This window comes from Hordeum vulgare, chromosome 3H (assembly GCF_904849725.1).
Source record: "Hordeum vulgare subsp. vulgare chromosome 3H, MorexV3_pseudomolecules_assembly, whole genome shotgun sequence".
NCBI classification, from domain to species: domain Eukaryota; kingdom Viridiplantae; phylum Streptophyta; class Magnoliopsida; order Poales; family Poaceae; genus Hordeum; species Hordeum vulgare.
The window spans coordinates 315,487,391-315,559,479 of NC_058520.1; positions in this window are offsets into that span (position 1 = coordinate 315,487,391).

Consider the following 72,089-nt stretch of genomic DNA (forward strand, 5'->3'; position numbering starts at 1 on the left):
TCTTCTAATTGCTTAGCTTAATTTAGATAACTTCTTTCTTATTGTATTCTTCTTCTAACATCTTTCTCATTATGCAGATTTTGATAAAGCAGCATGGCATATGGATGGATGCTCGAGGGACTTTGTAATGCACTTGTGTAGTCTTAGATGAACTTTGTAATGCAACTGTATTTGTGGATGCACTTGTGATGCTTTGTAGTACTTTGTGATCTTTTTTGCACTTTAATTACATATATTCGTGTTGTTTGCACTTGTGTTGTGCTGTTTGCACTTTGTGATGCACTTGTGGTGCTGTTTAGGGGCTGGGCAAATATATATATGTTGATGTTTGTATCTATGTTTTGCAAATGCAGGGAATTAATAGAAAACAAATATGAAAAGAAGCAGAGAGGGTCTTTGCCTATAGCTTACTGACGGCAACGGCTTTGCCATTGGTGGACTGACGGCAAAAAAGGCACGTGGCGGCAGCCTGTGTATCCTGACAACTCTGGGAATACCAAATTTTCCCAGATTTTCGGCTTTGTCGTCAGCTGTGCTCCAGCTGTCGGCAAAGAGGCGACCAAGGGGATCTAGGGCTTTCGGCTTTGCCGCAGCTTTGCTACGGCTGTGGGCAAAGAGGGGACCTAGGGGACCTAGGGGTTTCGGCTTTGCTGTGAGCTTTGTTACGGCTGTGGGCAAAGCCTGCCGTTAACCTTCTAACGGAGCTCGGCCGGCGCCGTTTCCACCACTGCTCTTTGCTGTCAGCCCGTGCCACAAAGCTGATGCCAAAGTCTTTGCCATCGGTCGGCCTTCAGCTGACGGCAAAGAAGGTGATTGCCAATAAAATCTTGGTCTGTACCTTTGCCGACAGCACACTGACGGCAAAGCCTTTGCCATCAGTTAAACTGTCTTTTGCCGTCAGCTCTGGCTGTCGGCAAACCAGCAGATTCAAGTAGTGAGTACGTCTTCGGCGACACCCCTGCGAACTAGGACGCTTCCGAGTCAGAATGCCTGTCGGTGTAGGCTTGATGGCATGGGCACCTGCTTAGCCCCTTTTTCCGCTATTAGTGTACTCGTGTGATTTGGCCTTAGGCCCTGCCTTGTGAACTTGACCCTTCGGTCACGTGTTGTAATAATCGGTACTCAGATGTAAGACTCTTTATTCAGTATCTGTGTTCGGTGAGCATTGATCTCTGGGATCACTCAGCAAGGCGATTCTCGACTAGTAAGTCGGGTTCCCCACAGCAGCAGAGAGAGGGAGAGAGAAGGCGAGCATTCGTGGCCGCGCAAGCTTGGACGATTCTGGAGCATGCGGGCACGCGTCGGGCAAGCTCTAGCGCGAGATAGGAGGGGCCCTAAGGCTTGCCCGACGCAGAGGGGCTGTCGGGGAGGAGGTTGGACATCTCGGGGGAGGCTGGAACTGGCCGAGGGCGTCGCCACCACCTTGGTGACTCCCAGTAGCGTGCCCAGAGCGCAGTTTTGGCATGCCACGGCATGCTGGTGCGCTATGAGGCACTTTGGACGTGTCTAGCATGTCCTGGCACTTGCTGGGGGTGTGGCTAGCCGTTTGGTTTTAGTGGGAGCTTCGGCTGGTCAAAGGAGGAAATAAATACTGGTGTTGTCAGTCATGAACTGAGGTCTAAATTGGGGTTTTTGGCCTTTCCACTTTGAACCAGTGAGGGGCTAGTTGACTTGGGTTAGATACAGGTGCTGGCTGCTTAATCTAAGAGTTTGAAGCAAAGGAATTTGGTTTAGCTGTGGCTAAGGTGGCTTTTTCCTATCTGTCAGAAGGTGTTCGATAGTCGTCACAGGGGGTTTCACCCCACCCGTGGTGGTGAGACTTAACAGGTTTGGTTTTGGTGATAAACCATGGAGTTCCACCAAATTTGAGCTCCAATGGACAAGTTTAGCATTGTAAACTTGAAATCACTCCAATATGACCAGATCTGTTCCTTCCAAAGGGAGTGTGGGCAAACTAAGTCCCACAAATCCCATTTTTGGTGTAGAACCCTCATTTGAGGTATTAGGCACTCCTGGAAAGTTCTAGCTTCATTGGACAAACTTACCTATGTAGAGTTGCTCTAACTTGATTCTGGACACACAGGGTTTTTGGGTTATTTGGGGTCCTTATCCACCTTTGATCAAGGTGAAACTTTCTGTGGACACCGAACAAGGCTTAGGGACATCACTGGAATTTTCTAGGAATTTATTGAGAATATTTCCTTTGGAAATATGTCAAAATGCGAAAACAAACAGAAATAGCTTTTATAGTTTTAATCAATAAATATAATATGAAATGGGGTTTAAAATCCTATGTATGGAAAATATATGTCCTTCTGATCATCTCTAAATTTAATCAGATTTTTCCAAAGGAGAAAAGTATTTTTCCATGTTGGAATACCAATTCTGATCTTAGAAATGGACACGTTTTTTAATTAGGAAAATACTCACAAAGTAATTATTTTTGTGCTTTTGAAATATAAAGATAGGTAAAAATCAGATTACCAAATATGATTAGTAGCACTGCTTGCTATCAAAGACATGCAGTGCAACTCAAGGTGGTTTTACTTTGGTTATCAAAGGTTTTTTGGAAATCAGTATAATTCCAAGCGAATTTAGGGGTTTAAAACCTCACATGATCAAGCATACAAGCATACCATGTCAATCATGGCACTCACAACATTAGTTTTGAAAAAGTTTTAACAAGCTCAGAATTTCTTAATAAAGACAAGTGATAGCAAAAACAGGGTGTGGCAAAGATTTATCCGCCTAGGATCATGAGATTCATGAGAAACAGATCTGGCTTCAACTACCAAGCTGACTATCAGAATCACCTGGGTTATCTGCCGCCTCTCAACGTCATCAAGAAAACTTTGGAACCAGTTGAATGCAAAGTCATGTCAGTGATTGATGAAGGAAATCGGCCACTGGATGGCCAATGTCACAAGGCTGCCTCCTATTCCTCATATGATGACACTGCCACTGAAGAATCTGATGGCAGAGCAAAACCTCCAAGCCCAACTGCCCCAAGGGAGATGACTAACCGAGAGCTTCCCCTCAATCTTCATCAGAAAGTCGATCACAATCACAGATGGGTAAAACGATAGTTTGGCTCCATTGTGAAAACCATTAATGATACTCAGAACGCTGTGAAGAAAAATCACTATTATCTTCATGAGGTATTTGATCGCACTTGGGCCATATTGTCTCACTTGAAGACTCCCAAGGAACTTTGATTCATCATGTCCACCAAAGAAGAATTGGAATTCACTCGCGACTTTGATTGGTCATGGCCACCAAAGAATAATTCAAGAATATTCCAATTCCTGACTTGGTGGATAGCTCATTTTCTTCATTCCGCACTACTGATTCAGATGAAGAACCTGCGGGTACTGCAACTGACCCAACAAGGAAGTCTAACTCGAAGAATGCTCACGCTTGTTCCTCAACATAAAAGTGAAGTTCTTCATGGGAGTTAGTCCTTAGTTTCGTCCCTTTTCGTCACTTCATGACAAAGGGGAGAAATTTGAGAGTTAGTCTTCAAGCTGGTTAAATTTATGGGCTTATAAACTTTATTAAGTTACAAACTCTTGGTTCTTCAGAAGTGTTTGATGTAATGAGTTGTAACTTAACCGTTTTTCCTCGCATACTTATTCCTCAAGTTAATTAATGCATGCATGCTAAAATTCATCAGACACCATTTTTTATCATGCATTTCAAATTCCTCATAATATATATGTCAAATGCATGCATGAATTACAAGATACAAGGGCAGATCACCATGATATATATCATCAATGTGTGTTTGCTGTACAAACAAAATTCCTCAAAACATGCACATCTTCAGGGGGAGTTTCTCTGTAACTTACCTTCAGATTCCTCAAACTCGGTACTTACATTTCACATTATTATCCCCATTGAAAACTTAACCTATGTGTCATCAACCACCAAAAAGGGGGAGATTGTAAGTGCATCTAGTGCCCCTTCGTGATTTTTTGGTTTGTACACTTATAGGTTAAGAGACTGATATGTGTGTGAGTGTACACATGCTCTATAAGTCACTGAGGAGTTTGAGTTATTCTTTGAATATCGACCCCTAAAAATGTATTTCTTCAGGTGAAGACTTTGGTCGCGAAGAAATTGCAAAGAAATTGATATTCCTCACGAAGATATTGAAGATGAGGAATTTGGTGTGTCCCGAAGAAAATACTCTGAAGACTTTAAGCTTGAAGATTTACTCTTTCTATTTAATTGTCTTTATACTTGAGTCATAGGAAAACCATACTATTAAAGGGGGTCGAGGTAAAACTATGGAACAAATTTCCTGATGATGCTCAACCCAAACCAACATCTACCAAATCCTCAAAGTGAGGAACATAAGAGACACGAGGACTTTCATAGTTGCAAGTTCTGACTGTTGCGGCGTCACGCACCACCTTCCCAGATCTTATCCACCCAACGGTCATATTATTAAAGGGCATTTATGTGAAACCATGTCGGGATGATCCCAGTCTATAAATAGCCGCCTCCCCACAACCACCAGTTGGTTGGCTGCTCCGAGAGAAACTGACACTAGTCATTTGGAGAAACCCAAATTCCTTGGAGCCTTTGAGTGAAATTCAGCAAGTGTGGAAATACCCCAAACAACCAAACCTAAACCAAAACCCAAGTGATTGAGCATCACGGAAGAAGTTATTCCTGTGTGGAATCCATGTTTGTTACCTTTAAGAACCGTGCATCCTCCAGACGGCTAGGCGTCATGGTCTAGAGCATCCAGCAGTCAAATGTGGATTGTCGGGTGACCGAGTTTGTGAGGGTTTGGAAGTCTGCCCTGAAGACTTACCACAAGTGTCGGGCGAGGACTGTGTGTCCTTAGCTCAAGCAGAAGACGGTAGGGACTGTGTGTCCTTTGATTTCAATACCAAGCCGCTCCAAACCAGACGTACAACTGTGGCAGTTGTTGGACTGGGTCATCAAGAACCGTCTTCATCGAGCTACTGGTTTTATTTCTTCAACTCTCTCATTTCCTCAATTGCATGTTGAAGACCTTCACCTGTACTGTTTGAAGAATTTGACTGAAGACTTTTTATGAATTCCTCGCCTCAAATTCTTCACCTGAGTTATTCTTCACCTGCTTATCCTGTACTTGTGACCTGTGCAAACTGAATCTCTGAAATCACGTTGAGTACTTTGTTGTAGACGTTTTTGCACTTATGACTTTGTACTATTTCCGCTGCACTTAGTTCATGACTGGGGACTTTCCTCACTGGGAATTTCCTTTCTGATGAAATTGCAAAAAGCGCATATTCACCCCCTGTAGTGGATATAATAAACTTTCATGTTTCTCTCAATTGCTCGACAGTGATTTGTTTACCCACCGTATTATTTTCCTTCATGAGAGAAGCCTCTAGTTAAACCTATGCCCCCCAGGTCTATTTTCCATATGATACTTTCAGATATATAAACCAAAAATATATTGTTGCTATTTATTTATTTTTAGTTCTATCAATCTTTTATATCTATATCTATCAGATGGCATCCTACTTTTTAGCGTTGGGTGCAAGTGGTTGATTGTTTGTGTAGGTACTACGATTGGGGCCTTGCTTGTTCCTCCTACTGGATTGATACCTTGGTTCTCAACAAACTAAGGGAAATACTTATGTACTTTGCTGCATCACCCTTTCCTCTTCAAGGAAAACCAACGCAAGCTCAAAGGTAGCAAGAAGGATTTCTGGCGCCGTTGCCGGGCAGGATACATAGCGAGATCAGGCCTACCAAGTACCCATCACAAACTCATCTCTTGCTTAAAGTGTGTTATATCGACTAGAGGGGGGTGAATAGGAGATTTTTAGAATTTCATCACTGAGGAAATTCCTTTTGAGGAAATTCCTCACTAATGACTAACTTACAGGGGAAACAGTAAAGGATCAGAAGTGCAAAGTTTCACAACAGCAGTTTTTCAGAGTGAGGAATGTGAAAACAGATTACACAGTGAGCAGGGACGCAGAATACAGATGAGGATTAACTAGCATGAAGAATTTGGGGTTGAGGAATTTCAGAGAAAGTCTTCAGCAAATTCTTCAAACAGTAGCAGTGAAAGTCATCAACACATAATCTGAGGAAAGTAAGGAGTTGAGGAATTAGAACCCGTTTCACAGCGAAGACAGTAGTTTATGACCCAGTTCCAAGTGCTGTGACAGTCGTACATCTGGTTTGGAGCGGCTTGGTATTGAAACCAAAGGACACACAGTCCCGGGACACACAGTCCCTACCGTGTTCTCCTTGGGCTAAGAACACAGAGTCCTCGCCCAACACTCGTGGTAAGTCTTCAGGGCAGACTTCCAAACCCTCACAAACATGGTCACCCGGCGATCCACAATTGACTGCTGGAAAGCTCTAGACCATGACGCCTAACCGTCTGGAGGATGCACAATCCTCAAAGGTAAAAGGCTTCAGTCCCACACAGGAACAACTTCTTCAGTGATGCTCAATCACTAGGTTTGGTTTGTGGTTTCGGTGTTTGGGTTATTTCCTCATTGATGAATTACTCTCGAAGACTCTGAGGAATTGGGTTGCTCTTATGACAAGTGTCATTTTCTAACGGAGCAGCCAACCAGCTAATGGTTGTGGGGGGCGGCTATTTATAGCCTGGGAGCATCCCGACATGATTTGACACTAATGCCCTTAAATAATATGACCGTTGGTGTGGATAATACCAATGATGTGGTGTGGCTATCGAAACGGTCAGAACCCTCAACTGTGAGAGTCCTCATGTCACTCGTATTCCTCACTTGAGGCTTTTGGTAGAATTAGGCTTAGGTTGAGCATCATGAGGAAATTCATTCCAGAGTGTAACTTCGACCCCCTTTAACAGTACGGTGTTCCTATTACTCAAATGCGAAGAAAATAAAACAGAAAGAGTAAATCTTCATGCTTCAAAGTCTTCAAGATGATTTTCTTCAGGACACACCGAATTCCTCAATTTCAGTATCTTCATGAGGAATATCAATTTCATCGCAGATTCTTCGCGATACAATTCTTCAGCTTCAGACCAATTTGTTCAACGAAAGATATATATTTTTAGGGGTCGATATTCATCAAATATCTCAAACTCCTCAGTGACTTATAGATCCTGTGTACACTCATAAACACATTAGATGCACTTACAATCTCTCCCTTTTTGGTGGTTGATGACAATTAGGTTAAGTCTTCAACAAGGATCAAAAATATAAAGTGTAAATACTCATTTGAGGAATTTGAAATCAAGATTCAGAGAGACTCCCCCTGAAGATGTGCATATCTTGAGGATTTTGCTTTTCACAGCAAATGCACATTGATGATTTATATTATGGAGATCTCCCCCTGAGTCTTGTAAATCATGCATACCTGTAACATATCATATGAAGAAAATGAAGATGCATGATGACAAATGGTATCTGACGAATTCCAGCATGCGTGCATTAAAACTTGAGGAATAAGCATGCGAAGAAAAACGTTCAAAAGCGTCAGAGTACCATGGGCTTAAGTTACAACTCATTACATAAAAACTTCAGAAGAGCTAAGAGTTTGTAACTTAAATATAGTTCATAAGCCCCAAAATATCCCGCTTGAAGACTAACCTTCAAGTTTCTCCCCTTTGTCATCAGGTGACAAAAAGGCACAAACTGAGGACTAACGCCCGTGAAGACTTCACTTCTTGGCGGTTGATGAAGAGCCGTGATGCTTCTTGGGAGTAGTCTTCTTCCTTGGACCGGTAGCAGTGTCGAGCTGTTCTTCATCAGTTTCAGCAGTGCGGAATGAAGAAAAGGAGCTGTCTTCAAGGTTTGGAACTGGAATGGGCCTAAACTTCTTCTTGGGAGGCCACGACCAGTCAAAGTCTCGCTCAAAGTCCATTTCTTCAATCTCTGTCTGAACCTTCAGATGTGCAAGTGTAGCCCAGGTACGATCAAAAACCTCATGCAGATAGTGATGGTTAAGATTCACAGAGTTCTGTGTTTCAGTGAGGGTTTTCACAATGGCGCCTAACTGGCATTTGACCCACTTGTGATTGTGATCCACCTTCTGGTGAAGACTGAGGAGGAGCTCTGTTGTATTCATCACACGAGGAGGAACTGGGCTTGCCGGACGAGTCTCAGCGTCATCCCATGAAGAATAAGCTTCTGGATCTCGGAACTGGCCATCAAGGGGCCTAGTGCCTTCTTCAATCACTAATTTTCCTTTTCCTTCAATGGGCTCGAAAGTCTTCTTGTTGAACCGGATAGGAGGCATATAACCAACATGGTTTTGGCAATCAGCGTGGAAGTTGACGCATGTCCTTGTCCTGATGAATCTCATGATCCATGTGGCATATATCTTGTGATAAAATGGACACATAGCATTGTCGGCCAAAGTCCTCAAGAAGAAATAATGGATATTGATAGGAATACCATGGATGATGTTGAAGAGGATATTCTTCATGAGGCCTACGACATCTTCTTCATCATCATGGCCTTTGATTGGCGCGAGCACACTGTAGAGGATTTTGTAGACAGACCTTGGTGTATATTTGAGCTCGTGGACGAGGAATGTTTTTCTCGGTGATTTTCCTGCAGCCAAAGGCTTCATGAGGACTTCCATCATCCCGTTGGGCAGCTAACGCTCACCATAAAGCTTCACAGCCTCCTTTGAGGGAATTGGTACACGCAGCTCACGGAGGAGCTCAGTAGCAGGAGCCTTGTAGTGAGTGTTTTGTGTCATCCAGTCAAACACCCGAGTGTTAATGTCTTCAGGGTTGCCAGAGATGTGAACAGTGGCAGAGAACTGAAGAATGAGCTCACTGTTCCAGTCAGAGATGTCGGAGCACATTGGTAGCAAACCAGCGTCATGAAGTACGTTGAGGACTGGCTCGAGGCACGGTATTGCTTCAAGTTCAACGTGAGGAATATGCCTGTGCTGGAATATCTTGTTTCTGCCACACAGCACAGAGGCATAGTAGTTCAGCTGTGTCCTCATCCAAAACTTTAGATGCCTCATTTGTGGCTTGTCATAGGGATTCTCTCCAATGAAGTACATGCGCTCTTGAAAGAAATTCTCCTTTTGAAACTGTGGTCGCTTGGAGAATGGCTGACGCTGAACTGGCTGAAGATTTTGCTGAGGAACAGGAGGGGAGACAACAATTGCAGTCTCGGGGTTGAGCACGACGAAGGCATTGTCTTGATCAGGTGCATTTTCCTCAGCATTGTCCTCCGGTGAGGAATTTCATCAGCTGGGGCTTGAGGCTGAGGAGATGGCTCTGGCTGGGTGTCATGCTGAGGTGCTTGCTCTGGCTGTGCATCAGGCTGAGGAATAGGTTCATCTTGCTCAGGTGGAGGAGTTGTGTCTGCCTGTTCCTCATCTTGACGATTTTTCTCGGAGCTTTGAATTTCATCGGCTTGAGGAATTTCAGTTTGTTCTTCCTTAGCTGGCTTGGTGACATAGGCAGTTTCATCAGCTGGTGCAGCTGATCCTTAAGCACTGTCTTTCTGAGGAATGAAGGGCTGAGGACTGTCGTCAATACGAATTTCTTCGTCAGTGTGTTCCTCAGAGGCGGCATCCTTCATTTCCTCATCTGTCCCTTTCGCTTGATCATCAAGGATGACCATTTCATAAGATGGAGTGACATTTAGGGGCACAGGGTCCAGTGGAGCAGTGTCTTCAAGCGCTTTGAGGCGCTTGGCCTCTGTTTCTTCTTCTGCTGAGGAGGCCTTCCTCTTTTTGGCTTCCTTCTCAGCAGCCCTGGTTTCTTCAGGTCTCATGCAGACGGAGTCATCTTCTTCACCTTTGAAGCTTTTGGTGAAGGGTTCTCTTGACAGATTCTCCAGCTGGCTTTGAGGAACCAGCAGGAGCAGAGTCATCAGCTTGCTTTGATGAAGCAGCTGGGTCAGGGGCAGTCTCATCATCTGCAGCAGGTTCATCACCTAGAGCTTCCATGGTGACTTATTCAATGGCCGGTACATCGACACGGCTTTCTTGGTGTAATTCCTCAGCTTGAGGAGTTTCCTTAGCATGAGGAGATTCATCAGCTGGCCCTTCAATCAAGGGTTGGGGAGTTGGTGCTGGAGGTGCAGCCTTCTTGCTGTAGTCATCAACAGCTTTAGTGGCCAGCTTTATGAAAGTGGCCACCATGTGGCTGATGCCGGAGGGAAGTTTCAAATCATCAAGAAGAGTGTTTGGGGTCCTCATACCAGATGTTTATGAAGTCTAGGAGAACCTTGGGGTCCATGGCCAGAGGAATGGCGCTGCCTGATGCTTGAGCTATCCTTTCCTGCTTGTTCCTGATTATCGCTTGCAGGGTTTGATCATCATATTCATCGCTCCCTGTGATGCAGACGGGACTGTGATGATTTTGCTGGGTCTTGGCAGAGTTGCTCTTTCGGCAGACACCTGAGTCTTCACTGGAGGTGGTGAAGACTTTGTCTCCGAGCTGGTTGCAGCCGGGAGTGAGGAGCTGGAGGTGGCGGTCATTGGCTTCATGACGGGCTTTTGTACTGTTGTCTCTTGAGGCTTTGGTGGTGGTGCTGAGGATTTTGGAGCTGAGGGTTTTGGTGCTGAGGGTTTTGTAACTGATGCCTGAGAAGACTTCTCGTGAGGCTTTGGCGCACTTGGCTTTGACAGCACAGGCTGCGGTTGAGGAATTGCTGAACCAGAAGTCTCAGCGGCAGAGGAAGTAGCTGCAGCTGATGATTCATTGAATTTCCTCACTGCAGCATCTGCTTGCTTCTTGAGCTTAGCCAGATGCTTTGCCTTCTCATCTGGATAGTTGAAAGTGCGTTATATCGACTAGAGGGGGGTGAATAGGAGATTTTTAGAATTTCATCACTGAGGAAATTCCTTTTGAGGAAATTCCTCACTAATGACTAACTTACAGCGGAAACAGTAAAGTATCAGATGTGCAAACGTTCACACCAGCAGTATTTCAATGTGAAGAAAGTGAAAACAGATCGCACAGTAAGCAGGCACGCAGAATGCAGATGATGATTAACTATTGTGAAGAATTTGGGTTGAGGAAATTCAGAGAAAGTCTTCAGCAAATTCTTCAAACAGTCACAGTGAAACTCATCAACACATAATACAGAGAAAGTAAAGAGTTGAGGAATTAGAACCCGATTCTCAAAGACGATAGTCGTTGATGACCCAGTTCCAACTGCTCTGACAGTTGTACATCTGGTTTGGAGCGGCTTGGTATTGAAACCAAAGGACACCCAGTCCCGAGACACACAGTCCCTACCGTATTCTCCTTGAGCTAAGGACACACAGTCTTCAGGGCAGACTTCCAAACCCTCACAAACTCGGTCACCCGGCGATCCACAATTGACTGCTGGATTGCTCTAGACCATGACGCCTAACCGTATGGAGGATGCACAGTCCTCAAAGGTAAAAGGCCTCAGTCCCACACAGGAACAACTTCTTCAGTGATGCTCAATCACTAGGTTTGGTTTGTGGTTTCGGTGGGTGGTGTATTTCCTCACTGATGAATTACTCTCGAAGGCTCTGAGGAATTTGGGTTGCTCTTATGACAAGTGTCAGTTTCTAATGGAGCAGCCAACCAGCTAGTGGTTGTGGCAGGCGGCTATTTATAGCCTGGGAGCATCCCGAGATGATTTGACACTAATGCCCTTAAATAATATGACCGTTGGAGTGGATAAGACCAGTGACTTGGCGTGGTTATCGAAACGGTCGGGACTCTCAACTGTGAGAGTCCTCATGTCACTCATATTCCTCACTTGAGGCTTTTGGTAGGATTTGGCTTGGGTTGAGCATCATGAGGAAATTCATTCCATAGTGTTACTTTGACCCCCTTTAACAGTACTGTGTTCCTATTCATCAAATGCGAAGAAAGTAAAACAGAAAACGTAAATCTTCACGCTTGAATTTGTTCAGAATGATATTCTTCAGGAACCACCGGTCTTCTCAATATCAGTGTCTTCACGAGGAATGTCAATTTCATCGCAGATTCCTCGTGTTTCATTTCTTCAGCTTCAGACCAATTTCTTCAACTGAATATATACATTTTTAGGGGTCGATATTCTTCAAATATCTCAAACTTCTCAATGACTTATAGATCCTGTGTACACTTATAAACACATTAGATACTTAACCTATAAGTCTTCAAACCACCAAAATCACTAAGGGGCACTAGATGCACTTACAATCTCCCCCTTTTTGGTGGTTGATGACACATAGGTGCAAATTCCTCATGCCTGCATGACCTAGTCTTCAGTGCCACAGCCATCCTTCTGAGGTTTTTGCTAGTAAGCAAGTGGCTGGTTGAGGACCTGTAGAGAAATCAACAATGTACAAATCCCCTCTTCTTACACCTTCGAAGACTTTGGATCTGTCAGATTCCATGATGACTACACATCTATATCTACCAAAGATAACAATCATATCAAGATCAAAAAGCATAGAGACTGACATGAGGTTAAAACCAAGGGTTCAACAAGCATCACTTTGTCCATATGCCTATCCTTGGAAATAGCTACTTTGCCAAGTCCCAATACCTTGCTTTTACCTTTGTCACCATATGTGATTTGCTTCAGAGGTGATGGAGCTAGTGGCATATTCATCAGTAGACTTTTATCACCAGTCATGTGATGTTTGCAGCCACTATCGAGAACCCACTCAGTATTTTTGGGTTTGTCATCCTGCAGATGAATTAGTACAGCTTACCATCTCATTTGCTTTAGATTTGAAGACTATGATACTAATTTCATCAGTTCAGTGATTTCATCATAACAGAAATGTAAGGACGTGTGAAATATTTCTATTTCATCAATCATTAGCTTGCATCCTATCAAGCGTTTCTCAGGTCTCCAGGAAATTCTTAAGATGATGATTTTCATATGGAGACCTGTCCTGCAGAAGTGATTAGTTTGATTTTTTCAACTCCCACATCTGAAGGGGTGGCAAAGCATTCATCATCCTGCGAGCACCATATGAGAAAGGTGGCATTGAAGCTAACGCACTTCTTTTAGCAGTAGGGGGGTTAAAGTACTCATATGAGTATGCACAGAACTGGTTTGAGGATTTATGAACATAATGATTTGAGGAGTAGCGCTCATATTCATATTCCTTGTAGTTTCCCTGCATGTTAGACGCATAAGCATGGGTACGAGCATAGTTTTGACCAATTAAGGATTTTGATCCTCTTGAAAACTTTGGTCCTCCTGATGAATGTGATCTGGGGTTCAGATTCTTCAAAGGTGGTGTCATGAGGACATTCACCTGAAGATTTTCAAGACAACTTTTGGGAACCCAGATATTCTTCAGAGGAGGGCCATTCCTTCAGTTAGTTCCAACATATCTAGCAAATACTTCACCAGATTGATTTTTGAACAGTTTATAGTTGTAGTCAAATGACTCATCCGAGGAATAGGATAATTCACATGAGAAGCCAGTTAGATTAGATGGATCAAAAGGAGGCCCAGTAGCAGCAACCCATGAGGTTTTGGGATACTGCTCAGGTTTCCAATAAGTTCCATCAGCATTTAATTTCCTCTCAAAGGCAATTCCTTCTTTCCTCGGGTTCCTGTTCAAGATCTGCTTTTTGAGCACATCACATAGGGTTTGGTGTCCTTTGAGGCTTTTGTACATGCATGTCACGTACAATTCCTTCAACCCTGCATTTTCATCAGTAACATTTGTGTTATCCTCAAGTGAGGAAATAGACACAACAGGTGCAGTTGAAGAATTTGTAGCATTTGATGATTCTGGTGAGGAATTATCAGTTTCTCGTTCAATGCATTTAAGAGATGGAGGAATAAATTCAACTTGACTAGCGCTGATCTGTTGAGCTAGTAATCAATCATTTTCCATGCGAAGATCATCATGAGACATCCTCAGTTTCTCAAGATCAAGCTTCCTTTGAAGAAATTCGTAGGAAAGCTTCTCATGATTAGTGAGGAGAGTATCATAACGATCTTGAAGAATATCAAATCTAGACTGAAGATTTTTCATGTCATCAGCGAGGATTTGATTAAGATTCATTTCATCATTCAACAGATCATCACTTTTGTCTAGCAGTTTTTGAAGCTTTTCCATAGCAGTTTGTTGTTTAGTGGCAATGATAGCAAGTTTACTGTAACTGGGTTTCTTATAATCATTATGTTCACAGTCACTTGAATCAGACGAGGAGGCATCATTTGATACCTTTGAACCTTTTGCCATGAAGCAATAGGTTGGAGCGATGTCATCAGCATAGTCATCAGTATGGATGGTGCAATCATTTTCTTCAAGATTGAAGATTGATTTGCTGACGAAAGTGGTTGCTAGTGCAAGACTAGCCTGTCCGGATTCTGAGTCTTCTCCAGATCCTTCTTCTTCATCACATTCCTCTGATTCTGCTTCGGAATCCATTTCCTTGCCAATAAGTGCCCGAGCCTTTCTGAAGCTAGTCTTCTTGTGTGAAGAGGACTTTGAAGATGAGGATTTTGAAGATTTCTTCTTCTTCTTCGAGTCATCAGAACTGTCATCCTTGTATTTCTTCTTCTTTGATTCCTTTCCCCAGCGGGGACAATCAGGAATGTAATGACCTGATTTCTTGCACTTGTGACAGGTCCGTTTCTTGTAGTCCTCGGATGCAGATTCTGATTTCCTCATGTCTCTTCTTGATGATTTACCGAACTGAGCTCGGCGTGTAAATCTCTTGAATTTCCTCACAAGCATTGCGAGCTCCTATCCAAATTCTTCAGGGTCACAACTGTTGTCATCTGTTTCTTCTTCAGATGAGGAAATTGCTCTAGCCTTCAGAGCACGTGGTCTGGAATAGCTTGGTCCATATAGATCTCTCTTTTCTTCTTGCTGGAATTCATGAGTATTTAGCCTTTCAAGAATATCAGCTGGATCTAGCATCTTGTAGTCTGGTCTTTCTTGAATCATCAGAACTAGAGTGTCAAATGAAGGATCCAAGGATCTCAGCAGTTTCTTCACAACTTCGTGATCAGTGATGTCTCGAGCTCCCAGTGCTTGCAGTTCATTAGATATATCAGTGAGGCGATCAAAGGTGTCTTGGCAGCATTCATTGTCATGTCTCTTGAAGCGATTGAAGAGATTGCGAAGAATATCAACACGAGAGTCACGCTCGGTTGATACTCCTTCATTTGCCTTGCACAGTCTTTCCCAGATCAGTGTTGGAGAGCCCAAAGCACTTACTCTTCCAAACTGGCCCGGGCTCAGATAGCCACAGATGATGTTATTGGCTTGAGAATCAAGTTGCTTGAATTTCTTCACATCAGCTGCAGAGACACTAGCAGAAACGATGGGGACGCCATTTTCCACAATATACCAGAGATCATTGTCAACAGCTTGTAGATGCAGTTGCATTTTGTTCTTCCAGAAAGGAAAGTTCTTCCCTTCGTAGGTGGGACATGGTGCAGTCACCTGGAACATGCCTGCAGTCGACATAACTAAAACTCCAGGTGGTTAAACCAAAATCACACAGAACAAGGGAGTACCTTGCTCTGATACCAATTGAAAGTGCGTTATATCGACTAGAGGGGGGTGAATAGGAGATTTTTAGAATTTCATCATTGAGGAAATTCCTTTTGAGGAAATACCTCACTAATGACTAACTTACAGCGTAAACAGTAAAGGATCGGATGTGCAAACGTTCACACCAGCAGTATTTCAAAGTGAAGAAAGTGAAAACAGATCGCACAGTAAGCAGCCACGCAGAATACATATGATGATTAACTATTGTGAAGAATTTGGGTTGAGGAAATTCAGAGAAACTCTTCAGCAAATTCTTCAAACACTCACAGTGAAAGTCATCAACACATAATACAGAGAAAGTAAGGAGTTGAGGAATTAGAACCCGATTCTCAGAGACGACAGTCGTTGATGACCCAGTTCCAACTGCTGTGACAGTTGTACATCTGGTTTGGAGCGGCTTGGTATTGAAACCAAAGGACACCCAGTCCCAGGACACACAGTCCCTACCGTATTCTCCTTGAGCTAAGGACACACAGTCCTCGCCCAACACTCGTGGTAAGTCTTCAGGGCAGACTTCATAACCCTCACAAACTCGGTCACCCGGCGATCCACAATTGACTGCTGGATTTCTCTAGACCATGACGCCTAACTGTCTGGAGGATGCACAGTCTTCAAAGGTAAAAGGCCTCAGTCCCACACAGGAACAACTTCTTCAGTGATGCTCAATCACTAGGTTTGGTTTGTGGCTTCGGTGCGTGGTGTATTTCCTCACTGATGAATTACTCTCAAAGGCTTTGAGGAATTTGGGTTGCTCTTATGACAAGTGTCAGTTTCTAACGGAGCAGCCAACCAGCTAGTGGTTGTGGGGGGCGGCTATTTATAGCCTGGGAGCAGCCCGACATGATTTGACACTAATGCCCTTAAATAATATGACCATTGGAGTGGATAAGACCAGTGACTTACCGTGGTTATCGAAACGGTCGGGACTCTCAACTGTGAGAGTCCTCATGTCACTCATATTCCTCACTTGAGGCTTTTGGTAGGATTTGGCTTGGGTTGAGCATCATGTGGAAATTCATTCCATAGTGTTACTTTGACCCCCTTTAACAGTACGGTGTTCCTATTCATCAAATGCGAAGAAAGTAAAACAGAAAACGTAAATCTTCACGCTTCAATTTCTTCAGAATGATTTTCTTCAGGAACCACCAGTCTTCTCAATATCAGTGTCTTCACGAGGAATGTCAATTTCATCGCAGATTCCTCGTGTTTCATTTTTTCAGCTTCAGACCAATTTCTTCAACTGAAGATATACATTTTAGGGGTCGATATTCTTCAAATATCTCAAACTTCTCAATGACTTTAGATCCTGTGTACACTTGTAAACACATTAGATACTTAACCTATAAGTCTTCAATACACCAAAATCACTAAGGGGCACTAGATGCACTTACAATAGTCATCAAGGGTCTTGAGGCTTGAGGGATGTGCTACTTGATGATCCTCAAGTGGGGCCCGTTTGCCAGGAGGCTTCAGAGAGAATTTCTTCGCATACTTGGCAGTTACAAACCTGTATTCCTTCCATTCCTTCGCCCATCGGCGTTCTATCTTCTGAAGCTGAATTTTCTCTTGGCCATTGTTTTATTTTCATCAGGTGTACAATAGTCCAAGTAAATATCCTCAGGGATATCCAAAGCTGTGTTCTGTTCAAGTTTCTTTCCGCCCTTCTGTTTTCTGTCATCCTCCATTTTCTTCAGCTGAGGATTTTGCTGATGAGATTGAACTCTTGAGGATTCTGATGATACTTGAAGATTTTCTTCAAGAAACGTTGCAAATGAGTTAATGTGATGAGAACCGAGAGATTCATCAGCTGACATGTGTGTACCTATGAACAGAGTATAGTTGCGAGGAATTTGGAGAGGTCATATGCGTTCTCAGATTTGAAGAAAATGAAAAAGTTTGACAGTTGAGGAATTTAACTAGTGGTTGAGGAATTTGCCTAAGCATACTGTTCTTGGGTTCCAGAGTTGTACAGATCTGAAAATTCGCACAATTGAGGAATCTCGTGAAAATATTAGATGCTTAGTGAAGTTCATCAATGGTGTGGTGATAGGTAGTGGTTGAGGAATCAAGGGCATATAGATTCTTGAGGAAAAACAGATTTCACATAGGAGATGTAAAATAGTAGATCTAACTTGCTGTAAAAATGGGATTTTATTTACCGTTGAAGGTGCGCACGAAGAACACAGAAAAGGTGTGTAGAGAAGCTCTTCGGTCGCGTGTCCAACGCGCCCTAACCCGGCGACAGAGGACGTCTACGGCGGCGGCGGACGAAGATGGTCTGACTACGGCGTGGTTCCGGCGACGGAGAAGTCGAGGCAGTGAAGCTCTTCCTTACCGGCGACGAGACTTCCAGCGGTGGCACTAGGGTTCGGTGCTTTTTGCTGTAGCAGGAGAGCGATGAGGCAAAGAAGAGTTTGCCGAGGGACATAAGGACATATTTATAGCCAGATAGTTACTGTTGGCGAGAAGATTTCAGACCAAACAGCCCCTGCCTCTACGTCTCCGCAGGACACGTCTAGTTCCCGAGCAAGGCGGTGGAGATAGTGGAGATCGTGGTTATCCGAACGTGGGAAGAGGGGTTCAGTTACTATGTATTAAATAAATAATTTTTGAAGATTTGAGGATTTTCGTTACAAAATCATCAGCTGACAAGGACGCAGTGAGGATTTTGAACAAAGTTTCAAGTAGAACGCATATGAAGAATTGAATAGACTGGATGAGAATAACATAGATGGAAAGTAGGGTCCGATCACACTCACTTAGAAAAAATATCAATTTGAAGAAATAGCTATAAGTGAATGTTGTTGAGGACTTGAAATCACAGTCTATCTAGTCAAACGAAAGTCATCAAGTCTTTTTGAAGATTTTGTGATAAATCATCACAATGAAGAACACTATTTTGATGAAAAACACATTTTTAGGAAATGGAACATTTGAAGAAAATCAACTTGAGGAATTTCACATTGGGCAGTGGCGTGACCCACCATATAAGAATGTTGATTACAGACGCCGCATACAGTTGTCGTAGGGCCCTGAGAATCAATTTCTTCGTTGATTTCTTCACATTCAGAGTGATATTCTTCATGAGTTGAAGAAAATCGATTCATCATGTGTTGCACATCTATGTCATCAATTTTGCATAAGTGTTAGGATGTGTGCATGTTTTTACAAAAACATTTGAAGATTCTAAGATATTTAGCTCACACCGCAACTTGCAAAACCTTTTCTCATCCAAGGGCTTAGTGAAGATATCTGCCAGTTCATCATCAGTCTTCACATGGTCGATGAGGATATTGCCCTTGAGGAAATGGTACCGAAGAAAATGATGATGAATCTAGATGTGCTTGGTCTTCGAGTGTTGTACTGGGTTGTATGCAATCTTGATTGCACTCTCATTGTCGCAGTAGAGAGGAACATTCTTCATGTTGATGTCATAGTCCTTGAGGGTTTGCTTCATCCAAAGTAATTGAGCACAACATGAACCAGCAGCAATGTACTCAGCTTCGGCAGTGGAGAGTGATACGCAGTTCTGCTTCTTTGAGGACCAGAAACTAGTGATCTTCCGAGGAAATGGCATGTGCCAGAAGTTGACTTGCATCCACACTGTCACCAACATAGTCAGAATCAGAATACCCTACCAGATGAAGATTTGAGCCCTTGGCATACCATAATCCTAGTGTTGGTGTGTGAGCTAAGTATCAAAGAATATGCTTCACAGCCTTATGGTGTGATTCCTTCGGTTTTGCTTGAAAACGTGCACACATGCAAACACTAAGCATTATATCTGGCCTAGATGCACATAGATACAATAAAGAGCCAATCATAGAGCGATATACCTGCTGATCGAAATCTTTACCATTTAAATCAGTACCGAGGTGGCCGTTGGTAGGCATTGGAGTCTTGGCACCCTTGCATTCATGCATGTCGAATTTCCTCAGAACATCCTTGAGGTATTTCTCCTGTGATATGAAGACTCCATTGCGTTGTTGACGAATTTGAAGACCTAAGAAGAATTTCAGCTCCGCCATCATAGACATCTGATATTCTTCACTCATCATGTAAGCAAATTCATCACTATATCGTTTGTTAGTACAGCCAAATATGATATCATCGACATATATTTGACACACAAATAACTCATTATCATAGGATTTAGTGAAAAGAGTTGGATCGAGTGAACCAGGTTTGAAGCCTTTCTTCATGAGGAATTCCTTCAGTGTATCATACCATGCCCGAGGGGCTTGCTTGAGACCATAAAGAGCCTTTTTAAGTCTGAAGACTTTGTCTGGATTCTTTGGATCCTCAAAACCTGGGGGCTGAGCAACATATACTTCTTCCTCAAGCTTACCATTGAGGAATGCACTTTTCACATCCTTTTGGTATAAGATGATGTTATGATGATTAGCATAAGCAAGTAGTATTGAATAGCTTCAAGTCTAGCAATAGGTGCAGAAGTTTCATCGAAATCTATTCCTTCAATCTAGGTGTAGCCTTGGGCTACAAGTCGTGCCTTGTTCCTCACCACTTGACCATCCTCATCTTGCTTGTTTCAGAAAATCCACTTGGTGCCGATGATGTTCTCCTTGCAAAGATCTGGTCGTTTGACAAGCTCCCATACGTCATTCAGCTTGAATTGAAGAAGTTCGTCTTGCATAGCTTGGATCCACTCCGGTTCCAGAAAAGCCTCGGCAACTTTTGAGGGTTCTGTGATGGATACAAAGGAAAAATGCCCACAAAAGTTAACTAAGTGTGAAGCTTTTGAGCGAGCGAGAGGACCTGGCGCGTTGATGTCGTTGAGGATTTTTTCAAGTTCTACTTCATTTGCAGTCCTCGGATGAGCTGGTTAAGGATTTCGTCTGGGATGAGGAAGTGGTTCTGGTGCAATTTCCTTAGGAGCATCTTCTTGATTTTCATCAGTGATGGGGATTGTTTTTTCACCAATTTCCTCAGTGGGGACAATGTCTTCAGTAGGTTTGAGCTTTATTGCTTCCTCAGGAGACATCTTATCTGGATCAGAAGGCAATTGCTCTCTTTGCGAGCCATTAGTTTCATCGAACCGCACATCTACAGTGTCAACAACTTTGTTGTGATAGTTGTTGAAGACTCTGTAGGTGTGCGAGTCTTTTCCATAACCGAGCATAAAACCTTCATTTGCCTTAGGTGCAAATTTTGAGCTATGGTGAGGATCTCTAATCCAGCATTTTGCACCGAAGACTTTGAAATAACTTACATTGGGTTTCTTGTCAGTGAGGAGTTTCTATGAGGTTTTCTTGAGGAATTTGTGAAGATATACCCTGTTGGTGATATGGTATGCAGTGTTGATTGCTTCAGGCCAAAAGTGACGAGGAGTCTGATATTCTTCAAGCATAGTTCTTGCCATTTCAACCAGAGTCCTGTTCTTCCTTTCGACGACACCATTCCGCTGAGGAGTATAAGGAGCAGATAATTCGTGAGTAATACCAAGTTCATCAAGATAATCATCAAGACCAGTGTTTTTGAACGTGGTTCCATTATCACTCCTGATATGTTTGATCTTGATGCCGAAGTTCGTCGAGGCCCTTGATGAAAATCGTTTGAAGATTTCCTGCACTTCAGTTTTATACACTATGATATGCACCCATGTATATCTGGAATAATCATCAACTATGATGAAGCCATATAAAGATGGGGCATTGGTTAGTGTGGCATAGTGAGTAGGTCCAAATAGATCCATATGAAGCAATTCGAATGGACGTGTAGTGGTCATGATAGTCTTCAAGGGATGCTTGGATTTGGTCATTTTCCCAGATTCACAAGCACCACAGAGATGATCCTTGAGGAATTTGACTGATTCGATGCCGATGACATGCTTCTTCTTCGTGAGCGTGTGCAAATTCCTCATGGCTGCATGACCTGGTCTTCGGTGCCACAACCATCCTTCTGAGGTTTTTGCTAGTAAGCAAGTGGCTGGTTGAGGACCTGTAGAGAAATCAACAATGTACAAATCCCCTCTTCTTACACCTTCGAAGACTTTGGATCTGTCAGATTCGATGATGACTACACATCTATATCTACCAAAGATAACAATCATATCAAGATCACAAAGCATCAAGACTGACATGAGTTTAAAACCAAGGGATTCAGCAAGCATTACTTTGTCCATATGCCTATCCTTGGGAATAGCCACTTTGCCAAGTCCCAATACCTTGCTTTTACCTTTGTCAGCATATGTGATTTGCTTCAGGGTGATGGAGTTAGTGGCATATTCACCAACAAGCTTTTATCACCAGTCATGTGATGTGTGCAGCCACTATCAAGAACCCACTCAGTATTCTTAGGTTTGTCATCCTGCAGATGAATTAGTACACCTTACTATCACATATGCTTCATATTTGAAGAATATGATAGCAATTTCATCAGATAAGAATTTCATCACAACAGAATTATAAGGACGAGTGAAATATTTCTATTTCATCAACATTAGCTTGCGTCCTATCAAGCATTTCCTCAGGTCTCCAGCAAATTCTTCAGATGATGATTTTCATCTGGAGACATGACCTGCAGAAGTGATTAGTTCGATTTCTTCACCACCCAAATCTGAAGGGGTGGCAAAGTATTCATCATCCTGCGAGCACCATATGAGAAAGGTGGCATTGAAGCTAATGCACTTCTCTTAACAGTAGGGGGGTTAAAGTACTCATATGAATATGCAGAGAAATAGTTTGAGGATTTATGAGCATATTGATTTGAAGCTTAACGCTCATATTCATATTCCTTGTAGTTTCCCTGCATGTTAGACGCGTTAGCACGGGTACGAGTATAATTTTGACCAGTTGAGGATTTTGATCCTCTTGAAGACTTTGATCCTCTTTTGGAATTTGATCTGGGGTTCCGATTCTTCAGTGGTGGTTTCATGAGGACATTCACCTGAAGATTCTGGGAACCCAGATTTTCCTCAAGGGAGGGCCATTCCTGCATTTATTTCCAACATATCGAGCAAATACTTCACAAGATTGATTTTTGAACAATTTATAGTTGGAGTCAAATTTCTCATCTCAGGAATAGGATAATTCACATGAAAAGCCAGTTAGATTAGATGGATCAAAAGGAGGCCCAGTAGCAGCAACCCATGAGGTTTTGGGATACTGCTTAGGCTTCCAATAAGATCCATCAGCATTTAATTTCCTCTCAAAGGCAATTCCTTCTTTCCTTGGGTTCCTGTTCAAGATCTGCTTTTTGAGCACATCACAAAGGGTTTGATGTCCTTTGAGGCTTTTGTATATGCCTGTCACATACAATTCCTTCAACCCTGCATTTTCATCAGTAACATTTGTGTTTTCCTCAATTGAGGAAATAGACACTACAGGTGAAGTTGAAGAATTTGTAGCAATAGAAGAATTTGATGATTCTGGTGAAGAATTAGTTTTTTCGCGTTCAATGCATTTAAGACATGGAGGAATGAATTCAACTTGACCAGCGCTGATCTGTTGATCTAGTATGAATCATTTTCCATACGAAGCTCATCATGAGACATCCTCAGCTTCTCTAGATCAAGCTTCCTTTGAATAAATTCATAGGAAAGCTTCTTATGATCAGCGAGGAGTGTATCATAATGATCCTGAAGATTATCAAATCTAGACTGAAGACTTTTCACATCTTTAGTGAGGATTTCGGTAAGGTTCATTTCATCATTCAACAGATCATCACTTTTATCTAGCACTTTCTGAAGCTTTTCGAGGGCAGTTCGTTGTTTAGTGGCAATGATAGCAAGTTTACTGTAAGTGGTTTTTTTATAATCATCAGGTTCACAGTCACTTGAATTAGAGGAGGAGGCATTATTTGGTACCTTTGAACCTTTTGCCATGAAGCAATAGGTTGGAGCGAAGTCATCAGCATAGTCACCAGTGTGGATGGTGCAATCATTTTCTTCAAGACTGAAGATTCACTTGCTGACGAAAGTGGTTGCTGGTGCAAGACTAGCTTGTCCGGATTCTGAGTCTTCATCGGAACCCTCTTCTTCATCACATTCCTCTGATTCTGCCTCAGAGTCCATTTCCTTGCCAATAAGTGCCCGAGCCTTTCTAAAACTAGTCTTCTTGTGCGATGTGGGCTTTGAAGATGAGGATTTTGAAGATTTATTCTTCTTCTTCGAGTCATCAGAACTGTCATATTTGTATTTCTTCTTCTTTGATTCCTTTCCCCAACGGGGACAATCAGCAATGTAATGACCTGATTTCTTGCACTTGTGACAGGTTCTTTTCTTGTAGTCCTCAGATGAAGATTCTGATTTCCTCATGTCTCTTCTTGAAGATTTACCGAACTGGCCACGTCGTGTAAACCTCTGGAATTTCCTCACAAGCATTGCAAGATCCTGTCTAAATTCTTTAGGGTCACCAATGCTGTCATCTGAATCTTCTTCTTCAGATGAAGAAATTGCTCTAGCCTTCAGTGCACGTGGTCTCGAATAGCTTGGTCCATATAGATCTTTCTTTTCTTCTAGCTGGAATTCATGAGTATTTAGCCTTTCAAGTATATCAGCTAGATCAAGCATCTTGTAGTCTGGTCTGTCTTCAATCATCAGAACTAAAGTATCAAATGAAGAATCCAAAGATCTCAGCAGTTTCTTCACAACTTCGTGATCAGTAATGTCTCGAGCTCGCAATGCTTGCAGTTCATTTGATATGTCAGTGAGGCGATCAAAGGTGTCTTGCCAGCTTTCATTGTCATGCCACTTGAAGCGATTGAAGAGATTGCGAAGAATATCAACACGAGAGTCACGCTGGATTGATACTCCTTCATTTACTTTGCACAGTCTCTCCCAGATCAGTGTTGCAGAGCCCAAAGCACTCACTCTTCCAAACTGGCCTGGGCTCTCGTTGCTATTCTTCGTTTGAGAATCGAGTTGCTTGAATTTCTTCACATCAGCAGCAGAGACACTAGCAGAGATGATGGGGACACCATGTTCCACAATATACCAGAGATCATTATCAATAGCTTGTAGATGCATTTGCAACTTGTTCTTCCATAAGGGAAAGTTCTTTCCTTCGAAGGTAGGACATGCTGCAGTCACCTTAAACATGCCTGCAGTCGACATAACTAAAACTCCAGGTGGTTAAACCAAAATCACACAGAACAAGGGAGGACCTTGCTGTGATACCAATTGAAAGTGCGTTATATCGACTACAGGGGGGGTGAATAGGAGATTTTTAGAATTTCATCACTAAGGAAATTCCTTTTGAGGAAATTCCACACTGATGACTAACTTACACCGAAAATAGTAAAGGATCAGAAGTGCAAAGTTTCACAACAGCAGTTTTTCAGAGTGAGGAATTTCAGAGAAAGTCTTCAGCAAATTCTTCAAACAGTAGCAGTGAAAGTCATCAACACATAATCTCAGGAAAGTAAGGAGTTGAGGAATTAGAACCCGTTTCACAGTGAAGACAGTTGTTGATGACCCAGTTCCAACTGTTGTGACAGTCGTACATCTGGTTTGGAGCGGCTTGGTATTGAAACCAAAGCACATACAGTCCCGGGACACACAGTCCCTACCGTGTTCTCCTTGGGCTAAGAACACACAGTCCTCGCCCAACACTCATGGTAATTCTTCAGGGCAGACTTCCAAACCCTCACAAACTTGGTCACCCGGTGATCCACAATTGACTGCTGGAAAGCTCTAGACCATGACGCCTAACCGTCTGGAGGATGCACAGTCCTCAAAGGTAAAAGGCTTCAATCCCACACAGGAACAACTTCTTCAGTGATGCTCAATCACTAGGTTTGGTTTGTGGTTTCGGTGTTTGGGGTATTTCCTCACTGATGAATTACCCTCGAAGACTCTGAGGAATTGGGTTGCTCTTATGACAAGTGTCAGTTTCTAACGGAGCAGCCAACCAGCTAATGGTTGTGGGGTGCGGCTATTTATAGCCTGGGAGCATCCCGACATGATTTGACACTAATGCCCTTAAATAATATGACCGTTGGTGTGGATAAGACCAATGATGTGGCGTGGCTATCAAAACGGTCAGAACCCTCAACTGTGAGAGTCCTCATGTCACTTGTATTCCTCACTTGAGGCTTTTGGTAGAATTAGGCTTGGGTTGAGCATCATGAGGAAATTCATTCCAGATTGTAACTTCGACCCCCTTTAACAGTACGGTGTTCCTATTACTCAAATGCGAAGAAAATAAAACAGAAAGAGTAAACCTTCATGCTTCAAAGTCTTCAAGATGATTTTCTTAAGGACACACCGAATTCCTCAATTTCAGTATCTTCATGAGGAATATCAATTTCATCGCAGATTCTTCGCGATTCAATTCTTCAGCTTCAGACCAATTTCTTCAACCGAAAATATATATTTTAGGGGTCGATATTCATCAAATATCTCAAACTCCTCAGTGACTTATAGATCCTGTGTACACTCATAAACACATTAGATACTTAACCTATAAGTCTTCAAACCACCAAAATCACTAAGGGGCACTAGATGCACTTACACTTGCATTTACTTTATTTTCCATTTTCCTCTCGTTTTCCTCTCCCCCACTTCTAAAATTATTTTCGGAAAATACCAACAAGATTTTCCTTTTTATTCGCCATTTTTTCATTCGCCTTTTCGTTTGCTTGTGTGATAGATTGCTTGCTTTGTCACAATGGCTCAAGAGAATACCAAGTTATGTGATTTTTCCACTATAAATAATAATGATTTTATTAGTACTCCGATTGCTCCCGCCACTAGTGCAGAATCTTGTGAAATTAATGTCGCTTTGCTCAATCTGTTTATGAAAGAAAAATTTTCTAGCCTTCCTAGTGAAGATGTCGCATCTCATCTAAATACTTTCGTTGAGTTATGTGATATGAAAAAGAAGAAATATGTGGATTGTTGGCGTTCTCAGAATGGGGGTACCATACCTGCCTGCCTGTGGCCCAGGGCTGGCCTACTTCATCGAGCAAGCACAATCGGGCACGGCACCACTCAAGGCAAGGTCCGCGCGAGGGGCCAAGCCTCGCGAGGGGGAGCAGCATCAAGACACGCATGGGGCCTCACTAGGACTCCTCTAGAGCAGCGGATACTGCGAGGTGAGACCCGGCCTTAGGAGTCAAGGATGACGCGGAGGAAGTACAGGCGAGCAGAAGACAGTAGGATGGAGTAGTTTCCCCTTTAGTGCAAAGGGGGCAAAGACGAACCGGGGTTCCCTAGGCATCTTCCAAAGGTTTCCTTTCTGGTGCAATAAGGCCATCGCTGCCCACCAGCAGGACAAACGTCATCCCTGACCCGTCCCTGCATCGCTGGCAGCCAGTTTGCAGGCGAAGACTACTTTTGGACAGGGGAAGCATGTTCCCGTGTCCTCCTTTGAAAATTGGTCGTTGTGGGATCCCATCCCGCCGAAACGATAAGGGAAGAGGACCAAGGCCGCCATTGTATATACAGAGAGTAGGTTACTTCATAGAGGACCCGATTCATTTATTCACCCACCGCCATCACAGAAAGGCCACCCAGCCTCCGAATGCCCTCGAACACTGTAATAATTCATCCACCAACGTCCACCAGAGGTAATCCACCAAAGCAGGAGTAGGGTATTACGCTTCTTAGCGGCCCGAACCTGGGTAAACTGCCGTGTTCTGTGTGTTCCTCACCATCGTGTGACTTGTCTGCCATCCCCATCGAGTAGCAAGTTTGGTGAGGCGAGCCCGCGAGAGATCTTCGTACACGCTCCTAAGTTTGAATCTTTAGGGTTTTGCGGAGCCCGAAATCCGACATTTGGCACGACAGGTAGGGGGCGTGTCAAGGTCTTCTCCGAGCTTCATCTTCCCTAAGCCCCACTGCTCCAATGACCGTCGCCCAACAAGCTTCTTCGAGCCTCATCGAGCTGGCTTCCAACCGTCATACCACAACGGCCGAAAGCACGTGTACCGATGTTGTGGTATGTGGCGGCTCATATCAGATCGTCAACATCATCTCCACCATCGGAACCACCTGTGCCACCGAGGCGCACAGTGGCTGGGCGGTGCCCCCGGCATCCACGATGCGCCACATCAACTTGGGGGACCTCGGCACGCACGACGCGCTGCAGATGGCGAGCGATATGCTCCACCATCTATCGACGCAAGGGGGCTTCGGTGCCTGGGCGCACCACATCACGGAGTTGATCACCATCGCCGAGAAGGCCATCCGACCCCACTCTTCTTCAAAGCCACAGGCGCCGGGCGCCAGGGGCTCGCACCTCGTGCCAGTCCCCGGGCCTTCAAGTGACGGGGCCCCTCCTGTGCTGGGCGGGGCCGAGAGAGACGCATCGTAGTCTGCTCTCCTCCTCCAGACTCCGGTGGTCGGCCTTCAGGCGCAGCATACCGGCAACCACCAGGGGTGCGAGGAGAACGACAAGACGTCCGATGCACACAAGGGAGCGCATCACCAAGACCAGGTCGGCCCCCAACAACCCGGGCGGCCAGGCGGGAGCACTCCCTCGGGCGTAGCCATTGGGCGGCAGAGGCGTGGGTGCGGGCGAACTAAGGCGATGGAGACACGCTAGGGTACCAAGGGGGTAGTCTACACCAGGCAATGCCCGGACCACGCAACGACGTTAGCAGGAGCAAGCTACTTCGTTTGGAGGCCCGTCGCAAGAAGATCTCTGAGCAACGCGACTGGGGGGACCTCCCCCCACCGCAGAGAGGGACCACCACCGTCGCGCTGCTGAACAGCCTTGGAGGTCGATCGAAAACCTACGTGGAGACTTATGTAACGTTTTATGTAACACCACGTGACCCTCCCGTCGAGGAAGAGCCTCAAGTGTCCACCCCAGGTGCCATTCCTCCCCAGGATTAAGGAACGCTCTCGGGGTACCACTTGATACGGACCCTAGGGCGCCCACTAGTGGAGCACCAGGACCAAGAGGCATGGCAAGGAGGCGCCCCCAAGCCACGGGGCATGACGTGAGCTGCTGCCCCCGCGCAGAAACTGCAAAGAACCGGGTCCCCGTCCTCACGAGGACGAGTTAGAGATAACAAAGAGACACAAGTGGCGCGGGTCAACCGCGGCGAATGCGGTGCTGGGCCTCACGAGGCGCCCCTTAGGCGCAAAGAAGCTATGCGAGGTAATTTTTCGGGTTCACTGCTCTAGGGGGTGTTTGCTGGCAGCTTGAACTTCAAGTGTTCAGGGCACACCTGTGCACATCCTATCATTTACACATGCTTCCCTATTTTTGCTGCATCCATTCGGCAATCTGACATCTTACCTTGCTTGCATCTTTGGGTGATTTACCCCCCCCCCGCCCCCCCGCTCGGGGGCTTCGGCCGGTGCGTGTCTCCCCGTCACGGGACCTGCGGAGGCATCGCGGCTTCCCAAGGCCACAATCAACATGATGAAATGGGGGGCGCTTGAGCGTCAAAAGGGGTTTCCTGAGCGTCAAGCCTCTCGGGCCTTACCACTCATAAGGCCACCTGCCACCCTTGATGCCGTCCACGGACATTCGGTCATTGTCAGGGGTGACAGGGCTTGACCCCGTAGTTGCGTTCGTCCATTCGGTTGCAAGCAGCGGCGGTTGGGAAATGTTCGTGACCGGGTCTTGGGGACGTAGAGCCGCTCGAACGTCAAAGGGGGTCCTGAGCATTGAGCCACAAGAGCCTTACTGATCATAAGGCCACCTGCCACCCTTGATGCCATCCATAGACATTCGGTCGTTATCAGGGGTTGCAGGGCTTGACCCCATAGCTGCGTCCGTCATTCGGCCGTATGCAACGGCACTCGGGAAATGCACAGGACTGGGACCTACCGACATAGAGCCGTAGAAAATCCCTCAACCAGTCTCAGGAGAAGGAGCGGTCGGGTCCTCAAAGGGACCCATCTAGAAAAGGGATCAGGGGCAAACCTCCCCCAAAGAGGAAACTTCGCGAGGCTGGAGCACCCTCGTGTTCTCCCAACAGTTTCTGCGGGGCCTGCATCAACCGGTGGCACCTCCGCATCATCCTTTAATCCTTCCGGAACCTACTTCATCTCGTGAAACGCTCATGTAATAACGAGTTGCGGCTGTATGCGCCGGGGGCCCCCCGAGGACACGTACGGGTCCCTCCCCCGCCGAGTGGATGGCCTATGCTCCCTGCTGGGTGAAGACCAAAAAGGAATCAGGTGTCTATGCCTCGGTGGTAGGGACACTTGTGAGGCCAAAGCGTCCTCACGACCTCCCAGATACACCACCCGTGACACTCTCATGTAATAACGAGCTGCAGCTGTATATGCCCGGGGCCCCCTGATACGTCTCCAACGTATCTATAATTTTTGATGGTTCCATGCTATTATCTTGTCAACATTTGTATGCATGAAAATGCTATTTTATATCTTTTTTGGGACTAACCTATTAACTCAGTGCCAAGTGCCAGTTTCTGTTTTTTCCGTCTTTTTGACCTTTTTCAGAGAAGAATATTAAATGGAGTCGAAATGGAATAAAACCAACGGATGATTTTTCCCATAACAGAAGATACACAGGGGACTTGAGAACCAAGGCAAAGGACCCCGGGGGAGGTCACAAGCCCCCTAGCCACGGCCTGGGGGTGCCTAGCAGGCTTGTGGGACCCCCGTAGCTCCTTTGCCCTACTTCTTCCGCCTATAAATTCTCTAAAAATCCAAAACCACCAAAGAGAGACACGAAAATACTTTTTTGCCCCCGCAAGCTTTTGTCTCCACAAGATCCCATCTGGGGACCGTTCTGGTGCCCTGCCGGAGGGGGATTCGAGCACGGCGGGCTTCTTCATCAACACCATTGCCTCTCCGATGATGCGTGAGTAGTTCACCACAGACCTTCGGGTCCATAGCTAGTAACTAGATGGCTACTTCTCTCTCTTGGATCTTCAATACAAAGTTCTCCATCATCTTCAGGAGATCTGTCCGATGTAACCTTCTTTTGCGGTGTGTTTGTCGAGATACGATGAATAGTGGATTTACGATCAGATTATCTATGAATATTATTTGAGTTTCCTCTGATCTCTTTTAGCATGATTTCGTATCCTTGTAATTCTCTTCGAGTTGTGGGTTTCGTTTGGCCAACTTGATCTATAATTCTTGCAATGGGAGAAGTGCTTGGTTTGGGGTTCATACCGTGCGGTGTCCTCACCTACTGACAAAAGGGGTAGTGAGGCACGCATCGTGTTGTTTCCATCAAGGGTAAAAGGATGGGGTTTATATCTATTGCATGAATTTATCCCTCTACATCATGTCATCTTGCTTAAGGCGTTACTCTGTTTGTTATGAACTCAATACACTAGATGCATGCTGGATAGCGGTCGATGTGTGGAGTAATAGTAGTAGATGCAGACAGTATCGGGCTACTTGTCTCGGATGTGATGCCTATATGTATGATCATTGCCTTAGATATCATCATGACTTTACGCAATTCTATCAATTGCTCGACACTAATTCGTTCACCCACCATAATACTTACTATCATGAGAGAAGCCTCTAGTGAAAACTATGGCCCTGGGTCTACTTCACATCATATTTTCAGATCTACACTTTTACTTTGTTGCACTTTCCACCTTCATATCTCACCTTGCAAATAATCGTGAAGGGGTTGACAACCCCTTTATAGCGTTGGGTGCAAGTTTGTTTGTTTTTGCGCAGGTACATTGGTGCCTCATCTTGATACTCCTACTAGATTTGTACCTTGGTTCTCAAACTGAGGGAAATACTTACTGCTACTATGCTGCATCACCCTTTCCTCTTCAAGGGAAAAACCAACGCAAGCTAAAGAGGTAGCACCCCCCGGGGACGCGGAGGGGTCCCTCCCATGCCTAGTGGAAGCCCTATGATCCGCACTCGGGGGGGGGGGGGAGATTAGCCAAGGTGCTGGACGCGACGTTTGCTTGCTTCTTCCTAGAGCTTGAATTATCCTCTGTTGGAATTACATTTGTCGATTTCAAAAGTTGATGTTTAAAAAAGGGGGGGGGGACTTTTCTCTTGCGCTTTCTCGTTTCAACGGCTTTGAAGCCTCCTTTTCTGGATGACATTTTTTGAGGAGCTGAACGCTTTGCACCGTCCCTAGGCGCCAAGGAGCATGAAAGCAAGGACTTGTCATCCCAGGGGCAAACATTTTCAGTGGTCGAACCCCGCTTGGGGGACCGGATCGAAGCACGATACCACCACAAAGAGTCTCGGGAGGCCTCAGGGCGCCCTGGGGCGATGACCAAAGGGACAGAACGGGGAATCGCTTGAGCCACGGTCATAAGGCCACTCGCCACTCCTGGTGCCGTCCTAGAAATCCGGTCGGTGTCGGGGGCGGCGGGGCCCCGCCCCGTGAAGTGCGTAGAAGCTAACGGCAGTGGGGAAATGTGTGGGACCGGGGCCTATCGACGTAGAGCGGCTTGAGTGTCAAGGGGGGCTCCTGAGCAACATGCCTCAGGGTCCTTACTGGCCGCAAAGCCACTCGTCCACCCCGTGAGGAACATGTCGGGGCTTTTCCCCATGAGGAACAACCTTGGTAATAGGTTGCGCCTCACGGCGGCTGGGAAATTTGCGGGACCGGGACTCATAGACATAGAGTGCTGAAAGGGTCTCCACCCCGTCCCATCAACAAAGCAGGAGTTACTCAGGAGGAGCTGCGGAACGGATCGGCGCACACCCACGAGCTAAGTACCCCGCATACCCAGACGGGGGCCATCTCGTTTCGCGTTGAACCAAGAACGAATTAAAAACGTACGTACTTACAAAAAGATGCAGGGCCTAAGGACTAACCTGCACCAAGGAACGAGGCCATCGACCAAACGTGTAGCGGCACAAATGATGCCTCGGGAGGATGGGACCTCCTGGGGGCCGTAGCCACCATTGCCCCCGAGCATCGGATGGGTCAGCGATGGGCCCTATGCAAGGAAGCCAAGCCGTGACAACTACCAGCGAGCAAGCCATCGATTCAAGAGCGAAAGGCAAAAGGGAGAACGGCGAAGGTAACATACAAAAGTCTAAAGCCCGATAGGGCAGAGTTCATGGTCCAACATTACAGGTGCAGGAAAACAGAAGTTGGGGGAGACCTAGGGGGAGAGGCCGCCGACACCGCCCTTGGCACCGGCATGCTCGGCGGCAGAGCCCTCGTCATCACTAGAGACGGGCACCCGGACGTACCGCTCCACCAGCGCATCCACGCACGGGGGCACTTCGTCTCGGAGAAGATGCCGGAACCCAGCGGGCACCGGCTCGACGACATGCTGGAGATCAAGCTGCGGGACGAGGCGGCGCAAGTTGGAGAAGACGAGCGTCAAGGCAAGGCCCAGAAGATCGTGCGCATCGGACGCGTTGTCCTCCTCCACGCGGGAGACACTTGGCCTCCAGCGTCTCCACCACCTTCTAGAAGAAGGTGAGGTAGCCCCCATCGTTGTTCACCCTTGGCAGCGCCATCGCATCCCCCATGAGTTGGCGCGTCGCGCGTGCCGCCCAGCTGGCGATGCTCTCGAACTTCTTGGCATGTTGGGACTCCATCATCCGAGCGTACGTCGCCTCGTCCTGGGCGGCCTGAATGGTGTCGGCTGCCTCCTGGACCTGTCTCTGCAGGGATGCCAACTCTGCCTTGGCCTCTGCTTTGCCCTGGCGGGCAGCCTGGAGGGCGGCCTCGGCACTATCGAGCTAAGCCCGCAGCCCCTCCGCCTCCTCTTGAAGCTCACCGAGCTTGAGCTTCTTGGTTGCGGGCGCTCTGGGGAAAAGGGGAGATTAACCACCAAGCAGCGGACGGGACAACAAGGAAAGGAGGTCTAGATGAGGGACTTACTCATCAATCAGAGCCCAATGGCGGCGGACGCGTGGCGACCCTGAGGGCCCTCCTCCACTACTCCCGGGGCGGACGAGGGCATGGACGGAGCCGCACGTTTCAATCTACCAGGATCACCTCCTGGAGACGCCATGGAAGACGAAGAAACGAAGGGGAGAAGAGGTTTTTCTCGGCGGAGCAAAGGAAGCAAAGAGGAAGCTCAAGATCGTAGCACCTACCCCTTGCTAGGGGCGGGGCAGATTTATAGGTGAACCACGGCCACCAACCGTCATGGGAGCGTGAGCGTTGCACGCCCCTCGGGTGTCGCGAGTTGGGCCGGCAGGTGCATTGCCGCCCACGTCACCTCACCTACCAACCGAGCAGTCACGTCTGTGAGGACCGTGGGCGTGGGCCGCCGCACCGATGCCATTCAATGAGTAACAATGATGGTCGTCGCGGGTCTTGGACATCGTGCCATCGTGGTCTCATGCACCCTGGATGCCTCGGGGAGTGAGAGCGTCGCCGCATGGCGGCTGGACACGTGTGCCTCCTGGCCCGCAGGCAATTAGGGCCCGCGACTCCTTGAGCCGTCCCCGAAGCTTCGCCCAGAAGCCAACCCGAGCACGCCTTGGGCCTGGGGGATACTGTCGGCGTTCTGGGAATGGGGGTACCCAGACCTGCTTGCGTGTGGCCCAGGGCTGGCCCACTTCATGGAGCAAGAACAATCAGGCACGACACCACTCAAGGCAAGGTCCTCGCGAGGGGCCAAGCCTCACGAGGGGGAGCAGCATCAAGACCCGCAGGGGGCCTTGCCAGGACCCCTCTGGAGCGGCGGATATTCCGAGGCGAGACCCGGCCTCCGGAGTCAAGGATGACGCGGAGGAAGTACAGGGAGGAGCAGACAGCAGGACGGACAAGTTTCCCCCTTAGTGCAAAGGGGGCAAGGACGAACCAGGGTTCCCAAGGCATCTTCCAAAGGTTTCCTTTCTGGTGCAACAAGGCCATCGCCGCCGGCCAGCAGGACACACGTCATCCCTGGAGCCGTACCTGTAGCGCTGGTAGCCACTTTGCAGGCGAAGACTACTTTTGGACAGGGTAAGCATGTTCCCCTGTCCCCCTTTTAAAATTGGCCATTGTGGGATCCCATCCCGCCGAAACGATAAGGGAAGAGGACCAGGGCCGCCACTATATATACAGAGAGTAGGTTACTTCGTAGGGGACCCGATTCATTCATTCACCAAACCGACACCACACAAAGGCCACCCAGCCTCCGGCTGCCCTCAAACACTGTACTAGTTCATCCACCAACCTCCATGAGAGGAAATGCACCAAAGCAGGAGTAGGGTATTACGCTTCTGAGCGGCCCGAACCTGAGTAAACGATCGTGTTTTGTGTCTTCCTCACCATCGAATGAGTTCTCTCCCATCCCTAGTGAGTAGCGAGTTTGGTGAGGTGAGCCCGCGAGCGATGTTCGTACACGCCCCCGAGTTTGAATCTTTAGGGTTTTGCGGAGCCCAAAGTCCGACATGGATAATGAAATTGTTAAATTGAAGCTATTTCCTTGCTCACTACGAGATCGTGCAAAAGAATGGTTTTCATCTTTACCTAAAAATAGTATTGATTCGTGGAATAAGTGCAAAGATGCTTCTATTTCCAAGTACTTTCGCCCGCTAAGATCATCTCCCATAGGAACGATATAATGAATATTAAGCAACTTGATCATGAGTAGGTTGCGCAATCTTGGGAGAGGATGAAACTAATAATTAGGAATTGCCCCGCACATAGTTTGAGTTCATGGATGGTTATACAATTTTTTAATGCGGGACTGAATTTTCGTTCTACAAATCTTTTAGATTCTTCCGTAGGTGGTACTTCTATGGAAATAACTTTATGAGAAGCTACTAAACTCCTAGATAATATCATGGAAAATTACTCTCAATGGCATACCGAAATATCTCCTAGTAGTAAAAAATGCATGCTATTGAGGAAATAAAACTTTGAGTGGAAAGATGGGTGAATTGATGAAAATGTTTGCTAGTAAGAGTGCTCCTATTGATCCCAATGATATGCCTTTGTATTCTTGGATTGGAAATAATAATGAATCTTTGGATGTGAATTTTGTTGGTAGGAACAATTTTGGCAATAATGCGTGTAGAGGTCATTTCAATCCTAAGCCACTTCCTTGTAATTCCTCTAACAATTATGGTAATTCCTAAAACAATTCTAATGGCAATTATAATAAGATGTGCTCTCATCTTGATAATAATATTAAAGAATTCATTAGCTCTCAAAAAGGTCTCAAAGCTATGATTGAAGCAAAATTGCTCCAAATTGATGATTTGGCTAGGAACGTTGATAAAATTTCTCTTGAGATTGATTCTTTGAAAACTAGATCTATCCCACCCAAGCATGATATTAATGAGACTTCAAAAGCTATGAGAATTTCTATTGATGAGTGTGAGGAAAGAACCACTAGAATACGTGCTAAGCGTGAATGGCTTGAAAAGGTGTTTTCTCGTGATAATAATGATGAAGATCTTAAAGTGACTGATGTGACTCCTATTGAATCATTGTTTTCTAGTATAAATCTTGAAAAGGATGGGACTGGAGATGAGTCAACTTTAGTTAAAAGGCATTCCAATGATTCAGAGTTTATACATATTAATGCTAAGATTGATAAAAGTGGGATTGAAGAGGTCAAAACTTTAAATAGCAATGAATCCACTCTTTTGGATTTCAAGGACATTAAATATGATAGTTGCTCTTTAATTTATTGTGTTCCTTTTTGCAATCCATGTTGAATTCTTCGCATGCTTATAATCAAAATAAAGCTTTTACTAAACATATTGTGTATGATGTGATGAAATCTTTTTAAGAGAAACTTGAGTTGGAAGTTTCTGTCCCTAGAAATCTTTATGACGAGTGGGAACCTGCTATTAAGAGTATTAAAGATTATGAGTGCCATGCTTTGTGTGATTTCGGTGCTAGCGTTTCGACGATTCCAAAAACTTTATGTGATGTGCTAGGATTCCGTGAATTTGATGATTGCTCCTAAAATTTGCATCTAGCGGAGAAGGATTAAGGATGTTCTTATTGTTGAAAATAGGAATTATGTGCCCGTAGATTTCATTGTTCTTGATATAGATTGCAATCCTACATGTCCTATTATTCTTGGTAGACATTTCGTTAGAACGATAGGTGCAATTATTGATATGAAGGAAGGAAATATTAGATTCCAATATCCATTAAGGAATGGCATGGAGCACTTTCCTAGAAATAAAATAACATTACCTCATGAATCTACTATGGCAGCTACTTATGGGTTGCACATCAAAGGTGACAACACTTAGGTCTATTGCATTATGCCTAGCTAGGGGTGTTAAACACTAGCGCTTGTTGGGAGGCAACCCAATTTTATTTTTATGCTTTTGTTGTTGCTTATATTTTTGAGTGTTGCACACATTATTATCTCTGTAATAATTGTGTTTTCCTGTTTTAATTAGTGTTTGAGCCAAGTAAGACCTTTGGGATGGTCTACGGTGTCTGCAAGTTGATTTTGCTGAAAAACAGAAACTTTCACTCTTAGTCCAGGAATTTTGTAAATTCACTCGAACATGCTTTTGATATGAATTTTTTACACAAGATTTATTTACAAATTTCCCTGATTTACCTAATTTTTTGAATTTGTGGAGTTACATAAGTATTCTAAGTATACAAATTGCTACAGTTTGTTCTGTTTTTGACATATTATGTTTTCTTTGTGTTCTTTGCTTATTTTGAAGAATTTATGGGTTGTATCGGGGGGGGGGGGTATGAACCATGGATATGTTGGAATATAGTGAATATTACACCAACATAAATGAAGAATGCGTTCAAACAATACCTAAAGTGGTGACTTATTTTTCTTATACTAACAGATCTCATGAGTTTTCTGTTGACTTCTGTGTTGTGAAGTTTTCATGATTTGGGTAAATATTTGATAGACTATGGAATAAGGAGTGGCAAGAGCCTAAGAGTGGGGATGCCCAAGTCAGCCCAAGCCGTATTAAAGGATAGAAAATATCCTAAGCTTGGGGATGCCCCGGAAGGCATCCCCTCTTTCGTCTTCAATCCATCGGTAAATTTACTTGAGACTATATTTTTATTCACCACATGATATGTGTTTTTCTTGGAGCGTCTTGTATAATATGAGTATTTACTTTTTAGTTTTCCACAATAAGCCTTGCTGCACACATCGTTTTAGAGAGACACGCTGAATCGTGAATTTATTAGAATACTCTATGTGCTTCACTTATATCTTTTGAGCTAGGCAATGTTGCTCTAGTGATTCACTTATATATTTTAGAGCACAACGGTGTTTTATTTTATAAAAATTATTAAACTCTTGTACCTCACTTATATTATTTTGGGAGTTCTTTAAACAACATGGTAATTGGTTTAGGTTATGAATTTAGTCCTAATATAATGGGTATCCAAGAGGGATAGAATAAAAACTTTCATATTAAGTGCATTGAATATGATGACAAGTTTGATTCCTTGCATATAGTTTTGAGATATGAAGATAGTAATATGAGAGTCCTGCTAGTAAGTAATTGTGAATTGGAAAAAATACTTGCGTTAAATCTTGTTATTCCCATAGCATGCACGTATGGCACACCGTTATGTGATGAAGTCGGAGCATGATTTGTTTAATGATTGTCAACCTTTGTGTGGAAGTCATGATCGCGGGATTGTTAACTCCCACCAACCATTCTTCTAGGAGCATGAGTCTAATACTTTGCTTCGATAACTAATCGGCGTTTGCAATTAGTATGTGAGTTCTTTATAACTAATGTTGAGTTCATGGACTTTACGCACTCTCACCCTTACACGTTTGCTAGCCTATCTTGTACCGCACAACTTTCGCCCGTACATTAAACCCACCTTCCTCAAAACAGCCACCATATACTTTACTCAAAACAGTCACCATATCTACCTATTATGGCATTTTCCTAGCCATTCCGAGATATATTGCCATGCAACACCACCGTTCCATCTTTTTTATGTCACGCACCATCACATCCATACTGCATATAGAGTCATATTTTGTTCTACATATTGAGTTGTAATCTTCGAGTTGTAAGTAAATAAAAGTGTGATGATTTGCATTATTAGAGCATTGTCCCATGTGAGAAAAGGATGATGGAAGCTATGATTCCCTCACAAGTTGGGATGAGTCTCCGGAATTTAAGAAAATAAAATAGGCCGGTGAAGCCCATAAAAAAATAAAAGAGGCCAAAGATGCCCACAAAAAAATGAGAGAAAGAGAGAAGGGACAATGCTACTATCTTTTTAAACACTTGTGCTTCAAAGTAGCACCATGTTCTTCATAGAGAGTTTCCTATTTTTTCACTTTCATATATGTTGGATTCCGGGTTGTGCAAAACCCGAAAGGTTTGAACTCTGGGGCGTGTCCGGAGGCCACTTAGCAGCTTCGGTTTTCCCAACTCGCTACTCGCGAGGGATAGTAGAGAACTCACTCAATGGTGAGGAAGAAACAAAACATGGCAGTTTTACCCAGGTTCGGGCCACTGAGAAGCTTAAAAGCCTACTCCTGCTTTGGTGGATTGCCTCTCGTCAAGGTTGGTGGATGAACCAGTACGGGGTTCCAAGGCCTCCGGAGGCTGGATGGTCTTTGTGTTGTGCAAGTGGGCGAATGAATGAATCGGATCCCCCTCTGTGAAGTAACCTACCCTCTACATATAGTGGCGGCCTCGGTCCTCTTCCCTTATCGTTTTTGGTGGGACGGGATCCCACAACGACCAATTTTAAAGGGGGACAGGGGAACCTGTTTCCCATGTCTAAAAGCAGTCTTTGTGTGCAAAGTGACTGTCAACGCAGCACGGACGGGTCCATGTATGACGTCCGTCCTGCTCGCTGGTGGTGGTGGGCTTGTTGCACCAGAATGGAAACCTTTGGGAGATGCCTTGGAGACCTGCGTGCGTCCCTACCCCCTTTGCACTAAAGGGGAAACCGTCCTGCTGTCTGTTGCTCGCCTGTCCTTCTCCCGCATCATCCTTAACTCTTGAGGCTGGGTCTCGCCTCGGAATATCCACGGCTCTGGAGGGGTCCTCAGGAGGACCCCTACGGGTCTTGATGTTGTTCCTCCTCGCGAGGCTTGGTCCCTCGCAAGGGACTTGCCTTGAGTGGTGCCGAGCATGTTGGTTTTTGGTCGATGAAGTGGGCCAGCCCTAGGCCGCAAGCTCGCAGGTCTGGGTGCCCCCATTCCCAGAACGCCGACAGTAGCCCCCGGGCCCAAGGCGTTCCTGGGCCGGATTTTTGGCGAAGCCTTGAGGGCAGTCTGAAGTGTCGCGGGCCCTAAAAGTGTGCGGACCGGGCTTCACGTGCGCCGTGCAGCCAAGTGGCAACACTCCCAGTTTTTGAGGCCCTCAGAGATGCGCATGGTCAAACTGACGCGACGCCTGAGTGCTGCGCCAACCATCATCGCTCCTTGGGGACGTCACCTGTACGCACCCCACACGGGCGTCCTTTCTCATGAGCTATGTGGTCCCATGAACATGGAGCAACGCAAGTCTGCCCTCGGTCATATCTTTGACCTGGCAAGGGCAATACGGTCCACATTGCCTCCGTCTTCTTCATCTTCCCCCTCGAGCCCTCCACCCCCTCAGCATGGCGCCTGTGAGGACGTATCCTACTGCCGAGAAGGGGAAGGCTTCCAGGGGAGGTTTCGCGACCCCGTCACCCAAGAGGGGCCACGGACGCCCTCGAAAGTACGTGGCGGTGTCGACGGTTGTCTCCGGCGGCCGCGGCCGTGGTTCCGCTTGCCCTGAAATCACCATCGGCGGCGGTGGTAGAGCATCGATTGGCGTGAGCATCCGCAGCGGCCGAGGTGGTAGGTCGGCGATGGCCACCCGTTCACCTAGCCCGCGGCTTCATTCAGCTGACACGGCTATGGAGTTTGTGACATGGGTGAATAGGCCGGAAGTCACATGGCTCCAACTCCCGAACTTCTTCGCAAAGGCGCTGTCGACCGGCAGGGTCCCAAGCCACTGGTTGCAGGTCGACGGCCTACGGCGTGGTGTCCTCGGTGGAGTTCGAGGTTACCACGCGCGGCTACGTGTACCTGAACTACGGTGGCACGCGTTCGCCCGCGCTCGAGGCCTGAAGGGGAGGCGCTACCTCCACTTCAAGTATGACAGCGAGGCGACGCTCTTTGTCAAGATCTTTGGAGACGAGGGCAAGCGTCTGGGTTGCTGCCCAGAGGATGTCGGCCGCGTCGATCTTGTATATGAGAATGTCTCTGGCGGTGGGCATCGCGCCTCTAGCAGCCGCGACACCCCCTTTGGAGGGAGCCCGAGCGACAGCAGCGACAACAGCTACGACGAGCCGCCTCGCCACCGCGCCCGAACCATGGGGGAGAGTCCCCAAGCACGGCGCCGCTCGTCTGCTCCTGTGGCACCTGTCAAGGAGGAGGAGGACACGGCCTATGTGCCGGCACGCGGATGTCGGACCCTCCTCCTTCTTCTGACCCTGCGTCTATGAAAACAAGGGAGGGCCCTTCAGGCATGTAATGGATTTGGGCGACCGCCCCTTTTGTTAGTACTGTTGTGTTTGGTCGGTTTGGATACTTAGGTCGGTGTGCTTGCAGTGAACCTCTTTGGTTGTGAGGCATGGTTATGGCATTCGAGGGGCTTGCTGCTCGGTTGGCTTCTCCTTGTTGCAAGTGAAGTGGGTCGATGCTCTATCTCAGCAGGCCCCAGTCCCACACATTTCCCTGCCGTCGTTGGGCGCAACCAGTTACCAAGGTCATTCCTCATGGGGCGGGGCCCTGACACCCCTGATACCGACCAAATATTCCTAGATGGCCCTAAGGTTGGCAAGTGTCTTTGCGACCGGTAACGCTCCTGAGGCGCAATGCTCAGGAGCCTCCTTAGACATTCAAGTGGCTCTACGTTGATAGGTCCTAGTCCCGCACATTTCCCTGCTGTCGTGAGGCGCGACCCGTTACCAAGGTCGTTCCCCGCGGGGCAAGGCCCTAACACCCCTGATACCGACCGAATGTGACTGGATAACACCAGGGTGGCCAAGTGGCTTTGCGACGGGTAAGGCTCCTTAGGCGCTATCCTCAGGAGCCCCCTTAGACGTCCAAGAGGCCTTTGGGGATTCTGCTTTTGAAGGGTGAAGGGTCTGGTTTCTGGAGATCCCTAGTCTGCATTCACGAAGCTCTGCGTCGATAGGTCCCAATGCCGAACATTTCCCTGCCATCGTGAGGTGCGACCCATTAGCAAGGTCGTTCCTCGCGGGGCGAGGACCTGACACCCCTGATGCCGACCGAATGTGTCCTGATGGCATCAGGGTGGCCAAGTGGCTTTCGGACCGGTGAGGCTCCTGAGGCACGATGCTCAGGAGCCCCCTTAGGCTGTCAAGTTGTCCCAAGAGAAACAGCTATTGTAAGAAAAGACCAAATTTTGTTCCCTCTCCAGGATGGTGCCCCGAGCCATAAATGGGACTCTTGAGCAAGTATCAGATGGCATGAGTCTGCCAACTCGTCCGTGAGTGCCACGCAAGGGTCCGAACGCTAAGGACTTGGCGAGGTGTCGGCACTGAGCCCCCGGGCCCCGCTTGTGGGATACGAGCAGGGGGGCAGGAGAATGCTTGACTCAGAAGAAGAAAGTGTGCTACAAAGAACGGCGAAGACAACTAGGTGTGATTTCATAAATATCAGCAAATCCAAGCTAGAAAAAAGCAAATGAAAGCCGTGGTCGACGCCTAATCTATTCTCTGCCTCCGTCTCCCCCCCAGCGCGGAGCATAGGGCTTCCACTAGGTGTGGGATGGACCCCTTCCGCATCCTCGGGGGGGGGGGGGGGCTGGGCGTATACAACCTCGGTTTGTTATTATGTGAGAGTGTCACGGGATGAAGTAGGCTCCGGAAGGATTGAAGGACGATGCTGAGGCGGTGCAGAGGCGTTACGGGTAGAACTTCCGGAGATGCTGGATGTTCGAGGCATTCTGGATGGGGACTCCGTCTTGTGTCTCCAGGCACACGGCGCTAGGCCTGGAGACATAGATGAATTTGAACGAGCCCTCCCACATGGGAGAGAGCTTTTGCATGCCCTCCCTGTATTAAACCCGCCTCAGGACGAGGTCGCCGACTTCAAGGGTCCTCGAGTGGATGTTGCGGCAGTGATAGTGTTGCAAGGCCTGCTGGTACCTCGTGGCTCAGAGTGAGGCTCGGCGGCACGCCCCCTCTCCAAGCACGAGGACCGTCCCCCACGCAGCATCCTGACTCTCCTCATCGAACGCCAAGACTAGCAGGGACCGGTGCTTGATCTCGTGGGGAAGTACAGCTTCGGCTCCGTGGACGAGGAAAAATGGGGTTTCGCTGGTGGGCTTAGTTGCGGTGGTGCGGATGGACCACATCACTGATGGGAGCTCGTCGACCCAACCCCGACTGCAAGCTTCAAACTTCTTCTTGAAGCTCATCACCTTGAGGCATCACAGAACCTGGCCATTGATCCGCGGGTGCGCCACCGATGCATATCATACATGCGTTCCTAGGTTAGCACAGTAAGTCTTGAAGAGCTGGCTGGTGAACTGCAAACCGTTGTCGGTGATGATGCAGTTGGGCACGCCAAAACGGCTCACGAGTCCCTTGATGAATTTGACGGCAGACCCGACAAGGATGGTGCGCACGGGCTCCACCTCCGCCCACTTGACGAATTTGTCGATGGTGACGTTGAGGTAGCGAAAGCGTCCCGCCGCCCGCGGGAAGGGCCTAGTATGTCCAGCCCCTAGACCATGAAGGGCCAATAAAGAGGAATGGTATGGAGGCCCTGCGCAGGTTGGTGAATTTTCTTGTCATCGAACCAGCAGGCCTCGCAAGACCGGACCAATTCGGTGGCATCGTCCAATGTTATAGGCCTGTAGAAACCTGAACTGAACGCCTTACCTACAAGCGTGCGCAAAGAGGGGTGATGCCCGCAGTCCCCTCCGTGGATGTCGGCCAGTAGTTCACGCCACTTCTCCATGGAAATGCACCGCAGCGTGACGTTGTTCGGGCGCCTGCGGTACAAGTTGTCGTCCTGTAAGCAGTTGGCCGAGGCTTGTCATGCTACGACCTCCGCATCTTCCTCCTTCTCCGGCAATGTGCCGTGGAGCAGGTACGCCCCAAATTCTAGCATCCAATCATCGGCTCGCGCCTCCATGGCCACGAGCAATCAAGCCCCCGAGGCCAGGCCGCAATCCTGAGCCCCCGAGGGTGGTGCACGGGGGAGCTCCTCTCCACGTGGTGCTAGGCCCTCGGGTGACGGCGTTGCGGAGGGCTTGAAGAGTAGCTCCTTGCAGACGCCTGACTCTTGAGCCTTGCGACGCGAAGCTCTCTTGGTGATGTTGTCTGCCTCTTTGTTCTCGCCACGCGGGACGTGCTGCACCTCCAGGCCCTGAAAACGCTTCTCAATCTTACGTACCTCTTGCTGATATGCTTCCATGTGCTCGTCCTTGGGCGTGTATACTTTCTTGGAGAAGTTGACGAGAAGCTGGGAGTCGCACATCACGGCGAGGCGCCGAATCCCCAAGGCTGCCGACGGTTTGAGGCCGGCGATGAGTCCCTCGTGCTCCGCTATGTTGTTGGAGACCTTCTCCCCATGCTAGAAGTAGATTTGTACGACGTAGAGAAGCTTGTTTCCCGTCGGGGAGGTGAGCATGTCCAGCCCCTGCTCCCCTGTGTGTGAAGGCTCCCTCGAAGGGCATGGTCCATCCCTCGGGTGCCTCCTCACGAAGGGCAAGGGATTGGCTCCCTTCCAGCCCCTAGTCCGGTGCGTCCGTTCACTCCGTGACGAAGTCAGCCAAGGCCGCTCCATTGACGACCCTAGTCGTGCTGAATTCGATGTTGAAGGCCTCAAGCTCGATGTTCCATTTGTCCACCCTCCCCGCCGCGTTTGGGTTATGCAGGATCTTCTCTAAGGGGTAGGCGGAGACGACCTTGATTGGGTGCCCCTGGAAGTAGTGGCGCAGCTTGCGCGAAGCAACGAGGAGCGCTAGAAGGAGTTTCTGCTGCATGGAATAGCACGAGCATGCATCCCGTAGCACTATGCTGACGAAGTACACTGGGTGCTCGACGAGGGCGCGGCCATCCGGGATGTCATGTTCGTCGGTTTGCTTAGAAGACTCGGGCGTCTCGCGGTCCAGAGGAGGGGCGGGGCCTCAGGAGGGCTGAGCATCTCATGGCCCGACCCTGCGGTCTGAGCCTCACGCCCCTCTGCCTGCGGGGGAATCTGAGCTCGCGTGTCGTGCGCGCCTCAAGACTCCGTAGGTGGGGGCCCGCTAGGGTTCCCCGCATTGGCGCCTGGTTCGCTCCTCCCTTACTGGCATCAACGTGGCACTGGTGGAGTGGGGGTGGCTTCAAGGTACAGAAGCAAAGGCTCCCATGGCCGAGGTGCCACCATGACCGGCAGGCTCGTGAGGTATTGCTTGAGTTCATCGAAGGCTGCATCGGCCTCCGGGGTCGATTCGAAGGGCCCCTTTCTTTGCATGATCTTGAAGAAAGGCAGGGCCCGCTCGCCGAGCATGGAGATGAAATGACCCAAGGAGGTAACTCACCTTGCCAACTTTTGCATCTCCTTGAGGGTTGTCGGCACGCTCATGTTGTTTGTGGCATTGAGCTTCACTAGGTTTTCCTCAATCCCCCGATGCGACACGAGGAAATCGAGAAGTTTGTCTGATGGGACCCCAAGATGCACTTGTCAAGGTTGAGGTTCAGGGTCACCTCTCTTAGGCTGTCCACCAGGGTTTTTGCTTGCCTTGACTTCACCACGATGTTGTCGACGTAGGCCTCTGAGTTCCTCCCGAGCTGTGGTCCATGCGCGATATGCATCAATCGCTGGAAGGGTATGCACTCGTAACAGTACACCCCACACAGAGAGAGGAAGGTTGTCTTCTCGACGTCCTCCACTGCCATCTTGATCTGGTGGTAGCCCGAGAATGCATCCAGGAAGCATAGGAGATTGCACTCCGCGGTGGAATCCATGATTTGGTCGATGCATGGTAGCGGGAACGGGTCCTGAGGCCTAGCATTGTTGAGGCTGGTGAAGTCGACGCACATGCGCTCCTTCCCGCACTTCTTCAGGATGACCATCGGGTTGGCCATCCATTATGGGTAGCGCACATCTCGAATGACCCCTGCCTCCTTCAGTTTGTGCACCTCCTGAGCGATGAACGCGTGCTTCCCCGGGGCTTGCCTCCTTGCCATCTGCTTCACCGGGCGCGCGTTCGGGCACACCATGAGGTGGTGCTCGATGACGTCCCTCGGGACCCACACAAGGTCGGGGGCGCTCCAGGCGAACATGCCCTTGTTGGCCCTGAGGAAACCCACCAATGCCTTCTCTTGGTCTTGGGGGAGGTTTGTACCGATGGTGAAGCTGGGAGCCGAGCTTCCTCATCCACCTGTACTTGCTTTGTTTCCGCCCGGTCCTTGGAGAACAACTTCTTCTTCTTCACGGGCGCGACATCGGGAACGTCTCCCGGGTCCTCTGCGGTGTGTGTTGCGCCCCTGAGGTTGTCACATGCCACGGTCGCGGCCTTGTGGGAGAGCTTAAGTACCCGAGATGCGTCCTTGACGTCCCCCATGACGGTGAGCATGCTGCTGCTCCCTGGCATCTTGACGACATTGTAGCCTGGGTGCATTGCCGCCATAAACTGCGCGAGGGCGGGGTAGCCGAGTATTGCGTTGTACGGAAGGTGGATGCGGGTGATGTGGAAGTCGACTTGCTCAGTACGTAAGTGTCACATCCCTGGAACCCTAACCAAGGTTTAGCATTGTGCTCATTTTTTCTTTGCATTGCATCCAAGAATATTGCAACAAGATCAAAGTAATTGGTGAAGGAAAACTCAAAAAACCCTAGCCACTTCTCAAATTCAAAGGAATTATAGACTTATTCAAATCAATGAACCCAAAATGGCCTCAAGAAAAATTCAACTTTTCTAATAACTCTTGAAAACAAATAAGCAATGAAGGAAACCATTTCCTTAATAATTTTGGCATTTTAAATAAATGCAAAAGACTACTGGTTTCAAGTTTTAAATATGAATTCAAAGATATATAGCTTTCAAAAATGCTGAAAACTTTATGGGTGATTGGAAATATCACAACTAACACCCCAACATTTTTCAAACTATTTATAGTTTGATTGTGAAGCCAAAATAAATTGAAAACAATGTCAATAAATAAAACAGAAACAAAATAGAAGAAATAAGAGAAAAGAAAAGCATACCTGCTATCTGTCGCTGGCCCAGCCCAGGAGGGGCTCCTTGGTCATCTTCCTCCTCCTGCGAGTAGGCAGAGGGGAAGATGAGCACGGCGGCCAGCCCCGGCCACCTCCTCCCTGCCTGCTCGCTGCTGGAGGCCTCCAGGAGCGCCAGCGCGACGCCCCGTGCCTTCTTCTCCTTCTCCCCTCTGCCTTATCTCTTCCTCTCTTCCTCTCGTTCCCCTCCCCCTCTCGGATCTCTCTCTCCCACGAGCTCCGGTCGCCGCCGATTCGTCGCCTCCCGGTCCTCCCCGACCCTCCCGTGAGCCTCAGAATCCCCGCCGTTAGCCCCTCTTCCCATTCCCCCTCTTCCCGATGCCATTCCCCTCCTCTAACACCGTTATCCGCCGGATCCCGAAGGTCCTCGTCGCCGGCCATGTCGTTGTCGTCGTTGTGGTACCCCGTTCGCGAGACCGAGCTCAGAAATGAGCTCCTGGAGCTCTGTAGATGTCGTAGAGCCCCTCTCCCAGCTCGCTAGTGTCCCACAACGCCACTCCCGACGATGCCCGAGCCGCAGCCGCCACTGACCTCGTCGCCGGCGTGGATTCTGGTGACCACTTGGTCCAGCTCCTTCCCCTTTGGATGCGGTGCTTCGCTAGCTAGCCGTAGAACTAAACCACGCCCAAAACCGATGCCTGTAACGCGAGTATGATCAACTCCGGCGAGAACTCGCCACTGTTTTGGTCATCACCGGCGAAATTCCAGTGAGGTACGACGTGGTCAGCCTAATTAACCCACTAACATCCCCCCTAGCCGCTGATAGTGGGCCCCAGGGTGGGTCAAACCCCAGTTAGGGGCTGGTCAACTCAGGGATTAGCCGCTGGTCACTGACGAGTGGACCCCACTGGTCATGTTTGACCTGGCCCAGCCCTGTTGACTAGAGACATCACTGTGATGCAACAAAGGATTTTCTAATATAAAAATAATTCCAGAAATGTATAAAACTTCAAAAAATAAAAGAAAATAATCTGTAAGTCCAATGAAAATAATTTATATATGAAAAAGTATCAGAAAAATTCAAGGAATCTGAATATGTCATTTTCAAACATGTTTGAAAATGGGTTTAGGGTTTAGGGGTTTATGGTTAGGGTTTGAAAATCTTTTAAAATGTTACTGCACCCAAACATATAGATTAATGAATAAGTTAACTCTTATAAATACTTTGGGGATGGAATTTGGAAATTATTTAAATTCTACTTCAAATGATATGATCAAACACTGTCCAAATCACAAACCAGCAACCTAACATGTCATTTCCATGGATGTTAAAAGCAAGTTAATCTGAGCATCAGGTCAAATCAATTAAAATGGTATCCAAGAATACCTCGTTTGAAGTGATATGTGAATTTGATTCAAATCAACTTCAAACCTAATAAATGTTAGCTATAATAGTATAGCACTTTGCATCCTCATGCCATCCTCATGCATCATCTTGTTGCATATGCTTGTTATTGATTGTTGTCACTCTTTTCGGTAGGCTCCGCTCCTCCGGATTCCACCCAATATCTGACTGACGGATATTGTCCGTCCTCTAAGCAACAAGGAAAGCAACCATTTTGATCATCCCGATAAATCCCATGTTCTCACTCCTGCACTTACTTATTGCATTAGGATCAAATGCTTCAAATGCTTTTGCCACGTTAGTTGAACCCACTTCCTTTGCATGACCTATCCTTGTCACGGTAAATAGCTGAACCTTGCAACCTAGCATACCTGGTAGTTGCTTGAGCCATGATGTGCCTTATCCTGCTATGCATGCTATGCTTAGAGTTGTGTATGGTCTCTCATCTGGGAGATGAACAGAATTGTGAGAATGTGTTCAGTAAGTAAAGGTTGTGTATTGAACCTGATTTGGTAAAGGTACCGGTAAAAGGCTGTGTAGGAGTACATGGCGGGTTGTTTCATTGGAACCGTCCTTAGGAACTGAGTTCCGTGTATGTAAACCAAGACGAGATACTACCACATGCTGGGCCCTGAAATATGACCCCGCTCGACTCATTAATCGCTTAGTACTCAGTCCAGGAGTTGCAAGTAGTTTCTGGTGTTTATAGTCATGCTGGAGGCCGTGCATAGTGCTGACCTGAGAGGTGGGCTGTGATGCTGTAGGCAGTGGCACGGTGTACCAAGTGGCACCCGGATGGTGGGCTTGGTAACCCTGCGCACATCGTTTGGGTCCGTGGCGGAAACCTCGGCCGGACTTCCGTGCGGGTTACCCTCAGATAGGCGATAGACCTGGACTAGGTACTAGTGTGGTTAACGGTCGTGGCCGACTCCCTCGCTGGGCTTCCGCTTGAAGGTTGCCGAGGTGCATGACGTGCATATGGCGATAAGTGGCGAGAGCGTGTGTGACGAAGTACACCCCTGTAGGGTTATGGTCTATTCGAATAGCCGCGTCCGCGGATATGGACTACTTGGAGACATATGTTGTTCATAGTTAACTTGAATGGCTACTCATAAAATTGTGAAGATAAGCGTGAGTGTCGTGGACGGCATTTCCATATGGAGACGGAATTATTCCATGATGGAGTATTGTTGTGGTGTTAGTGGACTCGTGTGCGAGAAATCAAGTTGTCAATTTTTTTTTTCAAATGTAAGTTGTCTAGCCACGAGTCAAATGCTGGCTTTCCGCATGAAACCCCACAATTCCTTATTGATACATTGCATGAGTAGATAGTTATCCTAAAGTCTTGCTGAGTACCTCCGTACTCATGTTTGTTTAATAATTGTTGCAGTGATTGTTAATGACCCTAACAGAGGGTTCTTCCTAGACATCGACGACGACGAGTAGCTGGTGTCCCAGCTACGATCTGGCCCTAGTTTGGGTGTAGTATAGATAGTTTTAAACACTTCCGCTGTCTTGGAACTGAATGACTTCTATGATGGGACGTGAGACCCTTACTGTGTAATATTATGTGTGTGCCTCTTCCGAGCCTTTTTAATAAAGCTTGTATGTTTATGGTTATGTTGTGATGCCATCGATGTATCTATAAATATCGGTATGCCATTTGTATGTGTGTCGTACTTGATATGTATGGGGTTTGATTACCTAGCCGTAAACTTTAGTAGCTCTCCTTACAGGGAAATGTCCCTTTGTGATCCAACGAGCCATGGTAGTTCGCTACTGCTCCGGACACATTGGTTGACCGGCGTGTGTCCTTCTTAGCTGTTGTGTCTGTCCCCTCTGGGGAAATGTCACGCAATGTAATGGAGTCCTTGTAGCTTGCTATGACTCGTCTACATTCGCTGGTGACCGACACCTGCTTTGCTGGGTCATGTATGCCTGTCCCTGTGCGGAACTGCCACTTTGGTTTATGACTAGACATGTCGATCCGGGTTCTTTGTCATTGGATTGCTAGCGACACAATTGCATACGTGAGTCAAAAGGCGCAAACGGTGCCGACTAAGGTAAGGCTGCTGCCGTGGGGTTAACCGTGCGTGAGACCGCAAAGGGATGCGATGTGTTACAGGCTGGAATCCTATGGCTTAGGATCGGGGTCCCGACACCGTTGGTATCAGAGCCTCACTGACTGTAGGACTACTAAGCCAAACTGGTCGAAGTAGAGTCTAGAATTGCTTTAGTTATATATAAGGGAATTGTTTGTGGAAGGGAACGTAAGACTCTTGTTCTCTTGTCAAGTTATTCTATTCTGGTCATCCTCGTCTTTTCTGCGGGAATTAAGGACTAGGTTACTCATCTTCTTCTAGGCTCGTGTTTCTGATCGGTAGATTATAAGACTACGGGTCGAGAGTTATATTGCGTTTCTTTTATTCCTAGGAAAAAGGAAGTAAGTTTGATGATCAGAGAATTGAACTTGATAGTTGAGTGGTTACGCCATCCTATTTTTGGGGTTGTCTCCAAAATTGTTTTTGAGCATTTACAACCGTTATGGTGCCCAATTTTGCATTCAGAGCTCTAATGCTTTTGCATTACTCTCTATTTTCAGATGCCTGGCCGTCCTTCTCGTCAGGTGGTACGTCTGACCAGGTGCATTGATGTGTCGGGTCATACAGCAATGCTGGTCAGGGTGATGTCGGTGTGCGGTTCCCGCTGGTACCCCGAGTACACAGTGGAGGAACAGTACCGAGACTTCAACCAGAGCCAGTATATCTGCACTGTTAGGGTATTTCCAGACCACCCTGGAGCTGAGGAGCCAATCCATTGGTCCTATGGGTTGGGGGTCACTGTTGACATGGCAGTACAAGATGTTGCCTATTCAATGCTGACCATTATGAGAGAGAGACATGCACTGCTGCAGAATTCAGAGTTCTGCTATGGTCCTGCCTCTCAGCCTGGTGAAGAGGGATACCTCAGCGGAGTATATTTTGATTCCTCTATGGAGGATCCGCTACTGCAGTCCACTGCTGAGATGCTAGAGAACAGAGACAGGGATGCTCGTGCTCTCCGCATGGAGCTTTATGCTACACGTGCCCGTCTGTGGACGGCTTTGACGCAGCTCGCACCGGTAGTACAGACAGGGTACGGAGATATGGAGATGCTGAACCCTGTTAGGACCCATCTTCCGGCCCACGTTGACTGGCCAGCTATAGGAGGAGTCACCCCTCTTCGGGGACCCCTACTACCACCAGTCGGAGGACCAAGGCCACATCTGTGTCCTTATGGATCCCAGGGATCTCAGGCCAGAGTGTTTCCTGATCCGCAGGTTGAGCTTCCAGGGCATGGAGGTAATCTCTATGAGATGTTCTATGCGGATGCCTGAGCTGTGAGTGGAAGGATAGTATGGTAGTAGCCGTATGTTCACAGTCCTGCGTGACTTGTGAAGTATGCTGGTGATGTGAAATGAATTCCGGAGGCCTAGATAAATAATGTATAGGAAGCTTGTAAGCCTCTGATGAGTAGTTTCACAATTTCAGTAGTTTGCTCTTCGATTAAGGTTGTACTCAGCTATGTAAGGGTGTGTATGAACCAGGGTGTATATATAGCAGTTGCTTGTTACCATGTTGTTCGGATATTCATTTCCGCATTCCGTGTGTTCAGTACATTCTTAATCCATAGCTAGTATTGATATGATATTGGTCTAAGCTGTGAGTTTGTTTGTCAGGATGGTGTTCACCAGGTTGAACCGTGCCCCTGCTCATGAGCAAGGCGAGGGTAGTCAAGCATCGCAGGAAGATCTGCCTCACCCGCCCTCTCTGGCGGAAGTTATGCTTGAGGCAGAGAGGAACAAAAGAGAGACCAACCGACTGTTAGAGCGTATTGAGCAGAATACGGCTTGTCAGCCTAGGAATGCTGCAGTGTCCCTCAACGACTTTGTGAAGCTAAATCCTCCAAAGTTCCATCACTCCGTTGATCCCCTCGACGCTGATGACTGGCTGTGTAGCATCTCACGCAAGATTCGCTCTGCGAATGTTGCTGAGGTCGACAAGGTGACCTTCGGTGTATTTTCTGGAAGGACCCGCCAATCTGTGGTGGGAGAACTTTGAAGCTATGCGTCCTGCTGAACCAGCAGCCACATGGGCAGACTTCAGTGCAACATTCCGTCTGCACCATATTCCAGTGGGCCTGATGGACAGAAAGAGAGAGGAGTTCTGTGCATTCACCCAGGGAAAGTTGACCGTCGATGCCTATAGCCGCAAGTTCGGTAACCTCGCCCGCTATGCAACGGAGGAGGTGTCTACTGACGCCAAGAAGCAAGCAAGATTCCGTAAGGGCCCGAGCCTTGAGCTTCGTCGCGATCTGCGCCTCCACGAGTGTGCAAGCTTTCAAGCCCTGGTCAACAAGGCGATCAGTGCCGATACTGGTCATACCGACTTTGAAGCCACAAGGAAGCACTCCCGTGACTTTGGCTCGTCATCTGGTTCCGCGTTTCCAAAATGCAGGTTGTGGGTTCCGAACAGTTCTCTGCCACCAAGATACACTCCGAGGCCATCCTACGTGGCGCCTTAGATGAATCAGACCAATCCTCCAGCAAAAACTTATGGTGGTCCAGCTAGCAATGCTGCACCACGTGCCAACCAAGTGATATGCTACAAGAGTGGAGAACCAGGGCACTATTCCCGTGAGTGTCCTCAGAATGTGGGTGCCAAGCAACCCGGAAAGTCCGTTGGGCAAGGCAAGTCGGGCAAAGCTTACTATGTGAAGCCAACTCCGACACGTGGTCGTGTGAACTATGTCTCAGCAGAAGAAGCTGCACAGGATCCCGACGTCATACTGGGTACGCTTCTTGTTAATCATCACCCAGCGTCTGTTCTCTTTGACACTGGGTCTTCTCATTCCTTCATTTGAGAAAGTTATGCACAATTGCATAACATGTCTTTTTGTGATATGCCAATTCCATTGGTTGTCCAAACTCCTGGTAGTAAATGGCAAACTTCTAAGATAACCTATGACAATGAAATTCTAGTAGACAGGCTAGTTTTTCTAGCCTCATTGATAGCCCTGAAATCTTCGGATATTAATATCATCTTGGGTATGGACTGGATGTCAGCTCACTATGCCAAGATTGATACTCATTCTAGAAATGTTCAGCTTACCCATCCCTCCGGTGAGATAGTCAATGTCTCTACTCGAGTTGCCAAATGCCAACCCTATTCCCTAAATGGCAACCCTCTTCCGGAACATGAAGACATCCCGATTGTCCGAGACTTCCCGGATGTTTTTCCAGAGGAACTGCCAGGAATTCCACCTGACAGAGATGTAGAGTTCGTGATAGATCTTGTTCCGGGAACTGTTCCAATAGCCAGAAGACCATATAAGATGGCACCCCTGGAGCTAGCCGAACTTAAGAAGCAACTAGATGAGGCCTTGAATAAAGGTTTCATTCGTCCTAGCTCTTCTCCTTGGGCTTGTCCCGTTCTCTTCGTCAAGAAGAAAGACGGAACGGATCGGATGGTTGTAGATTACCGACCAGTTAATCTGGTCACCATAAAGAACAAGTATCCGCTCCCCAGGATCAACGACCTGTATGATCAGCTCGCTGGATCCTTAGTCTTCTCAAAAATGGATTTGAGGTTGGGTTACCATCAAATCAAGATCAAGAACGAGGACATTCCAAAAACGGCTTTTGTTACTCGTTATGGCCAATCCGAGTACACCGTCATGTCCTTCGGTTTAACCAATGCCGTAGCCACCTTCTCTCGTCTGATGAATTCAATCTTCATGGAGTATTTGGATAAATTCGTCGTATTATAGCTCGATGATATTCTCATCTACTCGAAGAACGAACAAGAACATGCCGAGCATCTAAGGCTGGTAATGATGAAACTTCGAGAGCATCGCCTTTATGCCAAGTTTTCAAAATGTGAATTTTGGTTACGAGAAGTGACCTATCTAGGTCACGTAATCTCTGGTAAGGTTATTGCTATCAATCCCGAGAGAGTTCAAGCCGTCCTTGACTGGACTCAACCTGAATCGGTTAAGCAAGTTAGGAGTTTTCTTGGTCTAGCGAGCTATTGTCGCTGCTTTGTCGAAAATTTCTCCAAGGTTGCAAAGCCTGTAACTGAACTCCTCAAGAAGGATAAAAAGTTCGAGTGGACACCACAGTGTGAGCATAGTTTTCAAGAACTGAAAAGGCGCCTGACTTCCGCACCTGTGTTGCTACCACTAGATTTTTCTAAGGACTTTGTTATCTATTGCGACGCCTCACGACAAGGATTAGGTTGCATTCTCATGCAAGATCGTCATGTGATCGCATACGCATCTCGACAGTTGCGTCCACATGAGGATAATTATCCACACATGATCTTGAGCTTGCAGCTGTGGTCCATGCACTAAAAACCTGGCGACATTACCTTCTGGGTAATCGTTGCGAAATATACACTGATCACCTAAGTCTGAAATATATCTTCACCCAGCCAGATTTGAATCTTAGGCAAAGACGGTGGGTTGAGTTGATCTCGGATTACAACTTAGGGATAACTTACACCCCGGGGAAGGCCAATGTTATGGCTGATGCACTAAGTCGTAAATCTTATTGTAACAATTTGATGGTACAACAAGGTCAACCACATCTCTATGAGGACTTTCGGAAGTTGAATCTTCATATTGTTCCTCAAGGATTCCTTTCTACCCTGGTGGCGAAGCCTACCCTTAAGGATCAAATTATAGCTGGCCAGAAGCGTGACAAGGGTATATCACGGATCAAGGAGAATATTATTAGCGGAAACACTAAAGAATTTTCCGTGAATGATCAAGGTGTTGTGTTCTTCCAGAATCGTCTAGTACTTCCTAAGAACCTACATCTAAGGCAGTTAATTCTTAAGGAGGACCATGATTCTCCTCTAACCATTCATCCCGGTAGTACTAAGAAGTATCAGGACCTACGCCAGAGGTTCTGGTGGACTAGGATGAAGACATAAATTGCTGAGTTCGTTGCTAACTGCGACGTTTGTCGTCGAGTTAAGGCAGAACATCAAAGGCCTGCTGGCACCCTTCACCCTTTAGCTATTCCTGAATGGAAATGGGATAACGTTAGTATGGATTTCATTACCGAATTTCCCAAGACCAAGAAAGGAAATAATGCTATCTTTGTGGTCATTCACCGTCTTTCCAAAGTAGCTCATTTTCTTCCAGTTCGTGAGAGTATAACAGCTAGCTAGCTAGCAGAATTATATATCTCTCGAATAGTGTCTCTTCATGGTGTTCCCCTGGAGATTAACTCAGACCATGGGAGTATCTTTACTTCTCGATTCTGGGAAAGTTTTCAGAATGCTATGGGAACTCACTTTTCTTTTAGCACTGCTTTCCATCCTCAATCAAGTGGTCAAGTATAAAGAGTAAATCAAATCCTAGAGGATATGCTCCGAGCTTGCGTTATATCGTTCGGTATGAATTGGGAGAAGTGCCTTCCATTTGCCGAATTTGCTTATAAAAAAAGTTATCAATCAAGCTTGGCCAAAGCCCCTTTTGAAGTTCTCTATGGATGAAGATGTCGACCACCTCTTAATTGGTTAGAAATCGGAGAGAGGCAACTCTTTGGCCCGGATATGATCCAGGATGCAGAAGAGCAGGTTCACATTATTCGTGAAAAGTTGAAAACAGCCTAGTCTCGTCAAAAGAGCCATTATGATCCTCATCATAAGGCTGTGACCTTTGAAGTTGACGAGAAGGCTTACCTTCGGGTTACACCTTTGAAGGGTACCCATCTATTCGGTATCAAGGGAAAGTTGGCTCCTCGTTACATTGGTCCTTTTCGCATTCTTGCCAAACGAGGAGAAGTAGCCTACCAGTTGGAACTTCCTCCGCATCTTTCCAAGGTTCATGATGTCTTCCACATCTCGCAACTCAGGCCTTGCTTTTCGGATCCTATCCGTGAAGTGGACCACGAAACGCTTGATCTCCAAGATAACCTTTCTTATCGAGAATACCCTGTTCGTATTCTCGACCAAGCTGAGCGTACTTCTAGACGTCTGAACATTAAGTTTCTTAAAGTTCAATGGTCAAATCATTCTGAGAAAGAGGCAACAATGGGAAAGAGAGGATCGTCTTCGACAAGAGTATCCCGCGATATTCCCGACGACTTCTAAATCTCCGGACAAGATTCTTTTGAGTGGGGGTGAGTTGTCACATCCCAGGAACCCTAACCAAGGTTTAGCATTGTGCTCATTTTTTCTTTGCATTGCATCCAAGAATATTGCAACAAGATCAAAGTAAGTGGTGAAGGAAAACTCAAAAAAACCCTAGCCACTTCTCAAATTCAAAGGAATCATAAACTTATTCAAATCAATGAACCCAAAATGGCCTCAAGAAAAGTTCAACTTTTCTGATAACTCTTGAAAACAAATAAGAAATGAAGGAAACCATTTCCTTAATACTGTTGGCATTTTAAATAAATGGAAAAGACAACTGGTTTCAAGTTTTAAATTTGAATTCAAAGATATATAGCTTTCAAAAATGCTGAAAACTTTATGGGTGATTGGAAATATCCCAACTAACACCCCAGCATTTTTCAAACTATTTATAGTTTGATTGTGAAGCCTAAATAAATGGAAAACAATGTCAATAAATAAAACAGAAACAAAATAGAAGAAATAAGAGAAAAGAAAAGCATACCTGCTATCTGTCGCCGGCCCAGCCCACGAGGGGCTCCCTGGTCATCTTCCTCCTCCTGCCAGTAGGCACAGGGGAAGATGAGCACGGCGGCCAGCCCCGGCCACCTCCTGCCTGCCTGCTCGCCGCTGGAGGCTTCTAGGAACGCCAGCGCGACGCTCCATGCCTTCTTCTCCTTCTCCCCTCTGCCTTATCTCTTCCTCTCTTCTTCTCGTTCCCCTCCCCCTCTCGGATCTCTCTCTCCTAGGAGCTCCGGTCGCCGCCGATTCTTCGCCTCCCGGTCCTCCCCGACCCTGCCGTCAGCCTTAGAAGAACCGCCGTGAGCCCCTCTTCCCATTCCCCCTCTTCCCGATGCCATTCCCCTCCTCTAACCCGGTTAGCCGTCGGAGCCCGAAGGTCCTCATCATCGGCCATGTCGTTGCCGTCGTTGTGGTACCCCGTTCGCGAGACCGAGCTCGGAAATGAGCTCCTGGAGCTCTGTAGATGTCGTAGAGCCCCTCTCCCAGCTCGCTAGTGTCCCGCAACGCCACTCCCGACGATGCCCGAGCCGTAGCCGCCGCTGACCTTGTCGCCGGCGTGGATTCCGGTGACCACTTGGTCCAGCTCCTTCCCCTTTGGATGCGGTGCTTCGCTAGCTAGCCGTAGAACTAAACCAGTCCCAAAACCGATGCCTGTAACGCGAGTTTGATCAACTCCGGCGAGAACTCGCCACTGTTTTTGTCGTCGCCGGCGAAATTCCGGTGAGGTCCGACGTGGTCAGCCTAATTAACCCACTAACATCCCCCCCCCGAGCCGCTGACAGTGGGCCCCAGGGTGGGTCAAACAGAAGTTAGGGGCTGGTCAACTCGGGGATTAGCCCCTGGTCACTCACCAGTGGACCCCACTGGTCAGGTTTGTCCTGGCCCAGCCCTGTTCACCAGAGACGTCACTGTGATGCAATAAAGGATTTTCTAATATAAAAATAATTCCAAAAATGTCTAAAACTTCTAAAAATCAGAGAAAATAATCTGTAAGTCCAATGAAAATAATTTATATATGAAAAAGTATGAGAAAAATTCAAGGAATCTGAATATGTCATTTTCAAACATGTTGGAAAATGGTACTGAACCCAAACATACAGATTGATGAATAAATTAACTCTTATAAATACTATGGGGATGGAATTTGGAAATTATTTAAATTCCACTTCAAATGAGATGATCAAACACTGTCCAAATCACTAACCAGCAACCTAACATGTCATTTCCATGCATGTTAAAAGCAAGTTGATCTGAGCATCAGGTCGAATCAATTAAAATGGTATCCGAGAATACCTCCTTTGAAGTGATATTTGAATTTGATTCAAATCAACTTCAAACCTAATAAATGTTAGCTATAATAGTATACCACTTTGCATCCTCATGCCATGCTCATGCATCATCTTGTTGCATTTTCTTGTTATTGATTGTTGTCACTCTTTTCGGTAGGCTCCGCTCCTCCGGATTCCACCCAATATCCGACTGTCGGATATTGTCCCTCCTCTGAGGAACAAAGCAAGCAACCATTTTGATCATCCCGATAAATCCCATGTTCTCTCTCCTTCACTTACTTATTGAATTAGGATCAAATGCTTCAAATGCTTTTGCCACGTTAGTTGAACCCACTTCCTTTGCATGACCTATCCTTGTCACAGTAAATAGCTGAACCTTGCAACCTAGCATACCTGGTAGTTGCTTGAGCCATGATGTGCCTTATCCTGCTATGCATGCTATGATTAGAGTTGTGTATGGTCTGTCATCTGGGAGATGAACAGAATTGTGAGAATGGGTTCAGTAAGTAAAGGTTGTGTGTTGAACCTAATTTGGTAAAGGTACCGGTGAAAGGCTGTGTAGGAGTACATGGCGGGTTGTTTCATTGGAACTGTCCTTAGGAACTGAGTTCAGTGTATGTAATCCAAGACGAGATACTACCACATGCTGGGCCCTGAAATATGACCCGGCTCGACTTATTAATCTCTTAGTACTCGGTCCAGGAGTTGCAAGTAGTTTCTCGTGTTTATAGTCATGCTGGAGGCCGTGCATAGTGCTAACCTGAGAGGTGGGCTGTGATGCGGTAGGCAGTGGCACGGTGTACCAAGTGGCACCCGGATGGTTGGCTTGGTAACCCTGCACACATCGTTTGGGGCCATGTCGGAAACCTCGGCCGGACTTCCGTGCGGGTTACCCTCAGATAGGCGATAGACCTGGACTAGGTACTAGTGTGGTTAACGGTCGTGGCCGACTCCCTCGCTGGGCTTCCGTTGAAGGTTGCCGAGGTGCATGACGTGCACATGGCAATCAGTGGCGAGAAGGTGTGTGACGAAGTACACCCCTGCAGGGTTATGATCTATTCGAATAGCCGCGTCCGCGGATATGGACTACTTGGAGACATATGTTGTTCATAGATAACTTCAATGGCTACTCATAAAATTGTCAAGATAAGCATGAGTGTCGTGGACGGAATTTCCATATGGAGACGGAATGATTCCACGATGGAGTATTGTTGTGGTGTTAGTGGACTCGTGTGCGAGAAACCAAGTTGTCAAAAATTGTTTTAAAATGTAAGTTGTCTAGCCACGAGTCAAATGCTGGCTTTCCGCATGAAACCCCACAATTCCTTATTGATACATTGCATGAGTAGATAGTTATCCTAAAGTCTTGCTGAGTACCTCCGTACTCATGTTTGTTTAATAATTGTTGCAGAGGTTGTTAATGACCCTAACGGACGGTTCTTCCTAGACATCGACGACGACGAGTAGCTGGTGTCCCAGCTCCGATCTGGCCCTAGTTTGGGTCTGTAGTACAGTAAGGCCATGTGCCTTCTAGTTTCACATGTCTGTACTCAGACAGTTTTAAACACTTCCACTGGCTTGTAACTGAATGACTGCTTTAATGGGTCGTGAGACCCTTACTGTGTAATATTATGTGTGTGGTTCTTCCGAGCCTTTTACATAAAGCTTGTATGTTTATGGTTATGTTCTGATGCCATCGATGTATCTATACATATCGGTATGCCATGCGTACGTGTGTCGTACTTGATATGTATGGGGTTCGATTACCTAGCCGTAAACTTTAGTAGCACTCCTTACAGGGAAATGCCCCTTTGTGATCCAACGAGCCATGGTAGTTTGCTACTGCTCCGGACATATTGGTTGACCGGCGTGTGTCCTTCTTAGCTGTTGTGTCTGTCCCCTCTGGGGAAATGTCATTCGATGTAATGGAGTCCTTGTAGCTTGCTACGACTCGTCTACATTCGCTGGTGACCGACACCTGCTTTGCAGGGTCATGTATGCATGTCCCTGTGCGGAACTGCCACTTTGGTTTATGACTAGACATGTCGATCTGGGTTCTTTGTCATTGGATTGCTAGCGACACAATTGCATACGTGAGTCAAAAGGCGCAAACGGTCCCGGCTAAGGTAAGGCTGCAGCCGTGGGGTTAACCCTGCGTGAGACCGCAAAGGGATGCGATGTGTTACAGGCTGGAATCCTATGGCTTAGGATCGGTGTCCCGACAGTAAGTTCGAGCGGGTGCCGAAAGTGACGGGGAGGCGAATCCGTCCCACAGGGGTGACAAATCCTGCCACCATGCCGGAGAAAGGCTTTGAAGGCGCAAGCTGCTCTCGGGTCAACCGCAGCGCGTCGAAGGCCTCTACTGAGATGACGTTGATGCCCGCACCACCGTCAATGAGGGTCTTGGAGACAGCCACGCCGCTTATAGTCGGAGTGCAAAAGATAGGAAGTGTCCCAGCTGCCGTCCTGGTCTTGGGGTGATCGTTGGGGCCGAAGGTGATGTTGACCTCCGGCCATACGCGGTGGTCCGCGGGTTCGGGCCTTGGATGAACCGTCCCTTCGTGCTATAGGAAATGCTTAACGTGACGGCCGAAAGGTGGCGCCTGTGATCCGCCGAGGACATAGGCAACCGCAGGGGCAGCCCTGCTTGTCCGGACGCCATCCACCGTCGAGGGCCGGCGGCTGTTGGTGGTCACGCTCGCCATGGAGTCACCGAGTCGAGGTGTGGCTCTTGCTATTGGCGTGGAGGCTCCGACAAACGCCCCCTACCTGGCACGCCAAATGTCGGATTTTGAGCTCCACAAAACCCTAAAGGTTCCAACTCTGGGGCACGTGCGGAGGCCACTTAGCAGCTTCGGTTCGCCCGACTCGCTAATCGCCAGGGATAGTACAGAACTCACTCGATGGTGAGGAAGACACCAAACATGGCAGTTTTACCCAGGTTCGGGCCGCTGAGAAGCGTAATACCCTACTCCTGCTTTGGTGGATTGTCTCTCGTCGAGGTAGGTGGATGAACCAGTACCGTGTTCCAAGGCCTCCAGAGGCTGGATGGTCTTTGTGTTGTGCAAGTGGGCGAATGAATGAATCGGATCCCCCTCTATGAAGTAACCTACCCTCTATATATAGTGGCGGCCCCGGTCCTCTTCCCTTGTCATTTTTGGCGGGAAGGGATCCCACAATATCCAATTTTAAAGGGGGGATAGGGGAACTTGTTTCCCGTGTCCAAAAGTAGTCTGTCAACACTGCAGGGACGGGTCGAGGGATGACGTCCGTCCTGCTCGCGGGCGGTGGTGGCCTTGTTGCACCAGAATGGAAACCTTTGGGACATGCGTTGGAGACCTGCGTGCGTCCTCGCCCCCTTTGCACTAAGGGGGAAACTGCACCGTCTTGCTGTCTGTTGCTCGCATGTCCTTCTCCCGCCCCATCCTGAACTCCCGAGGCCTGGTCTCGCCTAGGAATATCCGCCGCTCCGGAGGGGTCCTCAGGAGGCCCCCTGCGGGTCTTGATGTTGTTCCTCCTCGCAAGCCTTGGTGCCTTGCGAGGGCCTTGCCTTGAGTGGTGTCGGGCCTGTTTGTTTTTGGTCGATGAAGTGGGCCAGCCCTGGGCCACAGGCTGGCAGTTCTGTGTACCCCCATTCAAAGAACACCGACAATATAACTAGTGGAATTTCATCTTTTGCACAACCACTTATTTTCTTTTTGAGTTTTCATACACTTATAACTTTAGTGCATTTGTTGCATGTCAATCCCTACTCGCTCACATTGATATTTATTGATGGGCATCTCCATAGCCCGTTGATACACCTAGTTGATGTGAGACTATCTTCTCCTCTTTCTTTTTGCAACCTCCACCATATTCTATTTCACCTATAGTGCTATATCCATGGCTCATGCTCACGTATTGCGTGAGAGTTTAAAATGTTTGAGAACATAAAAATGTGAAACAATTGCTTGACTTTCATGGAGGTTGTGCATGATTTAGATACTTTGTGTCGGGAAGATGGAGCATAGCCAGACCATATGATTTTGTAGGGATTACTTTCTAAGACCATGTTATTTCGAAACGAAGCAATCGCCTTGTTAGTATGCTTGAAATATTATTATTTTTATGTCAATATTAGACTTTTGTTTTGAATCTTATGGATATGAATATTCATGCCACAATAAAGTATATTACATGGATAAATATGTTAGGTGGCATTCGACATCAAAAATTCACTTTTTATCATTTACCTACTCGAGGAGAGAAGGAATTAAGCTTGGGAATGCTTGATACGTCTCCAACGTATCTATAATTTTTTATTGTTCCATGCTATTACATCGTCTGTTTTGGGTGGTTTATATGCATTAATATGCTATTTTATAATAATTGTGGGTCTAACCTATTAATCTAGAGCCTAGTGCTAGTTTTTGTTTTTTGCATGTTTTTGAGTATTGCAAATAAGGAATATTAAATGGAGTCCAAACGGAATAAAATCTTCAGAACGATTTTTCTTGGACCAGAAGAAACCTGCCAGACTTGGAGTAGGGGGCAGGACACCTGTCGGTAGGGGACAAGCCTGCAGGGCGTGCCCCTGGCTTGTGGCCCCCCAGCAGGTTTCCTAACCCTCATCCTCGTCCTATAAATTCCCAAATATTCCCCCATTGCCAAAAATAGACGACAAAATACTTTTCCACCACCGAGAGCCTGTGTTCCTATGAGATCCAATCAAGGAGCCTTTTTCGGTAATCTGCCGGAGAGGGGATTGATCATGGAGGGCACCTACATCAACTCGATTGCCCCGCAGATGATGCGTGAGTAGTTCACCACAGACCTGCGGGTCCATAGGTAGTAGCTAGATGGCTTCTTCTCTCTCTTTGTTCTTCAATACCATGATCTTCATGATCTTCATGGAGATCTATCTGATGTAATACTCTTTTGTGGTGTGTTTGTAGAGTTCCGGTGAATTGTGGGTTTATGTTCATATCTTAGCAAGTCTCTTCAAGTTATTGGTTTGGTTTGGACAACTAGATTGGTAATTTTTGCAATGGGAGAAGTGCTTACTTGTGGGTTTAATCTTGCGGTATCCTCGCCAGTGACAAAGTAGGGGTATTGCATTGTTGCCATCAAGGATAAAATGATGGGGTTATAATTATATTGCTTGAGTTTGTCCCTCTACATCATGTCATCTTATTTAATGTGTTACTCTGTTCTTCATGAACTTAATACTCTAGATGCAGGCAGGAGTCGGTCGATCTGTGGAGTAATAGTAGCAGATGCAGAATCATTTCGATCTACTTGACACAGACGTGATGCCTATATGCATAATGATTGCCTTGTATATATTCATAATTATTTGCTTTTCTATCAATTGCTCGACAGTAATTTGTTCACCCATCGTATTATTTTCCTTCATGAGAGAAGCCTCTAGTCAAACCTATGGCCCCTGGGTCTATTTTCCATATTATACTTTTATATCTATAAACCAAAAATGTATTGCTACTATTTATTTACTTTTGTTTTACTTTTAGTTCTATCAATCTTTTATATCTATCTCTATCAAATATCATCCTTGCAAATAACTCTAAAGGGATTGACAACCCCTTTTTAGCGTTGGGTGCAAGTGTTTGATTGTTTGTGTAGGTACTATGACTAGGGCATTGCTTGTTCCTCCTAATGGATTGATACCTTGGTCCTCAACAAACTGAGGGAAATACGTATCTACTTCACTGCGTCACCGTTTCCTCTTCAAGGGAAAACCAACACAAGCTCAAGAGGTAGCAGCGGTACTACAGCCTTGAGGAGTCCGTGGGCGGATCAAGTAATGGGAAGGGGGAGATCTAAATCCCCCATACCCATTGACTTCCCCTTCCCCACGACTCTCTCTCTCTCTCTCTCTCTGAGGCTACCGACAGCACCACCGACAACCAACTTCGGTACTCCGCATTTTTCTCCGAGGGGATTTCTCCCCACCATCTTCCTCGTGCCATGGCCTTTGGTACTGCCCTTCATTGTCTTCTTTGAGATGGTATTTTGTTGAATCATGATCTAGGGCAATGCTTGAGGATTTCTTGTCTAGTTTTTTTTTCCAAGGCATGCATAGGATGTGTGTTGAATTCTAGTCACACCTCTTTTGGTAGATGCATTGGAGAATTGGGAGATAGGACTCCAGCACTTCAGTCCCCATGGCCGCTGCAGTTATCTGCTCCCAGGGTGGTACTACTGCCCGTGCATGACCGGTACTACCGCTGCGGCAAAAGCACCGCTCCTGCACAGTGGTACTACCGCCGTGGCACCTCCACTCAATTCCTTCTCTACATCTCGTATCTTTGTTTTGGTTTTCAATTTGACCCGTGTAGTCTTCTTTTACACATGTGTTTCGTGCCATTCCTCTTGTGAGTTCCAGGTGGTGATAGCTCTAGTCCTATGACTCATCACATGAACCCTCCACGTGGCTCCAAGCGCCCACGCGCATGTGAGGAGGCAACAGTTGGTTCCAGTGCTCAACCACAAAAGCAGCCCGTGAAGAGGACTATCACCAAGAAGAAGGGCCCCAAAGAGACCCAAGATTTGACCCAAGAAGAGTTTGTTATACTTTGCATGCAGGATCCCTATTGTCTGCCTCAGGATGAAGCTCTTGCTGGGCATCTGTTCTGGATCAAGACACAGTCTCTCATTTACTCCCAAAATCATCAAGTAAAGGACCAATCTCTTTGTGGACATCAAGAGCATTGATATTGGGCGCATGACCTCGAATCCCCATTCTTCTTATTTTGCTGAAGCTCATGATCTCTGCCAGAAGTGGGGTCTTGGTCCTATCATCAACTTTCAGAAGGACTTTGACAGCAAGATCGTGGCTCAATTCTATGCCACTGTTCACTTCCACCAAAATGATGAAGAATGGCGCATGACCTGGATGACTGGTGGGCGTGTGTTGCACTCCAATTGGAAGACATTTATACACTCTCTAGGCTGTCCAGACCATGGTCTGGATGAGCCTATTTGCCCGACGCCTCACACTTAGGGTGTTGCTACTATTCACAAGTCAAAGCTCATTCGTTACTCCACAATTGTGAAGACTATCACGGGTGACCGTACTGAATTCACTCCTTTTTTGGACATCATGAACATGATTTTCCGCAACACTCTGTTTCCTCGTGTTGGAAACAAGGACCAGGTGCATTCCTATCTAGTGAACCTCCTCCTTTTCTGCATGAAGGAGCGAGATTTCCAATCCACCATGGATGTTTCCCACATTATGTGGATGGAGTTGAGGTCTAGAGTGCTTGACAAGTAGAAACTGCCATCTATGCTCCGTATCTATTCAAGCTGATAGAGGACACTTGGGATGCTACCTTTCCTTCTGAGCTCTTGGTGACTAATCACATAGTTCATCATGGTCTAGTCATGCTCCGTGTGAATGAAAATTGGGGAATTCCACCAGTCATTCAGGAGATTGCTCCTACTGACTCGAATAACGAGCCTGAGCTAGATTATGAGTTTGTTCCCAGATCAGAGACTGAACCATATTGGGCCTCCAAGCTCAGGAAGAAGGTGAAGGCTCTTTTCGCTTCCAGACGAAGGGTCAGTACAAGACACATGTTGACGCAAAGAAGGCTTGCAATCGTGACAAACTGACTATGAGGAAGATTGGCCTTGATGTCTAGAGTGGACCAGAGGACAAGCTCACTGATGAGGAGGATTGGATGAAGGACAACTACGAGTGGATGGAGTCCGAGGAGGAGGCGTCGAGTGAGGAGGAGGATTCTGCTTTGTCAGACGAGTCAGAGGGTGATGAATAGGAGGACTAAGCTCATCTCCTTATTTGCTTTGTTTTGTACTCTTTGTCCCTTTTGGTGTCTCGATGCCAAAGGGGGAGAGAGTTGGGGATTTTCCTTGCTAAGTCGTGAGTGTGTTTATTTGGATATGTTTCCTCTATCTCGTGAACTCGTTTATTGTTTTCTTTGGTTTATGTTTGTCCAAGACTCGTGTGAACTTATGTATGGTATAAGACATATGCTACCCCGTCTATCCTATTATGTATACTATCATTATGTTGTGAGATCTCGTGTCCCATATGCTTGGTTACTTGTTTTACTCTTCTTCGGGTCACGCAAGTATATGGCCTTGTCTATAAAATATAGGGGGAGTGTTGATCCCAGTGTGTTCTCTTTGCATTCCAAAAGCATATTAAAATAGAGCACACATCTAGGGGGAGCTTGTCTATATTTTGTAGGTATTGGGTTTGCCTAACCTTTCTCTTACATTCTTGTGGCAAATCTGGTGTTGTCATCAACCCACCAAAAAGGGGGAGATTGTAAGAGCATAATCTTCCCTAATTAGTTTTGCTAGTTGATAACAACACCTTTGAGGGACTAATCATGTGCTTTGAGATTTCAGAGGTTATTAGGTGGCACGAGATGGTTATTCGTCCCCTCAGATGATAAACGAGAAGATGGAGTACTATCAAGAGGGGTCCGCATTTAGAAAGGTTGGGAGAATCTATCATGTACACATTTGTCATCTCCTTTCCTCCTCGGCACCTTGGAGTTGTCCTCTTAATCCTTGGTAAGCGGAAGTACCGCTGGGAGTTGAGCGGTACTATCGCTTGGGCGGAAGTACCGTTGGAGCTGAGCGATACTACCTCTTAGGCGACAATACCGCTCCCTACTTCCTACCTCTCTTCCGCTTATGTTTCCTATAATTCGATTCTACTGAGCAATTATTTTTGAGTGGAAGTTTGAAGCAGAAGTATCGCCCTGAGCGGTACTTCTGCTCTGCCTCCCCTGTTTCTTGAGTGGTGGTAGTACCGCTGGTTGGAGTGGTAGTACCGCCCCCCTGTCGCGTATCTGTTGGTTGCCCGAACTTTTCTACCGTGCAAGCGGTAGTACCGCTCCCCCGAACGGTACCACCGCTCGTGCACGATTTATGGGCAGAATACGGTCAGGTTTCTCCTCTACTATATAAGTGGGTCTTCTTCCCTGTGGATACTCACCTTTTTCCACCCAAAAACTCCATTGTTTCCCCCAAGCTCATTCTTGCCCGATGTCCTTCCCTAGTCAATGATTCTTGTTGATTTTCTAGGGTTTGCTGGAGAAGGTCTCGATCCACACTTCCACCAAGAGGTATTTTATTCCCCCCACTAATCCCTTGCGGATCATGTTACTCTTGGGTGTTTGAGCACCCTAGACGAAATAAGTCACCTCGAAGCAATATTCCACTATGGTGAAGCTTCCTGATCTCGTTGGGAGCCTCCAATTAAGTTGTGGAGATTGCCCCAACCTTGTTTGTAAAGGTTCGGTCGCCTCCTTCAAGGGCACCACTTGGTAGAATCACGGCACCTCGTGTCGTGTGATGGCGTGAGGAGAATATGGTGGCCTTAGTGGCATCTTGGGGAGCATTGTGCCTCCATACCGCTCCAACAGAGATGTACTTCCTCGCAAAGGGAAGGAACTTCCAAAACACATCCTCGTCTTCATCGGTTCCACTTGTGGTTATTTCTTACCTTTAGTTATTTACTTCTTGCTCACTATTATTGGTGTTACCATCATATAGGTTGCTCACTTAGTTGCATATCTAGACAACCTATTTGTTGCTAAACTTAATTTGTTCAAAGAAAAGTGTAAAATTTCTTAGTTGCCTATTCACCCCCTTTAGTCAACCATATCGATCCTTTCACCTGGAGTCAAAACTGTTAGACTTTTGGTAGGGGTCCCGAGATGTGAAATCGGATTGATCGATTATAGGAGACTTGGAACACACGATGTTTTACCCAGGTTCCGGCCCTCTCTTTGGAGGTAAAACCCCATGTGTGGATCTTGTTGTATTACTGGTGTAGCAAGGTATAGAGTTGATCTACCTCGAGATCATATGTTGTGGTTTAACGTAGTTGCAATGATGAGAACCCTCCATCTTATATAGGCATCTGGTCCACCTAGGGTTACATGAACGTCAGTTACCATCTAGGAATTTCAAGCCAAACAAAGGTATAGAGTGCACGTCACATCTTCGGTGGTGTCTGATGTGGTCACACCTCTGCTGTAGACCTCTAAAGTCTTTCCTCCTCACCGCCCCCCTAGTCCGGCCCATGGACTAGACCAGCTTGGTTGGGACCCCCTGGTCTAGGGCACCATCACTTCACTTGTGGGCCCATGGTTGATATTCCATGGAGTTTCTTATTTCCAGTATTTTTTATATATTCCAGAATAATTCTCCACAAATCTCTATTGTAGCTTTTCCATGTCGATAATTCCAACTGTTGGTAATTCCCCCCTTCAAGTAAACCTTGCAAATTAAAAGAGAAAATGCATAATAATTGCATAATAATCATCAAAAGCATTATAAATAACAATAGGAAATCATGATGCAAAATGGACATATAAGCTCGTGCTCACACTTGGCGTTGAAGCCGACAAAGATGTTGACCTTGTCGAAGAGAACCTAGCAGCTCGAATCGACAGAGTCGTCTTCCAGTCCCCAACCCGCATAATCGACAAATTAGAACTCCCGCAGTGGATTTTCCTAAGTCAGCCGGTTACCGGTCGCTCTATCTATGGAAGTGCTTGATACTTGCTATCTATGTTGGATTTTCTGTGAAGAGGAATGGATTATCTCAGCAAAATTTCGGTAAGCATTTCCCTCAGTTATGAAACCAAGTTTTATCGAACCAATAGGAATATCAACCACAACTGTCTTCAGCAGCAGCACACAAAAGAACAAACAACTTGCACCCAACACATGCAAGAGGGTTCTCAATCCCTATATTGAAGGTTTGAAGGTTTTGTAAATATGTTGTGAATAGACCCGGGGGCCCTAGTTTTTCCTAATGGCATCTCTCATGAAAAATAGCATACGGCGGGTAAACAAATTACTGTTGGGCAATTACTATAAAAGAGGATAGTTATATGATATAGGCTTCACGTGCATAAACAGATAGGCTAACTCCTGCGTCTAGCTATTACTACTACTAGACTCATTGACCGCTATCCAACATGCATCTAGAGTATTAAGTAAAACATAGTAATGCATGGAGAACAATGACATGATTTAGATAAAGTAAACTCAAGCAATATGAATAAACCGCATCGTTTTATCCTAGGTAGTAGCAACACAAAGATGCATCTTGTCCCCTTCTGTCACTAGGATATAGAAATTCGTCACGTTGAACCTACTACAATGCACCTCTCTCACCAAAGAAATATCAATCAAGTTGGCCAAACTATTTCAATAGATTAGAGAGAATTATGAAGCTATCATAATCATGTACATAAGAATCATATAAGTATTCACAGAAGAGTCGAATATTTGTCATGATTAATCTAAACATAAACTCACAATTCATCAGATCCCAACAAATGCACCGCGGGAAAGGAATTACATCATGTGGATCAAAGGGAAGATGCGATGATTATTGTATTGAGGATCAAGAGAGAGCAAGAGATTGCCATCTAGGTACTGGCTATTGGAGCCGTAGGTCTGTGGTGAACTACTCACACATCATCGTGAGGGCAGCAAGTTTGATGAAGGCCCTCCGTGATCGATCCCCCCTTCGACAAGGTGCCGAAATGGAGCTCCATATGGCCTCCTGTCGGAACAGAGACTTCTGGTGGCGTAGAAAGTGTTTTGGGACTGCTTCTGGGGTTTTTATGGTATCTGAGAATTTATAAGCGAGAGAACTAAGCCGGGAGGGCCTCGAGGGTCCCACAAGCCAACAAGGCGCCCCCCTCTGAGGTCGCGCCGGGTTGGCGTGTGGGGCTCTCCTTTGGCCCCCAACCTTCCTCCGATGTTTGTTGGTCTTCTTTTGGTACACACACAATCTCCAAAAGGTTTTAGATCAATTGGACTTTGTTTGGTATGGAAAACCTGAAAAGTGAAAAACATGCACAAAATAGCTACTGGCACTAGGCATTGGGTCAATAGGTTAGTGCTCAAAAATAATATAAATTGGTAAATAAATACCCAAAAGTATTCTAGAATGATAATATATCAATATGGAACAATAGAAAATTATAGATACGTTGGAGACGTATCAAGCATCCCCAAGCTTAATTCCTGCTCGTCCTCGAGTAGGTAAATGATAAAAATGGAATTTTTTATGTGACATGCTATCCATAATGTAACTTGTGCGTGTATGCTCATTGAGAAATGATGAATTAGCAAATATTAACACAACAATACTTATAGGTATAAGCATCAAAATCATTAATATTTCAAAGTATACAATCCGCAAAGATTATTTTACCCCATTCATCTTACTATATTTACAAGGCATGGCTCCATATTCACCAGATTAGAACAAATGTCAAGCACAATGGTGTCCAAGTTAGGCAATTGGGTCATACATTTTCAATATGCATCAACTTTTCATTCTTCATGCAATACATGAGCGTGAACCAATGGACATAGCATATAGGTAGAATAGAATATTGTCGTAGGTTTCAAAGGGGTAACAAGTGGAGAACATAGTCTCACATCAACTAGGCTTACCAATGGTCTATGGAGATGCCCGTCGATAGATATCGATACAAGGAGTACGGATTTCCATGCAAATGATGCACTAGAGCTATAAGTGTATGAAAGCTCCACTAAACCTAAGTGAGGTGTGCATCCAACTTGCTTGCTCATGAAGACATCGAGCATTTAGGAAGCCCGTCATCGGAATATACAAGCCAACTGTATGAAAAAGTGATTCCCACTAGCATATAAATGATATAACATGAGACTCTCTATATGAAGAACAAGGTGCCACTTTGAGGCACAAGTGTGTTAAAGGATAGTAGCAAATCCCCTTCTCTCTTTTCCTCTCATTCAATTTTTTCTATTTTCATTTTTTTATTTTTTTATAGTGGGCTCATTTGGCCTCCCCCATTTTTATTTCCTCACTCGAACAATTCTCTAATAATGATAATCATCACACTTTTATTTATTTACAACTCAATAGTAAAACGTATAGGACGATATGACTTTGTATGAATGCTTGTGGCAGTGACCAGGATATGCAAAGATATAGCATGACATGTAAGAAAACTTTGACGAATAGTGGCTTTGGCACAAATACTATGTCAGCTCTATAATATTATGCAAAGCATTGTGATGATGAACGAACTAGTCATGTGAAGTGACGATGGCATTTCCATGGAAATATATCTCGGAATGGCTATGGAAATTTCATGATAGGTATGTATTGTGGATGTTTTGAGGAGGATATAAAAAGGGTTATCTCCAACAGAGAGTGTCATGTCATGGGGTTTGGACGCACAAGTGAAAGTTGCACCGGTTCTCAAGGTGAGAACGGGAGATGCACAGTACCGAAGAGGCTAGAAAATATGGGGAGGTGAGATTGTGTATGTCCATGGTGTCACATTAGTCATGAAGAAATCATGTACTTATTGCTAAGTTTGATTAGTTTTATCACAAATGAAAGTACTACTCGCATGCCCCGAGGGAGAGGGTTGGTAGGAATTAACCATCACGTACTCTGACTCAAAACAACAGTCGGATTTCAACAAGGAATAGAAATGCTCACACATCATCACCATGCCAATGCAATCACGCCTTTTTCATATCACCATATCAATATCATCAACACATAATTTCTCCATATGTGCTACATGATGGTTTTAATTATCACTCATGGAACACCCATTATTTTTTATCTAGTCTTATGACCCATGCAAATTACCAAAACTATTTATGTAAATCGCAAACAAATATAAGTGAAGAATGAGAGCCTAATATTTATATAAAATCTACACGTCCCCGTGCTCAAAAAGATATAAGTGAAGTACTAGAGCAACTCCTAAGCTCAAAAGATATAAGTGAAGCACATAGAGCATTCTAACAAATTGTGATGATGTGCTAACTCTCTCAAATAAGTGTGCCCAGAAAATGATGATTTTGTCAAACTTAAAGGAAAATCAAACAAAAGAAAACGACGCTCCAAGCAAAACGCAAATCATGTGATTAATAAAAATATAGCTCCAAGTGACATATCGGTGGATGGAGACGAAAAGAGGGGATGCCTTCCGGGGCATACCCAAGCTTAGACGCTTGAGTATTCCTAGAATATTACCTTGGGGTGCCTTGAGCATGCCCAAGCTTAGGCTTTTTCTGCTCCTCATTCCTTTTTCCATCGGGATAATACCCAAAACTTTAAAACTTCAATCGCATAAAACGCAACAAAACTTCGTGAGATACTTTCAGGTACTGTTATAAGTTTATTATAATTTTATGTTAGTATAATGTACTTTATTCTTATTTCTCCATAGCTTATACCCCCTGATACAGTCCATAGTGTCATCACAACAA